A 72089-nucleotide genomic window follows, 5' to 3' on the forward strand; every position below is an offset into this window, starting at 1 on the left:
TTCGCCTACCCCACCTTGATGGTTGCTAACATGACCACAGACATAGGGGACTGGTGGTTTGATGGGTTGAGCCCTCTACCATAGGTTTTACCCTTGGGAAGACGGTTGCTGCAAAGGAGAGGCTAGGCCTCCCTATGGTTGTGCCTAAGAGCCTCCTCCCGAATGCCTCTTTGTTGCTCAGATGTGGCCCTCTCTCTCTGGCTAAGCCAACTTGAAAGGTGAAATCACTGCCCTCCCCCCTACGTGGGATCAGACACCCAGGGGAGTGAATCTCCCTGGCAACATGGAATATGACTCCCGGGGAGGAATGTAGAGCTGGCATCGTGGGACGGAGAACATCTTCTTGACCAAAAGGGGGAGGTGAAAGGAAATGAAATAAGCTTCAGCGGCAGAGAGATTCCAAAAGGAGCCTAGAGGTCACTCTGGTGGGCACTCTTACGCACACTTTAGACAACGCTTTTTAGGTTCTAAAGAATTGGAGTAGCTGGTGTTGGATACCTGAAACTATCAAACTACAACCCAGAACCCATGAATCTCGAAGACAGTTGTATAAAAATGTAGCTTATGAGGGGTGACAATGGGATTGGGAAAGCCCTAAGGACCACACTCCACTTTGTCTAGTTTATGGATGGATGAGTAGAAAAATAGGGGAAGGAAACAGACAAAGGTACCCAGTGTTCTTTCTTACTTCAATTGCTCTTTTTCACTCTAATTATTATTCTTGTTATTTTTGTGTGTGTGCTAATGAAGGTGTCAGGGATTGATTTAGGTGATGAATGTACAACTATGTAATGGTACTGTGAACAATCGAAAGTACGATTTGTTTTGTATGACTGCGTGGTATGTGAATATATCTCAATAAAATGAAGATTTAAAAAAAAATATATGGTTTCTCAGTTTAATTACTTTTTCACAAAATATGAAAGAGGCCACTTTTTTATTTGCTCTTTTCAGTAGTCTATCCCTGAGTAATTTTAATGGGGATGACCCTTTGGAATGAGGTCTATCTTGGATACAATAATTACCTGGCTGGGACTTGGGCACCCTGAAAACTGTATCAATTATATCAGCTCCGTGCTCCTCCAACCAGGAGGCCCACCTGCTGCCACTGGTACCCAGGGTCAGTGCGAGTGGCAGGAAGAAGCTCTGAGCCTCTCCCTTACACACTCAGCTGGCCAGGCACTCTTCAAGCCCAGATCTGCACCTCTGCCCGATCTTTCTAGGCTCTCGATGGCCTGACCGTTCTTTCAGGTCCCGGGTTCTTCCTTGTCCTTCACCCCCATCCATTCAGCTGCCAGGTCCCCCTTCAAGAAGGGTCAGACTCATCTCCTAGATTCTTTAGAGGCCCTACTAAATTGTGCATGACTTGGCCTTACACATATGCTCCCCACAAGTGCTTGGCACATGCTGGATACTCAACAATGTTCACTGAATGAATTTCCACTGCCCCAGCCCAGGTTCAGACCTTCATGACCGTATGCCTAGAATATGGCAATATTTAGCCTAAACCATCATATATACCACCAGTTAAACATCTTAACACATCTTTTTGCCACATAAGCCACTTTCCCACCCACCCCCATTCCCAGTTAAAATTTTCCATGTTCCATCGCCATCCCCAATGTCAGCAGATACTGTCTCAACTTCTCAGCTTGGAATTTAATTTGCTTCAATTTCTGCCCCATATCAACTTTCCCAGATGTCGCTCTCACTGCATCCCGCATGGATCTGCCATTCCTCTAGCACCTACAGGCTTTCCCACTCACCCTTCGTTCCTTTGCACATATTTTTCCACCTGCCCACCCTCAATCAATTCCCTGCCTTTGTTTGCTGTTTTGTTTTGGATTTTTGTTTTTGCTTGTTTTGGTCTTGTTTTAGGGCTTCTGTCCATGTAAAATCAATAGCACCAACTCCCAACCTGGTCATTTTGCCCTTGCATCATTACTTACCTTCTTGCATAAGCCCTTGCTCACCATCTGGAAGATTCTCAAAAGCACTGACCACCTGTCACACCAGATTCCTTGCCCAGAATTTAGCAAAGTCCTCAGAGGGGAATCAAATAAGAGAGGTTTGTTGAGAGGAGGAAAATTAGGTACAGGGTTTGTGGCCATCGAATGCAATTGGTGTAAGCCCTTAAAATCTTCGCTCTGGAAGGTAGCTGGAGACATCTGGCATGATTCTAATCTGAATGGTGTGTTCAACAAGCTGATCTTTTTTTATTCTGCCAAGGGACTGGAGACAAATGACACCAGAAAAATGACTAGTTCAGAAAACTATCTATGGCTTCAGAAAATGAGAGGAAGTGGTGTGAGTTTTAGGATCACTTGATTGGGCTAGAAGCACTACAAGAAGAGTCATGGATGACTCCCACATTATAAACTGGGACATCTGGACAATAGCGAAGCCACCTCTGGCACTAAAGAAGTAAAAAGGGGGGAAAGATTAGAGGAAAATACAGTCAACTGTTTTAGATATATCTATTTTTAATAGTCTTGGTATTATCCAATTACATTCAATAGTTATAATATGTTAAACAGAACTTGGCTACAAGGTTGGCTTCAACACTTACTGGCCATATGACTCTGGGCAGTTACTCTCTGAGACTTCATTTCCCCATATATTCAAACACAGGCTCATACCGAAACACCCATAAACTCCCAGTGAAGCCCTTGGCACTAGTATATGTCCAATGGAATGCCAGTCCTCTTCCTTCTCTTTTCCCACCATCATGCCCAACTCCTCTCTACCAGTCCTGAGCCCCTTTTCTTTCTTGCACCCACACAGAAAGTAGATTAGTGATTACCTGGGGCTTGGGAGGATGGGGGATTAGAGGTTGATATCTACAAAGTATTATATTTCTTTTGGGGTGATAAAGATGTTCTAAAATTGACTGTGATGACAGTTACACAACTCTGTGAATATAGTAAAAACCACTGAACTGTAAACTTCACATGGATAAAGTGCATGATATATGAATTATATCTCAATAAAGCTGTTACCAAAAAAAAAAAAACATATACAACTTCATCCAGAATAAAGCATCTTCAATCTGAATAAATATAGCATCTAACTTAAAAAGGACTTGAAGAAAAATTAGGTACCCCAAATTATCAAACAAAAATAAAGAATATCGAGTCTGAAGGAAACAAAAAAAAACATATTAGAGGAAATTAAGTTACCGCAAAATATCTTCTCCCATCGACCTTCGTTAAAAAATGAATATTTACATAGTATCACAAATGTGTCACACAGTGACCACAAATGAGATAGTAGTTAATAATGCTGAGAACTAGACTATCAAATTTTAATTATTTTTTTGTGGTTTCTCAGAAGTTGACATATAATTTCAGCCTTTACTTTGGCTGAATATTAAGCATAACATTTGCCATTTGAGATTCAGCCAAAGTGAGTATTTGATGCCCCTGTATTTATTTGATGGTCTGTGTATATCTCATGTTTCTCAGTGAGAAAAACATAGTTCCTTGTCCTTACATCCTTCATATCTTCCTCTCTGCCTTCCATTTCTCTCCTTCTCATATCCTTGCCTTCCCTGAGGGCAGTTCAGTAGGGAAAACTAGAAAACTTCAACTCACCTGCTCAAACCAGCCCAGGATGCCATCCAGGAAGAGAAAGCCTGTGAGAAGAGGAGCCACCCCCTCACCTAAATTGAGTCTTGCTGCAACTCTTAGAATCTGAGATGCGTCCCCAGAGGAGCTGTCTGCCTATGGGTTACAGTCTTGCCTGAGTCCCCCAGCAGTGGGTATCTGCTCTATTCATAAGTCATCTCCCTGCCGGGAAGAGAAAAGGAGAGAAAGAAATAACGGGGAAAATATTGGCGTCATTAAAAAGAAATATTATCCTGTCCTACCCGTTTTGTCCTACCCCATTTGCCTGGGGCCCTGATTACCTAATGAATCTTTGTGGGGATTCTCTCCCCAAGGATGAATCTGTTTAATCTCCTTTTTAACCTCATTCCACCTCCTCTCTCTGGTGTCCTGTTTTGGCTGGGAGCACTTTTCAAACAAGACTAATCCCTGTCCCAGAACCACAATTCTTCATCCTGTGACTTGCCAACACTCAGGAACTTTTACTGCCAAATCCCAGCTCCAGACTGCACTTCTTGGATACTTGTGTTGGCTGCACTGAGCCCCAGAACCCTCCAAGCCTGCCCGCCTGCCCCCAGCCCTCCACAGTGGTGCCATCACTGACTGGGGTTGAGACTTGGAAGGACACGCTGCTACCTGGGCTCCCTGAGACATCCGCCTCGATGGGTGTGAATGCACACGGGTCTCCTTGTGGCGGCACAGTGCCCAGCAGCCTGGAGGACACAGAAGTTATTTCTCCAGGGAACCCAAGACTCTTTTCCTAAAAATGTACAAAACGGGTAGGACAGGATAATATTTCTTTTTAACAACTCCAATATTTTCCCCGTTATTTCTTTTCTCATTTTTCTCTTCCCATTCAAGCAACTAAGTTGTTCTGTCCTCATTGCTTCAGGGAAAGATATGTTATAACCAAAATAGCAAGCAAGTTCCTTAAAGAAAAAAAGAAAAAAGAGCCTCTTCCTGGCATTTGTGTTTTCAAATCTGTACCCTTAATGGAACAGAGAGGACTCAAAACATGGACTTAGGTTTGGAAGGATACTGTAAAGGAAGCAAGGTCATCTCCAGAGTCCAAGGCTAAACCTGGAAGTCCCAAGGGGCCAACAGCACAGTTAGGGGTCACAGACGACCCAGCATCCATCCAAGCAAGCGCCTGCATAGCCTGTCCCCGGCGAGATCTTCCCTTCAACAGCAGACCCAATGCTTCTGCCCAGTGCTTGTTCCACAAGAAGTGATGCCTCCCTGTACCCCAGAACTTTGTTTGGTCCCCACACAATGTACTCTCTGTGGACAGCCCCTTATAATATCCCAATAATTCATGAACTCCAAAGAGGAAGATTGGACCCTGGATACTCAGTTGGGCGGAGAAGCAAGGAAGGAGAAGTCCCCACGTTTGCTCTTAGGTGGGGATGTGCAAAGTAAGTTTGAGAAAATTCTCCCAGCGGGAGAGTGATGAAACACTCCTTGCCTGCTCCACTCTCCATCATATCAACATGGAGGAAGTGCTCTGGGAAGCATCACTTCCAGCAAACGTGGTAAAGCTTTGAGCTCACTCTCAAGAGAAAGCACCATATCTACCTCCATGCTGGATGCTCCTAAGCCCTACACAGTGCAGCCTCTTTCACTTCTCCCAGACCAGTTGCTTTCATCTCAGGCAGTCTTGTTCTCTCATAGAAACATGCCTTCTTTTTAGCTCACATCCCATTTGCCTCTATTGGTTGCTTTAGGAAACTCTCTCTCTCCTGTTCTCTCAATGGAATTGGACAAATAATTAGTAGCATTGGGGAATCCAACACAAGTATTTAAGATTACCCTTGAATCCCATTTATAAAGATGTCCTTAGAGGAAAAAAAAAGTGGAGCTCACATTTGGAGGAAAAAACATACAAACTGGGGACATCTGATTTGAAACTTGAAACAAGAGGAAAATTTTATTGTTCTTAGGTTGGTTGATCCTACAAATCTTGATCAATGTTTAATGCAACCTAAAAGCAAAATAAAAAGTAAAGATGCTTTAACACAATTAGGCGAAAATATGGAAGCCAAAGAAAATAGAAACAGAGTTTATGTCAATTTTATGTGACTATGTACAATTCTCAAGGTAGTTATTAACCCACCTTTCCTTCTGCTTCTGTTGCTATTCTTTCTTTTCCTTCCTGTGGAAGTCCTCTTCCTCTGCCCATCCCCCCTTAAATGCTGGAATTTCTAATGGCTCCGCCTTGGGTCCCTTCTACCTCACACTCCCATACTCTCCTGAGGCTCCTTACTCACTCCCCTAGCTTCAATCAGCATATATGCTCACGACTATGAATTTATATCTTCTGCCTGGACCTCATTCCTATCCTCCAGACCCATATCACACCTCACCTGGTCGTTGGACATTTTCCCCTGGACATCTCAGAGCTCCCTGAAACTCAACACGTCCACAAGTAAGGCCCTCATTTTCAAAAAACCTACTTCCTCTTCCTAAGTTCCTCAACTCACCCAAAGGTAAAACTCTACGTCCAGTTGCCCAAGGCAGAAATCTTGGCATCATTCTTGACCGCTCCCCCCCATCACCACCACCCCAGCCACTCTCAATCCTTCACTGCTGTCTGCATCTTGGTCCTAGCCTTGGTCTCTTTACATCTGAATGACTCAAAAAACTTCCTAAGTGGTCTCACTTTTCCACTCCTGCCCCATTCCAATTGTTTATCCATTTTCTAAAACAGAGATCTAACTCTTAAATGAATCCTTTCAATGACTCCCATTGCACTTATCTCCAAAATCCCTAATGAGACATAGAGACCCCAGTGTGATCTGGCCTCTATTCACCCACCTGGCCTCAAACCACACCATTCTCCTAGTTCCTTGCAGTCCATCCAGAATACTGGACTCTTTCAGTTCCTTGACAGCATCTTGTTCTCTCTCTCCTGTGGGTCTGAGCTCAGGCTAATTCCTTAAACTTCACTTCCTAAGGAAGTCTTCCCTGACCCGTCCAGACCAGATCCAGTCTCCCTGCTCTGTCCTCTCAGATCCTTTCCCACTGGCCCTACAACCCCAAAGGGCAGGGACCCCATCCATTTTGTTCATTGATCTTTTCTAGCTAGCTATGGCTATAGTGCCAAAACACAGTAGACATTTAATAAAAAATGTATCCACTGACTGCCTAGTGCCCAGTCTTTCCAGCTCCACTTTCTGAACAGCTCTTATTTCATGCCATGGATGTCATCTCTCTTTAGATTACTACAATAGCCTCCTAGCTGGCCTCCTCACATCTATTACTTCAATCTCTTCCTTGTACCAAGGTGGTCTTTCTAAAATGCAGTTCTGATCACAACAACCTCCCCTGCCTTAAAGATAACATCTAAAGTTCTGAGTCAAATTACTAGTCCTCTCATGGTCTGCCTCCTGCAGCCCCCACCCCCTGCCCCATCTGCTCTCCCCTCCCTCCTGCCTCCCACTTTCTAAGCTCTCTCTTCTCAGGGTCTTCACACTTTCTGTGCTCTCTGCCAGGAAACCTGTCTCCAGCCCTCTTAACCTCCCAATGAATAACAAATAATTGACTTCCTTTAGGAAGCCTTCCCTGACCAAGTCCTCATCTGGGTCTGCTGTCCCACAAAGTGGGTACACACTGATTAAGTGACCAATGTTCCCCTCTGCCAGGGCAGCCTGGCTTTACACCTGCTGATCTGGCTTAACCGTGAAAAACTCCTCCTTCCACTCTCAGAAGCATCCTGACTTACACAACAAATTACCCAGCCACTCTAACAATGATTATTAATTGCTCATCCAATGTTTTTTTCCCTCCCTCAATGTTTATTCCACAAGGTCAAGACCTGGCACACAGAAAGCACCACTTCTGTTAAATAAACAAATGTACTTATTCACTGTAAAAGCATGCACAGTCATTAGCATATTTATCTGTTTACAGAGTTTGCTGCTGAGAACCAAAATTCCAGCCCCCAAAATTCAAGGATTATGTGTTTCACCAAATGATTTTTAAATACAGATTGTGACCAGAATTTGAGAATTTCAAAGCTGAACTCTCACATTTAGAGGTGACACTCTCTGCCCAAGAGGGCACAGCCATGACCCCAACGTATCAGCCTCCAGCTACTTTCCCATCAGTGACGACACGTTTGTGGGGAGCCAGACACATGTGCACCCTGAGCCTTGTGGCCAGCCACACGTTCACAAAAGGGTGGAATGGCAGTTAGGGACATGGCTGGCCCCCAGAGTACGGGTTGACTTGCCATGAAGCAAAAGGCCCATTTGCCAACCATTGGGCTTTATCAAGGTGAAAAAAAAAAAAAAGTAATAATCTGGTTTTTACGGAACATTTTCCTACAGACACTTACATCAGACAGCAATGGTTCATCGAGTTCTTCCACTCTGCTCAAGTTAGGGGCTCCATACCGATCACTAATCTCTGCTAGCGTTTTGCTGGAGTCAGCCGCTGCTTCCTACAATCACAAAGTTTAATTTTTACTTGTGAACAGTCTCAAAATTAATACATTACTTTTCTTTGGATTTCGACAGAAAATTTCCAAATCTTAACATCAAAACTCAACATCCTTAATTGATCCAATGAGCCAATGCCTATTAATGATGAGGATTCTAGGAATAAATGTTAAAATTCATAAAGTACATTCAGAAATTGAATATATATAACTGTAAGACATTCTGGCTTTAAAGAACAGAAATACAAACTGAATATCTAACTTTTATCTACCATGCAATTTTGCCTCCAAGCACATCATTTTTGTAATTTGTTATTCCTGGAATATATAGGTGGATTATCAGTTTTGAGAATATCCTTACTCAAAATTTAACTACTAATGCATCAAAATTAAGCTTTACTTTCCAGGACGCCTCACCTGACTAAAATAACTTTTCCTTCTCACCTCTAAATGTGAAGCATCTTCACCCTTACTCATATTTTCCATATTCTTTCTCTCCTAAAATATATAAAAATGAAGAAAATACTTTGAATATACATTTCATTTTGATTGCATTTTAATTGTCAAGCATGTCTACTTTTACATAACATGGTAATCAACTTAGCAAAAATCCCATCACACTTAAGGAGTGATCCAAATACTCCTAAAACTGCAATTACGTTTCATTTAATACTCTAATAGAAGACAGCTGTGAGATGGGGACTTGGAGTCTGGCCTCACCACAACAGGATTAGTGACAAGACTCCTCTTATTTCATTGGAATGATTGCTGTCAAATAGCCATTGACATTTTTTATTGAGAATTACGGTATTCATTTTATACATTAATTCACTATATTGCTATATCCATCACTATATTGCCTATTCATCTACAAAAAATAAAAACGTTAATTTATTTTGCCTTCTTTCTCTGTTTCTTACGTACTTTTGAAACAATCTGCCCAGCACATGGTGCTTGGCAAGATCCACGCTGTTTAAACAGTTTAGGTGGAGTGAACCACTCTCATCAGTTAGGGGATGGCAAGCACATTCTTGAAATTCAAGTTCCCAGATAGCAGCCACGGCCAACCTCACACTCAGGCCTTTTGAAGGACAGCAGTCTCAGGTGTACTATGGTTAACTCTTTCCTACAGTGTATGACTGATTTAGTATGGAACTTATGGAAGGAACTAAGATAAGCATAAAACTGAATGCAAGGCTCAAACAAGGCTGATTTCTGGGTCACACAAGAATCCATTTTTCTTTACCCATTTGATATCAGAACCAGAACCAAATATATACAGCCTTTATGAAGTAATGTTTCCACTCTGGAAAAAAAAATACTTTGGTTATAAATATTTGTGTCTATAAATGTGTATGCGGTTATCATGAGAGCTGGCCATAATTCCTTATTCCGTTTACTTTCTGAAATTATACTGCTTTATAATGATTTAAGACATTTAAAAAATGAAATAGGCTGAAACATTAAAACTGAAGACAAACTTCCTAGAAAATATGAAAAATGACAAAAATACAAATTTAAATAAATCTTAGAACAAGACATTTTAGAGAGAACTTGCAATTAAGTAGAGTTTTGCACATTGTTAAGAAGAAGTGAATATTTTTGAAGGAATTAATCTGGCCCAAGTCACTACTGGATGCAGGAATCTTTTCTCTAACAGCTGGACAATTCCCTCTATCATACTCTGAATACTGAAAAAAGAATGAACTGCCCAACATGGGGTCCTCTTTGTGAATGTGGAAACATTCTTCTAAACAAGCCAAACCTTGCCATGGCCTCCATCTTTTCATTCTAAGGCAGTGGGGACATAACTGAGCCCAAGCTAGGAAGGTTAGTTATCTGGTGATCATATATACAGTCCCCCTAATTATAGGGGCCATATGTGGCACTGCTTTCCAGGACCTCTCCACTCTCCGGGGAACTTCCTGTCCTGCACCCACTTGGCTGAAGTGGGAACTTCCTTGTTATCAGGGGATCCTGCCCCTAGCCACAGGAATGGACACGTGACACAAATTAAACCAGTCCAATCTTTCCCCAAGATTTTCTCTTGTCTGAAACCACAAAAGGAATCCACAACATTCTGAGGTTTGGGAGCCATTGAGGACCATGTTCCTTGTGCACATGGTGGACCGTGTACAGCACACCAGGCAACAGTGGGGCAGCTTGAAACTGACAACCCAAAAACAGCAGAGGTGAGACCCCTGGCAGCAACTGAGCCCTTTTCTCTCAAAGGTCTGGAAGGCCCAATTGTGCCCAAGTCATTCACAGATTAGTTGCTACACTCTTTCTTCAACCCAGGATCCTTCCAATAAATGTCATGTCACCAATGATAGTTCAAGTTGGGTGTATGCAGCCTCAAGAAGTCCAGGGAAGAAGGACACGGACAGACTCATCCCTGAGCAAAGAGGGAGGCAGGGATGGGGTGGGGTGGGGGAATAAGCCAGTAGAAATCTTAGTTATTAAAGTTATTGTGACTCTAGTCACACAGGCTGATGGTGCCTGGAGATAGTGAAATAACATACTGACCCTCTGGAGCCACAAAACATAGAGGACAGCCCCTCTTATAAATCATAGGTGTCCAAGCATTCAAATAGAGCTATTAGGTCATCGCAATAAAAAGCAGTTTCAATTCACTTATCATGAGGCCCCCATGTTGGGCAGTTCATTCCTACTTCCCTGGTCACTGTCCTCTTGAGATATTCCAGTTTTTTGTCCTTCATTTCAGATCACTGACTTTTAACTGAAAAGAAGGGGAGTGTGTACTTATCTCTAGGTGTGCCTTAGTGTATGATCATGGGCTTATCCCACTCAGGCAGAAATAACATTAGCATCTGTATTTTTTTGACTGTGTAAAGGGCTTTGAATTTATTCTTTAGAATCCCATCTTGTTTGATTCAATTCACCCAACTTTTAAAAATTGCTTTAAATAAAGATGTGCTCATCTAGGCCATTAATGAATTTACTGAACATACTCTATAAAACCTGCTTCTGTTTTCAATTTTAATTATAGAATAAATAAGGGGAATAACACAGGGTGTGACAATCAGAATGCAAAGAATGGACAATGGCTATAAATGTACAGTATGAAATTACTAGTTGAAAAGTATGACTCAGTCATATTCATAAGTTTGGTCCACATGACACATAACTTCTTAGTCACTGGGAAACACTGGTCAAACCAGAGGTTTGATGTTATACAGACACCGTCAATGGAGGTGGGCTTTTTAATAAGTTACTGCAGAGTTTATCCTAATGAAAAACATGAAGAATCCATATAGAAACATATTTTTAAATGTAAATTATCATTGTTAATACATCTAATGAAGAAAAGAGATGCACTACTGACTTGGAGATCTAAATATCCCTCCATTAGAAAGAACTTAACCTTCAACATCAGCTGCTACAATTAGGGACAGCTAGCTCTTCCCTAAAATGTCGATACTGTCACTATTATTTTACCACTTACAACGCAGTTTCACATATGTGATCTTATTTGATCCTCATAAAAGCCCAGTGAGATAACACTAAAAATATTGTAGTGCTATCCCTATTTTACAAACAGGTAAACTGAGACTGGAAAAGGTTAGAAGACTTGTTTATATCACACAGCTAATGTGTGGCAGGTCTTTAAACTGGGTACCAGGGTCTTTCTGCTATTATACCTGGGAGAAACAGTTCAAAGACTATAAAAGATTGTTAAAAAAAACCACAGACATTTGTAAAAGTTAAAATTACCTGCTCTAATTGTTCCTGAGCTCTCCGTAGCTCTTCTATTCTCTGTCTCTCTTTTTCTTGCATTTCCAACTCCAGTTGTAATTCCAGCTGTTGCTAAATATTCAGAAATAGGTAAGTTGTATTAGAGTCAGAAGAATTGCAATGAACAACTCTATTGCTCTTAAACATCCCAGAATAAATTAAATTTATAACCACCTAAATTTCAAAAAAAAAATACAAAAATAAATGGTCCACCTTCTACAAATACTTCCTGAAATATAAAATAAAAAAGGAAGTTTCCTTAATTGCTAGTTGTCAATCAAGTCACTTTCTCTGTTCTTCTTGAAACTACAAATGAAAAGCAGTAATTGCTTCAGATAAAATCTCTTTAAGCATGAATGGGTCTTCATATACACAGACATTGGTTACAGAACAGTGGGTGAGAAAATCTGAAGTATGTTATCAAAAACCAACAGATAACGACAGTATATTTGGTCCCAACTCAGCATATTTGTCACACCAGAATAAGAGTCAGCAGACTTAGGCTTTCAGTCCAAATCTGGCCTACCACCTGTTTTTGTATGGCCCGTGAACTAAGAATGATGTTTGCATTTTTAAACAGTTGGAAAAAATCAAAATAATAATTACATTTCATGACATTTGAAAAGTATACGAAACTTAAATTTCACTGTCTGTAAATAAAGTTTTATCGAAACAGCCATGCTGATTCATTTACTTATTATCTATGAATGTTTTATGCTACAACAGCAAAGCTGAGTAGTTGCAACAGAGACCATATGTGATGCTCTCTTGGCTCTCTGTTGCTCAGCACACTCCAAATCACAGTGACACAGTTATGACTCAACAATACTTGGAGTGCTGCAATATCTCCATACTGCACCATTCCTTTTTTTTATTAGCCATGTCAAAAGAAGAAAAGAAGTGGACTTTGAATGTCACACTTTTAAGACACAGTAGAATGTAGATTATTTTGTTATCAAATTAAATGGTAAAGTATGGTGTGTTTTTTTTTAATGCAATGGCACCATGCTAAAAGAATGCAATAAACATCACATTGCCAGACTAAGCACTTATCACAACTTGCAGGAAAGCACTGGTTGGAAAAATTAGAAAATTTAAAACAGAATATCTCATCACATCAGAAATTCTTCATGAAAATAAAAAATGAAATTGAAGCTGCAACAAAAGTAAGTTTCCAAGTAGCTCATTTTTCAGACAAGCAAGGAAAGCCATTTACCAACAGATGAGTTAGTTGATACATGTTTGACTGCAGCTGCTGAAAAAAATCTGTCCAGAGAAAACAAACTCGTTAAGATTATTTGCCTTTCAGCAAAAACAATTGCTCAAAAAGTTGCTGCAACATCAATAGTCAATTAAGAAACAAGTCAAATGATTTTGAGTGGTTTTCCTTGGCTCTTGATGAGTCAACAGGTGTCACCAACACTGCTCAGTTGTTCTTGTTCAAGAAGTCAATGCCGAATTTGAAGTGACAAGTGACTAAAGAATTAGGCTCTACAAATAGACTTCACGGAACAACAACAGGCAAGAAGATTTTCCAAGAAGTTGAGAAACACCAATTCAGTACAATCTAAAGTGAAATCTGTTAAGATATATTACCACTGATGTTGGTAAAATACGTGTGGAACAGAAAAAAAGCTTAGTTGGACAAATGTACAAAACACGAGAAAGAGTGTATTTAAAGTCTCTGAGTAATCACTGTATTATACATCAACAACCAGTGTACTGAAAATATTTGAATCTATCATGTTAAGCAGTAGAACAACCTTCATTCTCTCTTCCAGTCTTAACCATCGTCAGTTTTGTGAATTTTTGTCAGATATAAATGCTGGATATATCCTGACTTGCCCTACCACACAACTGTTCCATAGTTTAACAGTAGTAATGTTTTACCATGAATTTTTGAGTTGAGGGCCAACAGTGAAATCTTTCTGAATTAAAGGACCATTCTCAATCACTATTATTAAATATTAAATGGCTTTGGAAATTTGCTTTTGCTACAGACTTGATCATGTTTCTTAGTCAATTCAACCTAAAATGACAAGGGAACAACACTTACACATGAAACTGACAGTATAGTAAAGTCATGTCAACAACAACCAACATTTTTTGAACACAAGTCATGTCAAGCTGCTTTCTACACTTCCTGTGCTATAAAAAATTGTAAGAAACTAGATCTCCATTCCCACACAAATTTGCAGCCCCAGGGTGTTTCTCAGACCTCAATGAAAGTTCAAAGGAAATTTCCATATTTCAAAATCTATTTAGCTTTTTAATTAAGATGCTTCCACCTTCAACTGGAGGTGATCCAGCTACAAAGTAATGACACACTAAAAGGCAAATATCAAGAGAAGAATCTAATAGAATTCTACAAATGCCTTCCAAAAGATGAGTATGCTCAATTAAAATCATATGCATAGGCAATGATATCAATATTGGCAGTACATATTTCATGAAGAAACATTTTCAAAGATGAAATACCCAAAATCTCATTACAGATCAGCAATAACTGATAAACATTTTCAAACAATTTTCATGATAGGGAACACTAACTTTGAACTCCAATTAAGTGAGATGTTATCAAAAATAAAAATTTAATTATTCTCAAAAATAAACCTGTTTTACAAAAAGTTGTATTCAATTATTATTATTATTTGAATTTGATCAATAAAACAGTTGTGGAAATTTGTTTTATCTCTTGCTGTATAAGTGCCTACATAATATCCTTAAATTTGCCTCTTGGCCTGCAGTGCCTGAAATATTTAACATCTGGTCCTTTATGGTGAGACTTTACCAACCACTAAGGTAGAAAATAATTTCTCACCACTGGTCCAGTAGTATCCCATAAATAAGCTAAGCTCATTCCAGTAAGAGCATGTTAAAATTACATTTTAAAAATGCAATTTTTAAAACCATTCATTTCTAAAATAAAGAGATAAACAAAGGCTTTTAAAGATAATGTCTTGGTATTCCTAAGTATTTATTATCCCCACTAAGATAAAAGTGATGGAAATAGGCAGATGAAATTCTGGAACAATATCATTTCAATCAACTTTCAGATACTGGTAAAGGAAGTAAAATAACTCCAACTTCTCAGCAGTAATGCAAAGTATAGCTATTAAATATCATCTAGATTGGTCAATATAACCAGCTTCTTAACATTTTCAGGAAATATTCAAAACCCAGTTCCTTCGCACATGAGCAATACCATGAGAAAGCCACTCAAATAAAAATTTAAAGGCTTTACTTCAAAAATAAGCTCTTCAACAGAAAATAGCAATAAAAATCACTGCACTGTTTACAAGGAATTGGACTTGCTGGAGAGCTCCTAAAAATTTCAAGGAATTTCAAGGCGGCAAATCTACCCTATGATGACAACTACAAAGAGGTGACCAGTGTCTTGAACCTCCACATGACTTGGGGTGCACTGAAATGCCTCTCAGCTCCTCTCCATCTCAGCATCACTCTCTCTTAAGCCCTTCCCTGTCCATCGTTCTTACCATGTGCCCGTCACCTCCTCTCATCTATTTCCACCCACCAATCCACTTCTTTATTCTTTAACTGGCCATAAAATCGTCTGCAGAATATTATTACATCTCCCACCCCCAATAAAATGTTTAGGGTTCAATGCCTGGTGGGTTGCTTCATCCTAGCCATGACATAGCCACAATATGACTAGAGAAATGTTTGATTTCTAATCAAATTTTACCCTAAGTAAGATGAAGTAGATGAGTCAAACAAAGTTAAGTATCTCCCCATCTATGATGTAACTGCCCTGGAATTACATCACAAAACTGAAGGAAAACTGATTCGGGAACTGTTGAGAGGTCTTATTCTGCTGGACAGCGGGGCAGATACCAGCTGTAAAAGTGTGGGGCTGCTGCAGCAGACACCTTTGCCAGTTTGGATAATAGTTTGACATCCAACTCAACACTTTGCAACTCCCTCTAAAGAATAAGCTAATGTTTGTATCAATGTTGAATTTCTCGAACTTCTTAGCTGCGCTTCATGGGGTTGCATAAAAGAATGTTCTTGTTCATGGGAATTGTATATGTGAACTACAGTGTTTGTTCAAGGATGTGTGCAGCTTGCTCTCATATGTCCAGAAGACAGAGCAATAGATGATGGATAATAGATAGCAAGGGAGTGGGGGGGAGAAATGGTATTGTGACAGCATGTTAAAGTTGGTGGATCGGGGTATCAGGGGAGGGGGCCAGGGTATGCTGGAGTTCTGTGTATGGGGTTTCTATTGTCAACTGTTCCTATAACTTTGAATTTATTTCAAAATAAAATTAAAAAAAAAAAAAGAATAAGCTAATGACTTAAAATTAAGGCTCAGAAGCAATAAAGTTTTCAACAGCTACATCCATCTAAAGATAGCAGACTCAGATGCCTAGAATTTTCTACCTAAGGGATGGGAGATTATGCAAAGAAGCTATTTGTTAGGTCTATATTTTCCTTTCTATCAACACACCCAAATAATAGGCTTCTTTCCCTTTCTTAAATGTGTAGACTCAAGTCTGGCCATTAGAGTTCTTAATTTAGTAGAACTTAACAATGGCTTAAATTTTTTTTTTTTTTATGATGTGAAATTTTATTGAGTGGGGGGTCCCCCCCTCCCTTTTTTTTTTTTTTTTCATTTTTATTGAGATTGTTCAGATACCATACAATTATCCAAAGATCCAAAGTGTATAATCACTTGCTCCTGGGTACCCTCATACAGCTGTGCATCCATCACACTTAATTTTTGTTCAATTTTTAGAAACTTTTCATTACTTCAGACAAGAAATAAAGTGAAAGATGAAAAAAGAAAAAAAGAAAAGGAAACTCTAAACCTCCCCTATCCCTAACCAACCCCCCTCAATTGTTGACTCCTAGTATTGATATAGTACGTTTGTTACTGTTTATGAAAAAATGTTGAAATACTACTAACTGTAGTATATAGTTTGTAATATGTATATAGTTCTTCCCTATATGCCCCTCTATTATTAACTTCTAATTGTATTGTCATACATTTGTTCTGGTTCATGAAGTGATTTCTATTATTTGTACAGTTGATCATGGACATTGCCCACCATAGGATTCAGTTTTATACATTTCCATCTTTTGACCTCCAACTTTCCTTCTGGTGACATGTATGACTCTGAGCTTCCCCTTTCCACCTCATTCACATACCATTCGGAGCTGTTAGTTATTCTCACATCTTGCTACCAACACCCCTGTTCATTTCCAAACATTTAAGTTCATCCTAACTGAACATTCTGCTCATACTAAGCAAGAGCATCTACATTTCTTCCACAAGGCAGGAGGGAGAGTCAAAGAAGGCAGAGAGGCAAAAGAAAGAGGAAACAAAAAAAATGACAGCTAGGAAGCAGCAAAAGGAAAAATAACCTTAAATCAAAGTAGAATAAAGAATCAGACAATACCACCAATGTCAAGTGTCTAACATGCCTCCTCTATCCTCCCCTCTTATCTGCATTCACCTTGGTATATCACCTTTGTTACATTAAAGGAAGCATAATACAATGATTCTATTAGTTACAGTCTCTAGTTTATGCTGATTGCATCCCTCCCCCAATGCCTCCCCATTTTTAACACCTTGCAAGGCTGACATTTGCTTGTTCTCCCTCGTAAAAGAACATATTTGTACATTTTATCACAATTGTTGAATACTCTAGATTTCACCAAGTTACACAGTCCCAGTCATTATCTTTCCTCCTTTCTTGTGGTGTCTCACATGCACCCCATCTTTCTCTCTCAACCGTATTCATAGTTACCTTTGTTCAGTGTACTTACGTTGTTGTGCTACCATCACCCAAAATTGTGTTCCAAACCACACATTCCTGTCTTCTATCACTCTGTAGTGCTCCCTTTAGTATTTCCTGTAGGGCAGGTGTCTTGTTCACAAAGTCTCTCGTTGTCTGTTTGTCAGAAAATATTCTGAGCTCTCCCTCATATTTGAAGGACAGCTTTGCTGGATACAGGATTCTTGGTTGGTGGTTTTTCTCTTTCAGTATTTTAAATATATCACACCACTTCCTTCTTGCCTCCATGGTTTCTGCTGAGAGATCTGCACATAGTCTTATTAAGCTTCCTTTGTATGTGATGGATTGCTTTTCTCTTGCTGCTTTCAGGATTCTCTCTTTGTCTTTGACATTTGATAATCTGATTATTAAGTGTCTTGGCTTAGGCCTATTCATATCTCTTCTGTTTGGAGTACGCTGCGCTTCTTGGATCTGTAATTTTATGTCTTTCGTAAGAGATGGGAAATTTTCATTAATTATTTCCTCTATTATTGCTTCTGCCCCCTTTCCCTTCTCTTCTCCTTCTGGGACACCAATGATACGTACATTATTGTACTTTGTTTCATCCTTGAGTTCCCGGAGACGTTGCTCATATTTTTTCATTCTTTTCTCCATCTGCTCCTTTGCGTGTAGGCTTTCAGGTATTTTGTTCTCCAGTTCCTGAGTGTTTTCTTCTGCCTCTTGAGATCTGCTGTTGTATGTTTCCATTGTGTCTTTCATCTCTTGTGTTGTGCCTTTCATTTCTATAGATTCTACTAGCAGGTTTTTTGAACTTTTGATTTCTGCCATATACATGTCCAGTGCTTCCTTTACAGCCTCTATCTCTTTTGCAATATCTTCTCTAAACTTTTTGAATTGATTTAGCATTAGTTGTTTAAATTCCTGTATCTCAGTTGAAGTGTACGTTTGTTCCTTTGACTGGGCCATAACTTTGTTTTTCTTAGTGTAGGTTGTAATTTTCTGTTGTCTAGGCATGGTTTCCTTGGTTATCCAAATCAGGTTTTCCCAGACCAGAACAGGCTCAGGTCCCAGAGGGAAGAAATATTCAGTATCTGGTTTCCCTGCGGGTGTCTTAGAAAATTGCTCCACCCTTTGATGCCTCGGGTCACTGTGCTTTTCTGCCCAGCAGGTGATGCCTGTTAGCCTATAATTCTTGACTGGTGTGAGGAGGTATGGCCATGTTCCCCCAGGCTCTGGGGTCTGGTTCTGAATGGAAAGGGCCCCACCCCTTTCCTCCTAGAGAAGACAGACCCCTCAGGTGGAGGTCATTAGCATTTCAATGGTCTCGTTCTCTGCTTGTGCTGTCTCCGCCCTTCCCAGAGTCACAGCCCTGGAAACTGAAAATGGCTGGGGCTTTCTCCACTGAGCCAAAAAAGAAACAGATAGTCCCCTTCAGACCCAGTCCAAGGCAACCCTCTGGCTCTCCCAGGTCAGTCGTCACCGAAAGCCTCTGTCTGTTTTTTGGGGCTGCGTACCTGTAGTGAGCAGTTCACACTCGCTACTTAAAACCCCAGTTGGAGCTCAGCTGAGCTATATTCGCTTTCTGGGAGAGAGCTTCTCTCTGACACCACGGGGCTCTGCAGCTCGGGCTATGGGGGAGGGGGTCTCCCGACCTGGTTCCGCAGGTTTTACTTACAGATTTTATGCTGTGTTCTCGGGCATTCCTCCCAATTCAGGTTGGTGTATGATGAATGGATGGTCTTGTTTGGCCCCCCGCAGTTATTCTGGATTATTTACTAGTTGTTTCTGGTTTTTGTAGTTGTTCCAGGGGGACTACTTAGCTTCCACTCCTCTCTATGCCGCCATCTTGCCCGAGACTCAATGGCTTAAATTTTAAAAGTTCTTCTGTAAATTAAATTAGTCCAGAAGCCACTCTGGAACTGTCTCCTGTTCATTTAATTACTCCATGACCCATGTCCTCAACCATTCTCTAATCAACATCTTCAGCTCCCCAATCCTACTCGCCCAAACCTACTTTAGTCAAAGTGTTTGTCTCCTCCATGTTTTCACTCAGGTATCTAAGTGGAGAAAATCACACTCATACAAACCAAATGACACCACCATGAATTCATGGTCTCTAGCAATATCAGGGCTCTCAAAGCTTCCAGGTTTCCCTAGCCAACTCTCCCTTCCATTTTCCAAAGCCACAATTTCAAACCTTCACCACTCCCCCCACACCTCCTACCTTACCACCTCATTCCTGACAGATAACTATGGCCCCTACTTCATAAAGAAGATGGAAACAACCACACAGAAACTGCCTCCAGCTTTCATGCCACGAAACTGTACACCAACATGTACTGTGCCATCCTTCTCTCTTTTCTCCTGTTATACTCAAAGAAGTGCCCTTCTACCTGCCTAAACTAGATCCCACACCCCATTTCCTTTTGTCTCCATGGAAAGCTAACTCTATGAACTATCCTCTCTATTTTTTAACACCAAACACACTCCCTCTGTTGTATTCCTAAAGCAAGCAAACAACAAAACCACTCCTTCCCAGAAAATCTTCTTGAAAGCATTATCTACTCCCCATCTTCCCTGCTCTACCCCGGCCCCCCACCACCCATCCACCCACACTGCTCTTTGAAAGATCACTGCTCAGTCCTGCACCCCCTCAGCCAGTAATCAACATGGTTGGTGACTCAGGTCTCACTGCAACACTCTCCCTCCCCTGGCTTCCCTGACAGCACACATCCACCTGGGTCTTCCTCCTACCTCACTGCTGCATCTTCTACAGCAAAGAAGACACACACATACATAAAGACAAAGTTATTAAAAGTCCATATCAAAGTAAGCAGGGCTGGGAGTTTTTTGAAGTTTGGGTTGTGGCACACCAAGGTTGAAACCCTTAATTCCACAATCACCTCAGAACTCTTCTTACTTGTCTTACCTGCTGAAACAAGAGCTCCTCTGCTTTGAGCCTCTCCATCATTTCCTGTTCCAACAGAGCCAATGCTCTCTCACGTTCCAACGCAGCCATTTCCTTTTGTTTCTAGCATTGTTTAAAAACAAAATTACATGATTAATTAGAAAGGGGAAAAACAATTTGTAAAAACAGCTTTGAAAATGTTTAAATCACAACCAGTAGGGAAAGAGAAGCAAATTACAGTCTCTCCATTTGGAAACTATACAGTAACTTGGGGAGATGTGTATCTTATTTGAACAAAGAGCACAAAATGTAAATTATACGTTGAGTATGATCCCAAGTTTTTGAATAATGAGTATATTATTTTTATAACAGAAAGAAATAATAATACTGAACTTTAAAAAAAAAAGTACATAGACTCCTAGGGAAGATGGTGGAAGATGGTGGAGCTCCAGGACTCAGTCCTCCCACCAAAACAACTATTAAACAGGCAAAGGACTCCCTGAAACGACTATTTTGAAACTCTGGAGGCCAGAAGAACACTGTTCAGCACGCAGGGAAGAGTGGGAGGAAGAGGCAGATAAAATAAGGTAAAGAACTGAAAACTGCCCTCTCTCCATGGCAGCTACTGGCACCCTCCCCTACTCTTGCAGCAGGCCACCTCGGGGCCTAGTCCCTGGCTAGCTGCTGGGGACACAAAGGGACATAAAAATCCTAACCCCCAAGAACAGGGGTGGGCATGGCTGATCGCAAATCACGGCTTTTGATTAGCGAATTCAGATTGCTGGGTCCCAGCTCTGAGGGCAGCTATTGTGTCAAACTGCCCCAGTCAAAGGCAGTAGCAGCCATTGTTTCAAACCTCCCTGGACAGGGGCAGAGGTGGTAGAGATTTAAAGACATAGCACCTCCTCAGGGCCGTGGGGGACAGTTCTGGCGAGCTGTCAGAGAAGATTTTATAGCTCTTGCTGATCCCCTCCCCAGGGCACTCTGGAGATGGTCAGTACCCCCTTTCAAAGGTCCTTGGCTTTGTTTTGGCTGGGAAAGTCTGACTTAGGAAAGTCCTCTCCAGCATGACCCTCCTCCCTAAATTTGACCTCCAGGGAAAAGCAGTGTGAGAAAACTGAAAGGAGTGTGAAAAACCATAGAGGTGAACAGTCTGGAACAGAAGTCAGCCAGTGTCAAATAACCGAGAGAGGGAGGTCTGTCTCCTGGGAAACGGAGGATACAAGCAATCTCCCATAAACAGGGAAACTTCAAAACAACTAACAAGCAAAATTCAGGACAAGACAGAAGCCCAGAAAGTTAGGAAAACCCTACACATTGCATTTACCTTGGGAAGACCTTTCTGATAGGAGTGCCAGATCTCAAGAAAATCTCTCTTATCACCAGCTGGTTACAAAGGCAAGAAACAGACATCCCAGGGAGAAAATCCCAGAGTTAACATTTTAAAATATTAAAATATACTGTATGCAACAGAGTATAACTCAAATAAGAAATGATAGCCCATCCAAAGGAAGAAAATTAAAAAGCAGAAAACACCAAGGAAGACAACAAGAATGCAGACATACTGAACAGAGCCTTTTAAAAAAATTATCCTAAAAATGCTCAAAGAGATGACATACAGAGAAAGAACTAAAGGATACCAGGAAAACAATGAATGGACAATATGAGAGTCTAAGTAAAGAAATATAAATTTTAAAACGGAACCAAACATAAGTGGCTGAGAGATTTCAAACAGAGTCAAGAGATCATTCTGAAGGTTATTCTTACACATTATATAGATATTCCTTTTCAGTTTCTAATGTATTAGAACAGCTAAAAGGAAATACCTGAATCTGTTGAACAGTAATCCAGTAACTTGATTCTTTATGATAACTGTATAACTATATAGCTTTTATCATATGACCATGTGATTGTGAAAACCTTATGACTAACACTCCCTTTACCCAGTGTATGCGCAAATGAGTAATAAAATGACAAAAAATGTATAAATAATAGGAGGGTAGTGGTATGGGATGGTTTGGTGCTCTTTGTTATTTTTATTCTTTTCATTATTTTGAAGTAATGAAAATGTTCTAAAATTGATTGTGGCGATGAATGCCCAACTATATGATGATACTGTGAGCCATCAACTACATTTTGGATGGAGTATATGGTGTGTGAATATATCTCAATAAAATTGCATTTAAAAAAGGAACAATCTTAAGGGAAACCATTTGTTAAAGTGTATAACCATTTTATAAACATTTTTATAAAATACAATAAATACTTTACTTTCCTCCTTCCTCCCTCCCTCCCTCCCTTCCTCCCTTTTTTCTTGCCTGCCTGCTTGCTTAAATAGAAAGTAAATTTTACGATATGTTAGACTGGGAAGTTATCCTTCTCCTTAGGATTATGCAAGCTAGTAATTTCAATGAGAAAACAGTGAAGAGTGTTATGAAGAGTTTTTCATTTTTTGATAACTATGTTTGTGGTTCATATTTTATGGTCAATCTTGTAAGTGAAAACCCTGAAGTTACTTGCTTCTGGAATTAGTAGTAATGGCATCTTGAGCTCATAATTGCATGTTTCCCATAAGGCAAAATAAGTAACAAAAAAAAAAAAAGGGAACTAAACAGAACCACTGGAGTTGAAGATCACAACAACTGAAATGAAAAATTCCCAGGAGGGTTTCAAAGCAAAAATCAGTAGCGCTCTGTTAAAAACCTGAAAAAAGAGTCCAGACTTCAATTGGAGAGATGAATGAAGCAGATGTGATTAGGACTAGGGCAAATCGGGCCAAAGGGTAAAGGACAATATTGACTGTGTTTTAAAACTTCAAATTCCATGTGAGACCAAGGGAAGAGTTGTTTAGTTGGTGCAGGATCTGTATTTCCTAAACAATTTAACTCATACAGTTTGTTCAAATATCATAATTACATGGAACTTTTAATAGGAAGTAAAACCTGGTAGTTTGCATAGGTTAGTTTGAAATAGTGACACATCCCAAAGTAATCTGGACAGAGAGTAAAAATATATATGCAGGGCCCCCTCAGGAGCTGGAGAAAAATGCAGAGGTGTTGGGCTTCCTCACCTGGATTGTTGCTGATGTTCTCACAAATATTGAGGACTGGCGATTTGGTGTGCTGAGTCCTCTATCATGGGACTTGCCCTTATGAAGCTTGTTGTTGAAAAGGAGAGGCTAAACCTGCTTATAATTGTGTCTAAGAGTCTCCCCCTGAGTATCTCTTTGTTGCTCAGATGTGGCCCTCTCCCTCTAGCTAAGCCAACTCGGCAGGTGAACTCACTGCCCTTCCCCCTACGTGGGATCTGACTCCCAGGGGTGTAAATCTCCCTGGCAACACGGAATATGACTCCTGGGGATGAATCTGGACCCAATGTCATAGGATTGAGAACATCTTCTTGACTAAAAAGGGGATGTGAAATGAAACGAAATAAAGTTTCAGTGGCTGAGAGATTCCAAATGGAGTCAAGAGGTCACTCTGGTGGACATTCTTACACACTATATAGATTAACACTTTTTAGGTTTTAATGCATTGGAATAGCTAGAAGTAAATATCTGAAACTATCGAACTGCAACTCAGCAGCCTTGACTCTTGAAGACGATTGTATAGCAACGTAATTTATAAGAGGTGACAGTGTGATTGTGAAAGCCTTGTGGATCACACTACCTTTATCCAGTGTATGGATGGATGAGCAGAAAAATGGAGACAAAAAACTAAATGAAAAATAGGGTGGGGGGATGATTTGGGTGTTCTTTTTTATTTTTATTTTTTATTATTATTTTTACTTTTTCTGGTACAAGGAAAATGTTCAAAAAATAGATTGGGGTGATGAATGCACAACTGTATGATGGTACTGTGAACAGTTTACTGTACACCACGGATGATTATACGGTATGTGAATATATCTCAACAAAACTGAATAAAAAAATCAGTAGTGCTTCTATTTCAAATGGAGTCAAGAGGTCACTCTGGAAGGCAATCTTATGCACAATATAGATATCCCTTTTTAGGTTTTAGTGTATTGGAATAGCTAGAAGTAAATACGTGAAACTGTTGAACTGCAACCCATTAGCCTTGATTCTTGAAGATGATTGTATAACTATGTAGCTTACATGATGTGACAGTATGATTGTGAAAACCTTGGGGCTCACACTCCCTTTATCCAGTGTATGGATGAATGAGCAGAAAAATGGAGACAATAACTGCCGGTTTGAATGTATTGTGTCCCCCAAATGCCATTATCTTTGTGGTCTTGTGGGGCAGAGATTTGCTTGGAGTGTGCCCCACCCAGCTGTGGGAGATGATTCTGATGAGATGTTCCCATGGAGGCGTGGCCCTGCCCATTCAGGGTGGGCCTTGATCAGTGGAGCTATATAAATGAGCTGACTCAGAGAGAGGGAACTCACTGAGTGCAGCTGGGAGTGATGCTTTGAAGAGGAGCAAGCTTGCTAGAGAGGAGTGTCCTGGGAGAAAGCCGTTTTGAGGCCAGAGCTTTGGAGCAGACGCCAGCTGCCTTCCTAGCTAGCAGAGGTTTTCCGGACGCCATTGGCCATCCTCCGGTGAAGGTACCCAATTGCTGATGTGTTACCTTGGACGTTTTGTGGCCTTAAGACTGTAACTGTGTAGCGAAATAAACCCCTGTTTTATAAAAGCCTATCCATCTCTGGTGTTTTGCATTCTGCAGCATTAGCCAACTAGAACAATAACTAAACGAAAAATAGGGTGGGATGGAATGATTTGAGTGTTCAAAATTTTTTACTTTTATTTTTTATTCTTATTTTTATTCTTTTTGGTGTAAGGGAAATGTTCAAAAATTGGGGTGATGAATGCACAACTATATGATGGTACTGTGAACAGTTGATTGTACATCATGGATGACTGTATGGTATGTAAATAGATCTCAATAAAATGGAATTTAAACAAAAATCAGTAGTGCTTCTAAACACAAGCAAGGAAAGTCAGAAGAAGAAATCAAGAAAAAAAATCCCATTCACAATAGCACTAAAAGAATCAAATATCTATAAATAAATCTAACCAAGTATGTAAAGGACTTATTCACAGAAAACTACAAAACATTGCTAAAAGAAATGAAAGAAGAACTAAATAAATGGAAGGACATTCCATGTTCATAGACTGAAAGACTAAATATCATTAAGATGTCAATACTCCGATTGTTTAAAAATGTAGCTTATGAGGGGTGACAATATGATTGGGAAAGCCATATGGACCACACTCCCCTTTATCCAGTGTATGGATGGATGAGTAGAAAAATGGGGGCAAAAAAAAAAAAAGGCACCCAGTGTTCTTTTTTACTTTAATTGTTCTTTTTCACTTTAATTTTTATTCTTGTTATTTTTGAGGGTGTGGTAATGAAAATGTTCAAAAATTAATTTTGGTTATGAATGCACAACTATATAATGTTACTGTGAAAAACTGAATGTACGCTTTTTATGACTGCATGGTATGTAAATATATCTCAATAAAATTGAATTAAAAAAAAAAGATGTCAATACTCCCCAAAACAGAAAAAATATTTGGAAACCATGTATCTGACAAAAGACTGATATCTTGCACATATAAAGAAATCCTACAACTCAATGACAATAGTACAAACAGCCCAATTATAAAATGGGCAAAAGATATGAAAAGACATTTCACTGAAGAGGAAATACAAATGGCTAAAAAACACATGAAAAAAATGTTCATCTTCACTAGCTGTTAGGGAGATGCAAATTAAGACCACAATGAGATACCACCAATTAGAATGGCTGCCATTAAACAAATAGGAAACAACAAATGCTGGAGAGGATGTGGAGAAATTGGAACTCTTATTCATTGCTGGTGGGACTGTATAATGGTACAGCCACTCTGGAGGACAGCCTGGTGGTTCCTTAGAAAACTAGATATCAAGTTACCCTTAGATCCAGTAATTTCACTTCTATGTATATATCCAGAAGATCTGAAAGCAGTGACGCAGATATTTGCACATTGATGTATGTAGCGGCATTATTCACAATTGCCAAGAAATGGAAATGATCCAAATGCCCCTCAACAGATAAGTGAATGAACAAAATGTGCCATATACAGACAAGGGAATATTATGCGGCAATAAGAAGGAACGAGGTCGTGAAACATATGACAACACGGATGAACCTTGAGGACATAATGCTGAGAGAAATAAGCCAGGCCCAAAAAGAGAGATATTGTATGTTACCATTAATATGAACTCTGTGAAAAATTTAAAATAAATGTTTTATATTGTAGAATGCAAGGGACCTAGAGACAGACAGCAACTAGTGAAGGGGGAACAATAATCTAATAAGAACAGATAAGTTATTGAGGGTAATCTCAATGTTATGAGAATGCTCAGGAATGACTATGGTTTGCAAATTTTCTTGGGTATGGTAGGAAAATGTTGGAAGCAATATAGTTATTTTAGGTTATTTGTTTTTCTTATTCCTTTGTTTTATTTTGTTTGAAATTTTTTTTAATTCTTTTGATAAAGTAAAAAAAAGCTCTTGCATTTTTTTAAAAATTAGCTTCAAGGTAGTTATTTTAGGTTATCAGCTTTTTCTTATGCCTTTGTTTGATTATGGTTTATTAATTTTCTTAGGATATGGCAAGAACATGTTGGGAGCAATGTAGTTATTTTAGATTGTTTTTCTTATTTGTTTGTTTTGATAGGGCTTGTTTATTTTCTTGGGGTATGGTAGGGACATATTGGAAGTAATGCAGTTATTTTAGGTTATTTGTTTTTCTTATTCCTTTGCTTTCTTTTGTTTGAATTGTTTTTTTTAATTTTTTTATAAAGTAAAAAAAAGCTATTGCATTAAATAATTAATTAGTTTCAATGTAGTTATTTTAGGTCATTTGGTTTTTCTTATGCCTTCCTTTGATTATGGTTTGTTAACTTTCTTGGGGTATGGCAGGAATGTTGGAAGCAATGTAGTTATTTCAGATCATTTGTTTTTCTTATTCCATTGTTTGGTTATGATTTGTTAATTTTCTTGGGGTCTGGGAGGAACATATTAGAAGCAAAGTAGTTATCTTAGGTTATTTGTTTTCCTTAATCCTTTGCTTTGGTTTGTTTGAAATGTTGTGGGGTTTTTTGTTGTTATTGTTTGTTTGTTTTAATTTTTTGATAAATAAACTTTTAAAAAGTACTCCCCAAAACAATTTATAAATTCAATGCAATTCCAATCAAAATTCCAACAAACTTCTTTGCAAAAATGGAAAGCCAATCATCAAATTCATATGGAAGGGTAAGGGGCACTGAATAGCTAAAGCCACCTTGAAAAAGAAGAATGAAGTTGGAGGACTCACACTTCCTGATCTTAAAACTTATCACAAAGCCACAGTAATCAAAACAGCATGGTACTGGCACAAGAACAGATATATATAGAACCAGTGGAATCGAATTGAGAGCTCAGAATTCAACCCTCATATTTAGGGCCAATGGATTTTTGACAAGGTGGCACAAAGCCCTCAATTAGGAAAGAATAGTTTCTTCAACAAACGCTGCCAGGAAAACTGGATCTCCATTTGGAAAAAAAAAAAAAAAAGGAGGGCCCCCTACCTCACACCATATTCAAAAATCAACTACAATGTACCAAAGACCTAAATATGAGAGCTAGAACTATCAAACTCCGAGAAGAAAACATAGGGAAGTATTTTCAGGACCTTGTGTTAGGTAATGATTTCTTAGACTTTATACCCAGAGTATGAGCAACAAAAGAAAAAAAAGTAGATAAATGAGACTTTATCAGAATTAAAAACTTCTGTTCCTCAAAGGACTTTATCATGAAAGCAAAATGACAACATACACAATGGGAGAAAATATTTGGAAACCATGTATCTGATAAAGGATTACTACCCAGAATATACAAAGAAATTCTTCAACTTAACAACAAAAAGACAAACAACCCAATTTAAAAATGGGCAAGATTTCAACAGAAATCTCTCCAAAGAAGATACACAAATGGCCAGAAAGCACATGAAAACATGCCCAGTATCATTAGCCACAGGGAAATGCAAATCAAGACCACAATGAGATACAATTTCATAGCCATTAGAATGGCTGCTATTTAAAAACCTGGAAAATAACAAATGTTGGAGAGGACATAGAAAAATAGGAAAACTCATTCATTGCTGGTAGCAATGTAAAATGGTGCAGCTACTGTGGCAGACAGTTTGGTGATTCCTCAGAAAGCAATCTCACTACTAGTTATATAACCAAAAGAATTGAAAGCAGAGACTCAAACAGTTACTTGGACACCAATGTTCATAGAAGCACTATTCACAATTGCAGGAAGATGGAAGCAACGCGAGTGTCCCTCGACCACTGAATGAATAAACAAAATGTTGTAGATACACACAATGGAATATTATTCAGCCATAAAAAGGAATGAAGTTCTGACACATGCGACAACACAGATGAACCTTAAAGACATCATGTTATGTGAAATAAGCCAAACAAAAAAGGAAAAATATTGTATGATCTCATTGTTTTGAAACAATTAGAATAAGCAAACTCATAGAATCAGAGTCTAGAATACCAAGGGATAGGGTGAGGAAAGGGAATAGGAGGTTAAGGCTTAAACATACAAGGTTCCTATTTGGAATGATGGAAATGTTTTGGTAATAGATGGTGGTGATGATAGCACAACATTGTGAATGCAATTAACCACACTGAAATATATATTTGAATATGATTAAAAGGGGGAAATGTTAGATTGTACATATGGTAACAGATTAAAAAAAAATTTTTTTAAATCCATGGAACTACACTACACAGTGAACCCTAGACTTCAATTAATAGTACAATTATAAAAATGGGCTATCATCAATTGCAATAAATGTTCCACACCAATGCAGGGTGGTGGTGGTGGGGTGGTGTATGGGGAGCCAGTATTTTATGCATGATTATTCTGTAAACCCACGACATCCCTAATTAAAAAAAAAGCAGACAAGTTGGACCAATTATTTTCTCCTCTACTTTTCAAAAAGGAGATCCATACTTACCTGTTGTTCCATAGCCACATTTTCCTTATACTTGTAAATCCACAATGCTAAATATTCTATTGGATCCACTGGACGAATTCTTGCCATTTCAGCAAGACCCTGAGTTAGACATTTTCCAAGGTATTTCTGAAGATATAATGACTCCATTTCAAACTGCTAAATAAAAACTTCAAAAAAAAATGTTTTGCATTAGTGCAGGAAATTTTCAAGTTAAGGCACAATAAGAGTAAAGTCCAGGGAGGCAAAGCAAACATTTTCCCCATCACCAGTCATAGGCACCTACCATCAAGGATAGCACAAGCAAGCTGGCCCCACAGAATTCACTATAACTAAAACAGTTTCAAAATCCTGAAAGGCCCTCAAGTCCAAGACAGAGAAAAGGCGTGCTGTCATTATTGATGGTGGAACATCAAGCAATGTCCTGTCCCACTTCATCTTTGTAACATATCCAAAAAATGAGTATCATTATCCCCATGTGCAGATGAGGAAACCCAAGCACAGAGAGTTTAAGGGAACAAGTCAGGATCAAACAGCTGGCACATGGTGGATGTGAGATTTTTACACCATTCTTGATTACAGAGCCCTCACCCTCATGACTCTACTAAGATGCTCATCCCAAGCCATGAGAGCCATTTCTATAAAACTTCACAATAGGAAATTCAAAATGGCAGATTGGGAGAGACAGAGGAAAATTCTCCTCCATGAAAAACACTAGATAAAAGACAGAAAGTGCTCCCACCAGATGGGCAAGGACTTAAATTTCTGTAGTGATTGAGCAATTGGAGAAGCAAAGAGGCTCTGTTTGGAATCAATAAGTCTTTGATCCGGAGAGCTGCTGGGAAAGGCAGTTGGACTTGCGCTGTGGTTGGAGGTGGATCAGAGTGGTAACTGGGGAACAGCTAGGGAGACAGCAGCAAAAGCTGCAGTGAGCTTGGCAGGAAATGCCTTCAGTGCCCCAGGCACATGCCTCAGTAACTGGTGTGGGTGATAGCCCTTTACACACCTGCAGATGAAACCCCCAAGTTAGGGACAAGCCACTGCAGCAAGTGGACAATTGTGGAAGTGGGTTATTTTCCACACCCTGCACAACCATCTTTGAAGCAGGCTGGGAGCCACCCCTTCACAGTGCTGCAGCCAAGAGCCTCCTCAAGGGAACTCGGGATTCAGCTGGCTTGTGACATTGCAACTCCTCCCCCACAGAAGCATGTGGGGTACAAAGCTGAGAGGCAGGAGAGCCACACTGGAAGTGACAGGAGCCCTACACCAAGCCCAGGGACTTGTAGGTCCACAGCAGACAGGGACTGAGGAGAGTCTGAGCTAAAGGGGACGATGCCTGCCGCAGCCCCAGGGTATCACAGCCGCAACCCCCAGAATGGCTGGGAAAACTGGGTCTTAAAGCCCTCTTCCCTTCCAAACTGCACAGGGCACAACCCCCACCCTCAGGGCTGGCAGTCCCCATTGCACACAGAAAATTGGTCCACTGATTGGACATCCACATGGTTTGGAGCCCCACTCACTGTATAAATGAAGTTGGGGAGATCTGGACTGAGGATAAGAAGCGGCTCGGGAGTGCCACCTGCTGGTGGGTCAGGAAAAGTGCACTGCATCAAGCTGTAGCTCTTTCAAATTATGGATAATTGTTTAAACAACCCTGCGTATCCTAAAAGAACCCTATCAAGATAAACAAATGCCAAGAAGCCAAAAACAACAGAAAATTATAAAGCATATGAAGAAACCAGCAGATATGGATAACCCAATGCCCAAATTAAAAAGTCAGAAGATATACAGACCTTGGAGAAATTAATCAAAGAAGTAATCACAAACACCAATACCATGGCTCAGGAAATAAAGGACATCAAGAAGACCTTATAAGAGCATAAAGAAGAATCTGCAAGAGCAAATAAAAAAATAGACAGTCTCATGGAAATAAAAGAAACTGTTGATCAAATTAAAAAGATTCTGGATACACACGGTACTAGATTAGAGGAAGCCGAGGAAAGAATAAGTGAACTGGAAGAGTGCAGGTTGGAAAGTGAAAATACAAAAGAAAGAATGGAGAAAAAAATCAAAAAATTCAAAAAGGATCTCAGGGATATGATGGACAACATGAAGTGCACAAATATAAGAACCACTGGTGTTCCAGAAGGGGGAGAGAAGGGTAAAGGACTAGGAAGAATATTCAAAAACATCATTGAAGAGAATTTTCCAACCTTCTAAATGACATAAATATGCAAATCATACATGCCCAACAAACTCCAAATAGAATAAATCTAAATAAACCCACTCTGAGACATATTCTGATCAGATTGTCAAATGCCGAAGAGAAGGAGCAAGTTGTAAAAGCAGCAAGAGAGAAGCAATTCGCCACATACCAGGGAAACAATGTAAGACTAAGGAGTGACTACTCAGCGGCCACCATGGAGGCGAGAAGGCAGTGATATGATATATTTAAAATTCTGAAAGAGAAAAATTGCCAACCAAGAATTTTTTATCCAGCAAAGCTCTCCTTCAAATTTGAGGGAGAGTTTAAAATCTTCACAGACAAGCAAATACTGAGAGAATTTGCTAACAAGAGACTTGCCCTATAAGAAATACTAAAGGGAGCCCTACCAGCTGAGAAAAAAAGAAAGGAGAGAGAGAGGTATGGAGAAGGGCACAGAACTAAAGAGTTTTAGTTGGGCTACTTTAAAGGAAATAAAGAGGGGGGGGAACATATATCTGACAAATAAAAACCAAAGGACATGATGTCAGGTTCGAGAAGTGCCTTCACAGTAATAACATTGAATGTAAATGGATTAAACTCCCCAATTAAAAGATACAGATTGGCAGAATGGATTAAAAAATATGAACCATCAATATGTTGTTACAAGAGACTCATCTTAGACCCAGAGACACAAATAAATTGAAAGTGAAAGGAAGGAAAAAATATTCCATGCAAGCTACAACCAAAAGAAAGCAGGAGTAGCAATATTAATCTCAGATAAAATAGACTTTAAATGTAAGTATGTCATAAGAGACAAAGAAGGAAACTATATACTAATAAAAGGGACAATTCAACAAGAAGAAGTAACAATCATAAATGTTTATGTACCCAATCAAGGTGCCCCAAAGTACATGAGACAAACATTGGCAAGACTGAAGGAAGCAATAGATGTTTCCACAATAATTGTGGGAGACTTCAACACATCACTCTCTCCTATAGATAGATTAACCAGCAGAGGAACAATAAGGAAATTGGAAAACTAAACGATATGATAAATGATTTCAACTCAACAGACATATATAGAGCATTACATCCCAAATGACGAGGATATACATTCTTCTCTAGTGCCCACGGAACTTTCTGCAGAATAGATCACATGCTGGGCCACAAAACAAGCCTCAATAAATTTTAAATGATTGAAATTATTCAAAGCACATTCTCTGATCACAATGGAATACAACTAAAAGTCAATAACCATCAAAGATTTAGAACATTCACAAATATCTGCAGGTTCAACAACACACTCCTAAACAATCAGTGGGTTAAAGAAGAAACAGCAAGAGAAATTGCTAAATGGAGATGAATGAAAATGGGAGCACAACATATCAAAACTTATGGGATGCAGCGAAGGCAATATTGAGGGGGAAATTCATAGCTCTAAATGCATACATTAAAAAGGAAGAAAGAGCTAAAATCAAAGAACTAATGGAACAACTGAAGAAGCTAGAAAATGAACAGCAAACTAATTCTAAACCAAGCAGAAAAAACTTCACAATAGTCTACCTTTAAAATAAAAATCCATGAATCTCCTAGGCAGAAGAATAAAAATCCAGCCTTCAAAGAATAGCATTTCTCACAATCTGGGCCCAGTTTTCCTTTGGGAGTCACCTCCAGACACCTCTCTTGCCCCCAATGGGCCCTGGGCTCTAACTACCTTGAATGTACCACCATTCTGCTGATCATGCCTTGTACTTTCCATATCTGTGGCTCTTGTATGTGATCCCTCTGCCTAAAACATCCACTCACCCTCTCTGAGCTTGGAAAATATCTCCTTGCCTCCAAAACCTATACCATCTCTCAATTCCTGAGCTTTCCTGGGAAACTCCAAGAAGTCCCTCTTTCCCCAAGCAGCTCACACAGCCCTTGTCATAGTACGTGAGAATTACCCACGTGCACATGTGTCTGTCCTCCCACCAGAAGACAAGCTCCCCTAGCTCCTAAAGGAGTGTGCTTTAATCACAGGGCTGACACAGCTTGCTCTCCATGGGGACAAGTAGATGAGTTTCTCCACTCTCCCAGAAATATCCCACACTATTTAGTTATGATGAACAGAAATCATCTCAGACCAGATTTTTTTTTAAGGAAAAAAAAAGTAGCATCCACTATATTTTGGGTGCTTTGAAAGGACTGACCACTCTCACATTCCTCTCAATGTTTTATGGGATGCAGACCCCTCTGAGAATCTCATGAATGCATTCATTATTCATCAAATACATACTGAGTGCCTATTTTATGTCAGGCACCTTCATAGGTACCAGGAACCCCAGAGACAGTGTCTGTCCTCATGGGACTTACAGATGAGTAGGGAGGACAGATATTCACCAAAAGTTCCAACCAATAAATGTAAAATAGAAATTGTAGTAAGTGCTATAGAGACCAGGTAATAGGGGAATTCGACCAAGTTGGAAAAGTCAAAGGAAAGCTTCCCTGAGGTGTGACATTTGAGCTAAGAGCTGAAGGAATATTAAAACTCAACAAGGCAAAGAAGGAACGGAAGAGCCTTCCAGGTATGAGAAAAGGCTTTGATGGAGGATCAGCATGGCAGTTGTGGGGGAGAAGATGTCAGTGTGTCTGGACCCTGTCCCTAGACAAATGCACCTAACATTTTACATAAAAATTCAGAGATATTGACAAGGGAGGTCCATCCATAGACCCCAATACTTCTATTCTCTCATGCAATGCTGGTGGGAGTGCAAAAGGGTATGGAGGGGACTTTTAACAATAGCTAGAATAATTACATATGTGTTGACCCTTTGATCCAGCAATCTCACTTCTGGGATCCTATCTCAAAAAAACACTCACGATCCAAGATGGCAGGAGAGGAGTGGAAGCTAAGTAGTCCCCCTGAAACAACTAAAAAAAAAACAGAAACAACTAGCAAATAATCCGGAATAACTGCAGTGGGACAAACGTGACCGTCCACTCATCATACACTAACCTGAATTGGGAGGATTGCCCAAGATCACAGCATAAAACCTGTAAGTAAGAACTGCAGATCCAAATTGGGAGACCCCTCCCCCACAGCCCGAGCTACAAAGCCTCGTGGTGCCAGAGAGAAGCTTTCTCTCAGCAAGCGAATATAGCTCGGCTGAGCTCCAACTAGGGTTTTAATTAGCAAGCATGAACTGCTCACTATGAGGTACAAATCTCCAAAAAGTAGACAGAGGCTTTGGGTGACGACTGACCTTGGAGAGCCGGAGGGTCGTCTCAGACTAGCTCTTTCCTTTTTCGACTCAGTGGAGAAAGCCTCAGCCATTTTCAGTTCCCAGTTCTGTGACCCAGACAAGGGTATAGCACAGGCAGAGAAAGACCATTGAAATGCTAATGACCTTCCCCTAAGGCATCTATCTTCTCTAAGAGGAAAGGGGTGGGGCCCAGCTCTACTACCTGCCTTTCATTCAGAACTTACACCCGTCAAGAATTAGAGGCTAATCTTTGCATCAGGCAGAGAGCGCCCCTGCACAGCCCGGGGGCCCGGGGCTTCCCTTGAGGGACAACACGCACTAGTAACATAGCACAGACTTCCCTCAGCAGAGGTCCTGGAAGATCACAGCTGAGAAGGGGGGTCCGCTCGGAAAACCCAGGGACACTACGTCAATGCTGGTGGTTTGTGGGTCAGTGACAGAGAAAATCTGGGGCAAAACTGAAATGAAGGCTTAGACTCTTGCAACAGCTTTGAATCTCCGGGAACACCTGGGAGGTTTGAATATTGAAGCAGCCCTGCCACCCTGACCACCCAGATACACTCACCACGTTCAGGGTGGACAGCTCCAACAACAAACCCAAACTGAGTTCACCAACTGAACCCCACAAAAATCATTTCCCCACACACCACAGAGACAGAGTTGGGAAGAACTGACTTGAGGGGTATAGGTGACTCGCAGACGCCATCTGCTGGTTAGTTAGAGAAAGGGTACGCCAACAACCTGTATTTCTGAAAAATTTGGTTATTTTATTTTTACAACTTGAAAGAACCCTATCAAGCAAAGCAAATGCCAAGAGGCCAAAAACAACAGAAAATCTTAATGCATATGATAAAACCAGATGATATGGAGAACCCGATCCCAAACACCCGAATCAAAATATCAGAAGAGACACAGTACTTGGCCCAATTAATCAAACAGTTACAATCAAGGAACGAAAACATGGCACAGGATATAAAAGACATGAAGAAGACCATGGAGCAGGATAAAAGGGACATAAAGAAGACCCTAGAAGAGCATAAAGAAGAAATTGCAAGATTAAATTAAAAAAATAGAAGACCTTATGGAAATAAAAGAAATTGTTGACCAAAATAAAAAGACTCTGGATACTCATAATACAAGATTAGAGGAAGATGAACAACGACTCAGTGTCCTAGAGGTCCACAAAACAGAAAATGAAAGAACAGAAGAAAGAATGGAGAAAAAAATCGAAAAGGATCTCAGGGATATGATAGATAAAATAAAATGTCCAAATTTAAGACTCATTGGTGTCCCAGAAGGGGAAGAGAAGGGTAAAGGTCTAGAAAGAGTATTCAAAGAAATTTTGGGGGAAAACTTTCCCAACCTTTTACACAATATAAATACACAAAGCATAAATGCCCAGCAAACTCCAAATAGAATAAATCCAAATAAATCCACTCCAAGACATATTCTGATCAACTCTCAAATACTGAAGAGAAGGAGCAAGTTCTGAAAGCAGCAAGAGAAAAGCAATTCACCACATACAAAGGAAACAACATAAGACTAAGTTGTGACTACTAAGTGGCCACCATGGAAGCGAGAAGGCAGTGGCATGACATATTTAAAATTCTGAGAAAGAAAAATTTCCAACCAAGAATACTTTATCCAGCAAAACTCTCCTTCAAATTTGAGGGAGAGCTTAAATTTTTCACAAACAAATGCTGAGAGACTTTGCCAATAAAAGACCTGACGTACTTCAGATACTAAAGGGAGCCCTACCGACAGAGAAACAAAGAAAGGAGAAAGAGATAGAGAGAATTTTAACAGACATATATAGAACCTTACATCCCAAATCACCAGGACACTCACTTTACTCTAGTGATCATGGATCTTTCTCCAGAATGGACCATATGCTGGGACATAAAACAAGCCTCAATAAATTAAAAAAAAAAAAAATTGAACACATTCAAAGCAATCTCTGACCACAATGGAATACAAATAGAAGTCAATAATTTTTGAATTGTAACTCCACTATTTACTTCCTACATGATATAAAATACACAAACTCTAATGACAAATCAGTGGTTTTGAACTCAATGTAAAATATGTAATTTTTGACAAGAACTATACAAAGGTGGGGGAATGGAGGAGTATAGGAACATAGTTTATGTGTCCTATTGAAATTAAGTTGGTATCAAAGAAAAACAAGATTGTTATGGATTTAAGAGGTTAATTTTAAGCCCCACAGTAAACACAAAGAAATCATCAGAGAATATGACCATAGAGATGAAAAGCAGAGTATGGGTTAAGAGAAATGGGGGAAGGGGCAATGGAGAGTTAAGAAATGAGTGTAGGGTTGCTGTTTGAGGTGAAGGGAATTTTCTAGTAATGGATGGTGGGAAGGTGATAGCATTACAACATTCTAAATGTGATTAATCCCACTAGTGGAATGCTAGGGAGGGTGGGGAATGGGAAGATTTAGGCTGTATATATGTTTCCACAATTGAGGGGAAAAAAAAAAGACAGTCTAAATAGATGACAATTGAATGCCAAGGATGACCCTGGATGGGATCTGAGGATGGAGGACAGGAGGCTCAAAGGGACACAGTTGAGACATAAGGAAAAGGAAATATAGAATGTAAGCTTTGTATCATTGTTGAATCTCTCGTACTTCTTAGGTGTGCTTAATGGGATTGCATAAAAGAATGTTCTTGTTCATGGGAATTGTATATGTGAATTATAGTGTCTGTTCAAGGATGTGTGCAGCTTGCTCTCATATGTTCAGAAGACAGAGCAATAGATAATGGATGATAGATAGGGAGAGAGGGAGGGAAAGAAATAGCGGTATGACAACATGTTAAAGTTAGTGGATCAGGGTATGGGGGGGTCAGGGAATGCTGGAGTTCTATGTATGGGGTTTGTATTGTTTTTGCAACTGTTCCTACAACTTCGAATTTATTTCAAAATAAAATGTAAAAAAAAAAAAAAATACACTCACAAAAATGTGAAATGACATGCACAAGGTTATCTTGTACCATTATTTAGAGCAAAGACTGGAAACAATCCAAATGTTCAGCAGTAGAGAGAAGTGGTGAGATATAGCAACACAATGAATTATGCATATGTAAAAAAGAATGAAGAAAAGTCTCTAAAATAGTCATCTCCAGGACTATTGTGAAGTGCAAAAGTGTTTATAATGCCATCTTTTGTATTAGAAACAGAAATGAGAAAGGAATGTGTTTGTGTGCATTCATATATTTAGTCATAAAGACAAAAAAACTCTAAAAACCGAAAACAAAACTGACATAAATGAACCTAATTTTCTATCAAGTTGGCATTAGTGCCCTAACCACAGAGAAAGGAATTCCTACAACTGACGTTGGAAGGCAATATTTTGATTATACTTCTCCAATGGTATGCACTCTGAAGACAAAAAGAAAGACAAAGAAATCTGAACGTCTTTTGAAGTGGAGTTACATAAACGAGAGAACGGTCTCCTTTTGCTCCAGAAAGATAAGAATACCCAGGCAGGTTCCCTAAGGGAGAAGCCTTTGGCCTAAGCGTGGGGCCAGGTCAAGACTCGCCTCCGAGGTCCGCAGCCCACCAGCAGTGCGACCTGGGCAGGCTCACCTCGCTTGGCATTCGTTTCCCACTCACGAAATGGCCACAATACCCATCAACCGAGGTTGTCGTAAGACATGCTACTTTTCATATACACCAACAGGCCTCATCGTGGCTCAACCGAAGAAAGCCCTTTCTCAGAAAAACAAAGTCCGGCCAAGCTGCCACAAGAGGTAGACAACGCCCTCTCGCCCTCGCTTGCGGGAGAGCCAGCAGAGTGGGAAGGGAGATCCCGGTAGCGATGCTAAATTTAACAAACAACTGGCAATCCTCGCCCCGGGGCGCTTCAGTTCGCTTTCCAACGACTACGGGTCTGCAAAGGGGGCCAGGTGCGGCGCCGCTCACCACTGAGGAGTTCTACGCCATTTTCCATATCCAACCGCCAGAACCGCCTCTGTCGAACTCAAACCCTAGTAGTAATCAACACGCTCCCTTCTCCAAAACGGCGCCTGCATTCTCCGTGCTCACGCCCAGTGAGCGTAAGCTCAACTTCGAGTCGCGTCCCGTCGCTAAGTAACGAGCCCACGCATGCGCCGTAGGTGCCCGACGCGGGGCGGAGGAGAGGAGGGGGCGCGAGGATGGGTGAGCCCGGGGCGCGCGCCAGAGGGTGGCGAGCGCGCAGCTGGGTGAAGGGGGCTCGAGGGTGGGTGAGCACAGCGCGTTTATCTCAGGTGTCAGAGGAGGTGCCCCGCAAGGAGGAAGGTTCTGGAGAGTCGGTGAGTAAAACGAGGACGTGAGGAGAGGTGGGCGCGAGGGTGGCTGAGCAGAGGGCGCGCTGGAGAGGGTGGAGAAAGCGAGAAGGGGATGAGAGCAGCGGCGACCAGCCTCTTAGAGGTTGGGGGGAAGCAGAGGCCAAGAAGAGAGCCCAGCTGGCCCGCCCACCCTCACTGAGAGAGATGAAGGGCGGTAGGTTCGCAGGAGGATCCGGGAAGTGCAGGCGGCCCCGAGGTTCCCTGGGCCAGAGGCCACTGCAAACTCGATAGCCCTACGGCCTTAGGACTCGGTACATTTGCACTTCCCGGCGACCTCTGTTTGGACCCTTTCAGAAGCAGCTCAGGCAGCAACAGTTGCTGCCTTCCCAGGCCTAGTCGTCTGTGCACAATATTCCGCAGGCATTTCCCATGCTAGCATTTCTGTTGTAATTTATGTGCGGAGCAATGCTGGGCAGGAGAGGCCTTAATATATGTTGGTTGAGGGAGAAAGGCCGGAGTGGGCACTGATGGATGATCAAAGCGCACATCACCTCCTTCCTCGGCCCCAAAGCATCAGAGCCCTCATTGATTAGGTGGAGAAATATTTACTGAATACTTATGATATGCCAAGCGCTAGGGATACAGTGTAAACAAACACAGATGATCCCAGCCCTCATGGCCCTACCGTGTGCCAGGCAGTATAAGAAAGACCAGTGTGAGCAGATCCTCAGGGGAGGGCTGGGAAAGTCTGCGAAATGGCGCCTTGGGGGTGGGGGGGGTTGGGGGGTGCATTGAGTGAGGCCCTATCTTTGGGTCAAAGTCTTGGTAACTGTCAGGTGGACTTACTTCTTTGAGATCATGGTTGAAAACGTGCAGTGTAGAGCAGGTGCTTGTTTCAAATAGGGTTTGTCTCACCTAGGCAGTGTCCCAAAGACTGGGGAGTGGAGAGGCTTCCTGGAATACAGAACTTTTCTGCCCTCTGGGAAGGTCTGTGCCTATGAATCACCTGGGGATCTTATTAAAATGTGGATTCTGTAGGTCTGGGTGGGACCTGAGACTCTGTATTTCAATAAGGTGATGCGATTTTGCTGGTCCTCAGACCACAGTTTGAGTAAAAGAGATGTAGAAGAGTGTTCATCCAGGTGCATTGGTCCAGGTGGGCCACAGATTGGCAGAAGGGGACACCACCCACCCCTATTCCCATCCTCCACCGTTACCAAAAATTTAGTGGCTTAAAACATACACATATATTCCTTTACAGTGCTGGAGGTCAGAAGTCCCAAGTGAATCTTAACAGGGCTAAAACCAGGGGGTAGGCAGGGCAGTTCCTACTGGGGGTCTGTGGGAGATTCCATTTCCTTGCCTTTTCCAGTGTCTAGGAACCACCACCACCACCCACCCACCCCTGCTCATATTCCTGGGCTCAGGACCAGGTATCGCATAGATTTTTTTCACTCTGCTTCCATCATCACATCTCCTTGTTCTTTCTGTCTGACCTTACTTCATTACTCTTTTAAAGATCCTTGAAATTACATTGGGCCCACCGGGATGATCCAGGGTTATCTTCCCATCTCAAGTTCCTTAACTTAATCATAACTGCAAAGCCCTTTTTGCCATATAAAGTTGCATATTCACAGGTTCCAGGGATTAGTTTGCAGACATCATTGGAGCTGTTATCCAGCCTACTGTACTGTGTTTTTCCTAAGATAAAGGACATTCTCTTATTTACTGTTACTTCAGTGATCAAAATCAGGAAATGTAATCTTGAGACAATTTTGTTACCTAGCCAAATTTCATATTCCAGTGTATCTGTGCCAGTTTGAATGTATTATGTCCCCTAGAAAAAGCCATATTCTTTGATGTAATCAGTGTCGATTAGATTGTAATTCTTTGAGTGTTTCCATGGAGATGCACCCCATCCAACTGTGGGTGATGACTGATTGGATAATTTCCATGGAGGTGTTACCCCACCCATTCAGGGTGGGTCTAAATTAAATCACTGGAGCCATATAAATGAGCTGACAAACAGCAGGAACTCTGTGCACCTGAGAGTGACATTTTCAAGAGGAGCTACAGCCAAGAGGGACACTTTGAAGAATGCACAGAAGCTAAGAGAGTAGTTGCAAATGAGAGACAGTTTGAAAACGGCCGTTGAAAGCAGACTCTTACTCCAGAGAAACTAGGAGAGGACAAACACCCCAAGAGCAACTAAGAGTGACATTTTTGAGGAACTTTAGCCTAGAGAGGAACATCCTGGGAGAAAGCCATTTTGAAACCAGAACTTTGGAGTAGACGCCAGCCACGTGCCTTCTCAGCTAACAGAGGTTTTCTGGACTCCATTGGCCATCCTCCCGTGAAGGTACATGATTGTTGATGTGTTACCTGGGACACTTTATGGCCTTAAGACTGTAACTTTGTAACCAAATAAACCCCTTTATAAAGGCCGATCCATTTCTGGTGTTTTGCATTCAGGCAGCATTGGCAAACTAGAACAGTATCTAATTTTTTTAGAAAAAAAAATGTCCATTTTAGAATTCTTTTTTCTGGTCCAGATCCAACCTGGGATCATGTGTGATCATTACTGTTGAGTCTCCTTTAATCTGGAATGGCTCTTCATCTTTTTCTGTCTTGAGATTTTTAAGAATACAGCCCAGTTATAGAACGCCTCTCACTTTGGTTTTGTTTGATGTTTCCTCCATTAAATTCAAATTTTGCATTATGGGCAGGAATCCACAAAAATGTTTTACGTCCCTCTCACTGAATCACCTCACAAGGCACATGATGTCAGTTTGTCCCTTTCTTGGTAATGTTTACTTCGATCACTGGGTTAAGGTTGTGTCAATCTTTCACCACTTTAAACTTTCTATATTTCCTTTTGGAATTAATACATACTTTGTGGAGAGAAACTTTGAGACTATGAGAATAGCGTATTCTTTATCAAATGTTGGCCAAGTTTGGCAGGCGTTGATGATTCTGACTTGATTCAGGTATACCATGATGGTTACAAAATGGCAATGTTAGCTCCATTTTTCTTTCCACGTTTATTAATTGGCATTTTACTTTGAGGAAGACCTTTCCCTTTTTCCGCAGTCATTCACTTACTTACTTACTTACTTATTCTCATGTGGACTCATGGATTCTTATTTTATTCAATGAGTTATATTTCACAACTTTTATGATATGCCAAGCACTAAGGATACAGTGTAAACAAACACAGACAATCCTGGCCCTCATGGCTCTACTGTGTGCCAGGCGGTATAAGAAAGATCAGTGTGAGCAGATCCTCAGGGGAGGGCTGGGAAAGTCATTATTTATTGTGATGGTCAAATTGACCCAGATTTGGCTAGTAAGAGCCCCTTCACACAGGCTTCTGTGTTTCCAACCATTTTATTTTTTAGCATTTTCTTACTATTTGGCACAGCAAAACGTTTCAGACTCATTGGATCGTTCTTGCTCCAGCCCTGGAATCAGATATTTCTCTAAAGAGCCCTGATTCCTTTTAAGTAAGAAGGCTATTTAAAACACAATCAGGATACTGGGAGTGCTTATTGCTGCTGGAGTCTTTTGCTTCTAGACCCTTGCAATGAAGAGAGTTAGGAAATATATTTCTTTACCACATCTATATCTATCTATCTTTCCATCCTTAATCTGAATAATACACACCAAAACCACCACCAACAACAAACAAAACATAACAAAGCCTGAAAAATGCCTCCAGAAAATGTTAGGACTAAATCTAAGCCTGTATTAATTACTGAGCTCTTTTGGAGTTAAAATATGTAAATTTCAGGAATATGGAGCTGGTCAGGAATAGTATAGGGGCTAGGCCATTTCATGTCACAATCTTCTACTGTAAGAGCTAATATTTATTAAGCGCTTAGTACATGCCAGGCACTGTGCTAAGTGCTGTTCATGTATTTTCTCTTCTACTTATCACAATTATAAGGTATATACCTTTGTTATTTCTGTTCTACAGATGAGGAAACTGAGACTCAGAGATACTGAGTGACTTGCTGAAGATCACACAGCTGGTAAGTGGCAGAACTAGGGCTGGAATTTGGTCTGTCTGAATCTGTAGTCTGCATTCACACTGCTACCCTAACAGTACACCACCATCTTGCTATTGCTGATCCTAACAGACCATGTAACTTGGGCTACACTGCCTCCAGCTCTGGGAATCTGATTAATACTAAATCCAGGGGCATCAACCCAACCTAAGCAATAGAAAGTGGAGCATTATGTTACATGCAAGCAGAGCCCGTGTTCCCCCAGTGGCGGTGGTGCCTGTCATTTTCCTTCCCTTTCCTCCCGAAGGCTTCTCAGGGGTTGCCTATGAAATAAATAAGCTTGTTTTATCTGTGTCATAGGTGACTGTGAGCTCTAACCTCATAATACCATAACTCGCTGGGTGCTCAGAGACCCTCCCAGGGACTTCCTGCCTGATCAGTTATGTCCTCCCTGCCAAGGGGAGAAGTGTGGCCATAAGTGGAGGCCTGGGGCATCCTTAACCACCAATATATTAAGCTTCTCTCAGGCCTGATGACCCCCCCCCAGGACCTATTGTCTGGCTTAGGACAGCTGGAGAGTGTAAGAGCTATCGGCAAGAGTGTATTTGTTGGTTCTTTTTGGAAAAAGTGGGATCCAGAAATATCTCATATTTATCCTGAAATAAATCTGAGTTGGTTAGAATATGTATATTTTAAAAAATCAGATTGGATTTCTAAAATAGAGTGACTCTGCTTTTGTGTTTCCCAGGCCCCCAAGATGGAAACTGACTACCTGAAGAAGTGCTTTGGAAATTGCCTGGCCCAGGCACTGGCAGAGGTGGCAAAGGTTCGGCCTAGCGACCCAATAGAGTACCTGGCTCACTGGCTTTATCATTATAGGAAAACCACAAAGGCAAAAGAAGAGGTGTGTATGTATATTGGGTCTTCTTGGGAAGGGTTTCCAGTTTTCTCCAGAGGAATTCTGGAGCTGGCCTGGGGAATATCTTGGTTTATTTGACATGCAAAGATTGTTTGGGCCCATATATTCCTGAAGTGTGGGAAAGCTGGGGCCGAAGAAGGCTCCAACTCAGAGGAACTGTGGAGTGGGTAGGTTTGGAGCTACTAGCAACTAAAGCTGGTTGTAGGAGCAGACTCAGCCAGCATGAGGAGCCTGAGGTCTGATATCCATCTAAACTGAGGGAGGGCCCACGTCACCTGCTTCCAGGTGCTGACCTGATTTATCTCTGTGATATCACCCTAGAATATGCAAGAGAAGATACAGTTGAAAGAGAAATATGGCAATAGCCTCAAGGAAGTAGAAATGACGAAAATGTTGAAGCAAGAGAAGTGTCAGATTCAACAGGCATGTGAAAAGTGTCATAAGGTAGGAAGGAGGAACTCAGCATGGGGTACACATACACCACAACAGTGGGTACCAGGAAATCCACAAGGCAGCCCGGCCACAATGCAAGTCACATCAAGCTCCTGGTAGCCTACTTTTTCCTCCATATTCATATTTTTATGTATCAGTCAATTTTAATGACAATCCCCTTGTATGAAAAAGAAATTTAAAAAGGCAATTCCGTTTTGGATTTTAGGAAATACCTTTGGTGTTACTGGTTTAAAAAATCAGATTTTTCTAAACTCATAATTCTTCACCTGAAATGAATATATTTTCATACAAGATCCTTTAAGCCCTTATCAAAAATTATCCAGTATTTTTCAGAAACTAAATATGGCTGTTGTCACTATGTACCTCAGGTGTATTATAGTATTTTATTACATAGAATTTACTTGTGCAGCAGCCTCAGACACCTACTCTATGTTGTTGTAATAGTGAACATTAAAAACTTGAAATAATTGGAACACCTGTGGATTCATCAATCTGACAAGCATTTCTTTTATCTCCCACAATTCTTTTTTATTAAATTCAGTTTTATTGAAATACATTCGCACACCATACAATCATCCATGGTATACAATCCACTGTCCACAGTATGATAATATAGTTATGTGTTCATCACCACAATCTATCTCTGAACATTTTCCTTACATCAGAAAGAACCAGAACAAGAATAAAAAATAAAAGTGAAGAAAGAACACCCAAATCATCCCCCCGTCCCACCCCATTTGTCCTTTAGTTTTTATCCCCATTTTTCTACTCATCCATACACTACATAAAGGGGGTGTGATCCACAAGGTCTTCACAATCACACTGTCACCCCTTGTAATCTACATTATTATATAATTTTCTTCAGGAGTCCAGACTGCTGGGTTGGAGTTTGATAGTTTCAGGTATTTACTTCTAGCTATTCCAATACATTAAAACCTAGGAGGTGTTATCTATATAGTGCATAAGAATGTCCACCAGAGTGACCTCTCGACTCCATGTGAAATCTCTCAGCCACTGAAACTATTTCATCTCATTTTGCATCCCCCTTTTGGTCAAGAAGATACTCTCAGTCCCACGATGCCGGGTCCACATTCATCCCCGGGAGTCATATTCTGGATTGCCAGGGAGGTTTACACCCCTGGGAGTCGGGTCCCATGTAGGGGGGAGGGCAGCGAGTTCACCTGTCGAGATGGCTCAGTTAGAGAGAGAGAGGGCCACATCTGAGCAACAAAGAGGTACTCAGGGGGAGACTCTTAGGCACAACTACATGCAAGTTTAGACTCTCCTTTGCGGTAACGAGCTTCATAAGGGCAAGTCCCATGGTCAAGGGCTCAGCACATCAAACTGCCAGTCCCAGTGTTTGTGACAGCATCAACACCAGTCCAGGTGAGGATGTCCAACACATCCACACCTTCCCCCAGATCCTCGGGGCTGGGGAGGGAGAGGCTGTAAATATATTTTTTATTATCTGCCCAAATTACTCTGTCTCCCACAATTTTTGCTACAATCTCTAAACAATGTGCCATTTTATGCATCCTACACAAAGTACAACAATGACCAAATAGAGAACTGACTTAGTTGCAATGTTAGACTTGATATCTGACATCTTTTAAACTATTCACTGTATCCAGTGCATTAAAATCTTTGGTGCAGTCTGTACAATTCACTAGTGTTTGTGTAAGCAATGTTAATTGTATAGGGTTTCCAAAGCCAACTTCTTCAAGGCATGAAAATGTAACAAGCTGATTTACATTTATACTAAAATGCTCAGCTTTCCTCATAAACAATTAATAGGTTTATTTTGGAAGTCTGAACATTTTGTAAATAAATCAAAAGAAAGTTGCTTTCACGTGACTGTTTGACAATAGTCTAAGGGAATTCTTCAGGAATGATTCATTCTTTGAACAGTAGTTGGGAATTGGAAGAGGTAAGGTCACTACACAAAACTTGTCATCACCTTGATGTCCATTCTAACCCTTTTCTAACACCATGTTTCACTGTCAACAAAAAATATGTCAGTGAAAGACTCCCAAAATGAAACACCGTCATAGTTTTATGATGCCTTTATTAAAGAAAGCTTTGCTCACAACAGTTAGTTTTTTTCAATTTTATTGAGATTGAGTCACATACCACACAAACCATCCAAAGTATACAATCACTGGCTCACAGTATCATCACGTACTTGTGCATACAACCCCATGATCAGTTTTAGAACATTTTCATTATTCCATATCAGAAATAAGAATAGAAAATAAAACCCAAACCCTTCTATACCCCTTATCCTCCCCTGTTGTTGACCTATAGTATTGGTGTAGTAAATTTGTTACTGTTGATGAAAGAATATTAAAATATTACTAATAGCTATAGTCCATACTTTGCAATAGCTACATTTTTCCCATATACCCCTCTATTACTATTATTTTTTTAATTTGTAGTAGTTCATGCAAGAACTTATTTATATTTGTAGTGTTAATTGGTGACATACATGACTTTAAACAACCACTTTCAATCAAAGTCAACTACAATATGGCACTTTTACTTATAATTCTAATAATGAGCTACCATCACCTCTGTCCATTTCCAAACATTTAAGTTCAATCTCGTTAACAATTCTTTACATATTAGGTTACTACTCCCTCTTCTATAACTTCTGTCTATTTCTAGGTATCCTATATTCTGCATTTTAAGACTCTGAGTTTACATGTTCTAGTTAGTTCATATTAGTGAGCTCATACAATATTTGTCCTTTTGTGTCTGGCTTATTTTATTCAGTATTATGTCCTCAAGGTTAATCCATGTTGTCACATGCTTCAGGACCCCATTCCTTCTTACTGCTGCATTATATACATATATATAAATACACACACACACACATATATATACACACACACATATGTACACACACACCATATTTTGCTTATTCATTCATCTTTTGAACTTTGGATTGCTTCCATCTTTTGACAATTGTGAATAATGCCACTATGAACATCAACGTGCAAATGTCTGCAACAATATTTTGAATTGTCCCTTTGTATTGCACTGAAGAGATTTTACACTCTGCAGCAATATTCCTTAGTAAGATTTGGATGGGTTAAAAGTATGCCATTCTTTTGCCAAGTGTGAGACAAAAGCAATGTGCAGGAAGATGGGAAATGAGAGCCAGCATAATGCTTTTCTATGTGCAAGTTCTCAAGTTTTTTGGGAAAAAGTTTATATGTAAGATGTGTGCACTGGTTTGGATGTATTATGTCCCCCAAAATGCCATTATCTTTGATGCAGTCTTGTGTGGGCAGGAAATGTATTGGTGTTGATTGGGTTGGAGACATTTGATTGGATGTTTCTGTAGAGATGTGATCACTCAACTGTGGGTGAGATCTTTCATTGGATAATTTCCATGGTGGTGTGGCCCCACCCATTCAGCATGGGCCTTGATTAGTTTACTAGAGCACTATATAAGCTCAGACAGAAGGAGCAAGCTTTCTACAGCCAAGAAGGATGCTCTGAAGAATGCCCAGGACTTGAGAGAGCAGCTGCAGATGAGAGACAGTTTGAAGATGGCCATTGAAAGCACCTCTTGCTCTGGAGAAGCTAAGAGAGGACAAATGCCCCAAGAGCAACTGAGAGTGACATTTTGAAGAGGAGCTGCAGCCTAGAGAGGAACATCCTGGGAGTAAGCCATTTTGAAACCAGAACTTGGAGCAGACGCCAGCCGCATACCTTCCCAGCTAATGGAGGTTTTCTGGACACCATTGACCATCCTCCAGTGAAAGTACCCGATTGTTGATGCCTTACCTTGGGCACTTTATGTCCTTAAGACTGTGACTGCGTAACCAAATAAACCCCCTTTATAAAAGCCAATCCGTTTCTGGTATTTTGCATCCCAGCAGCATTGGCAAACTAGAACAGTGTGGTTATGGAAAATGATTCCCTTTATTGGAAGGAAATAAACAAAAGAGAACCAATAGTGATCTCAGACAAAGCACTAGAATTCATTGGCTACCCGACAAAGGAAAGCCTCATCACTCAGGTGTACATTGCTCTCCGAGAAGAAGTTAAAAGGGCAAAGAGATGGGTGGACATCAAATAAGGTGAGATTATTAATTCCGGTTTCTTGTAGGCTCACAAGGTTGATTGCAAACATTTCCTTGCTACTGGTCACCTTCAGATTTTTTTGTCCCTAAGCTGGGAAGCCTGATTTCAAACAGGCTCAACATGGGTTGCATAAAATTTCAGCAGGCCTGCAGATTTTGTTGATGGGTTTATAGGCACATCCTCAAAGCTTGGCAAGAAATTTTTCTTAATGTCTCAAAACCATCTTTGCCTGCATACACATTTGAAAGTCTCTGAGTACCCCAGCTTGTGGACCACTGGTCTAGTGGATGTGTCAAAAAAGGAGCAGAGGCAGAAAGTACTATGTATGGTAGAGATCATATCCAATTATAGAAGTAAAGAACTTCATAGAGGAGATAACATTTGAGTTAGGCCCAGAAGAAAGCTGGCAAAGGTTGTCTTTGTATCAGTTTCTCTTCATTAAGCCAACACAGCTTTGAGTAAATAAACCATAATTTGTTTCAGAGTGCAAAAGCAATTCCTTTTCTTTATAAAGATGGGAACTCCACACATATTTTAGAAATATATTTTTATGGAATCAATATAGATATTTACTGCATCAGCAGACTCATAGCACTTTGAAGTTGGAAGGGTCTTTAAAGATCATGTGGTCAGATACTTCACAGGCTTCTCTGGAGTGCACCCACAGGGCTCTACAATGGACCTCTAGGACTTCCAGGCAGAGATGGGGGTGGAGGTGACCAGCAGAGCTTAAGTTCCAGAATTCTTGCTTCATCCAGAGACTCAGTTACATAGATAATAGACTGCTTGATATTATCTCATAGACACTGTGCCTCTATTCATTTTTTCCAATATTTTTCCATCTCTGATTTGAGTCATATAATTTCTATAGATCTATCTTCAAATTTACTGTATCTCGTGCAACATCCAATATACTATTTAACCACTCAGCAAACTTTTTCATTTCTGATATTGTGCTTTTCAGTTCTACAATTCCCACCTGGTTCTTTTTTTATAATTTCCATTTTCTCTGCTGATATTCCTTATCTTTTCACTCATTGTATCCATTTTTTCCTTTAAATTTTTGAAAAGATTTATAATAGTTGTTTTAAAGTCCTTGTCTGCTAATTCCATAATCTCTGTTATTTTGGTGTCTGTTTCTATGGACTGCTTTTTCTCTGGAGTACGGTTCACATGCTCCTACTTCTTCACATGGACAGTAATTATTATTTGTATGCTGGACATTATAAATGATAATTTGTAGGGAGTCGAGAGTGTATCATTTTCTTTTAAATGATTGAGTTTTGTTCTTAAGCAGTTAAATTTCTGGTGGATCATCATGATCCTATAAGTTTTGGTTTTATGTTTTGTTAGAACCAGTCTGTTTCAGTTTTCTTCTTACTCTTGGGCATGGAGTGTATTCCAACACATGGATTTACTTCTAATGCATGGACTTTCTGGGATCTAAAATGGATGAGTGAGTTTCTCCCCACAGTTCCCACATGTTAACATAGCTCACTATCCATTTGTATATTTGCTTCACAAATATATTTTTATATAGTTGAAACCAGGAATTAAGTGTGGTTTGTATTTTTCTTTTTTATTCATGTAATGGAATATTTTGTAGTCACTTAAAATGGCAGTTATGAAGAGTATATAGCAACATGCGTAATGCAAAGGATGTAAGTGTTAATTCTTAACATTTGCATTTCTGCATTGTTTAAGATGATCATGATGATGCTTCTTCCCTTTATTCATGTGATGAATTACATTGATAATTTTCCTTATGTAGATTCATCCTAGGAAATCAATAACCTTTACCAATGTATTTGATTCGCCTTTACTTCTTTTATCTTTTGAAGCATCTCCTGGATTTATTTATCTTTCTATTTGAGTACTTTCTCCAAGAGAGTTTTCAGTGTGGGTTTTTAAAATGGCAATCCATCTAATGCCTTATATACGTTAGAATATTTTTTACACCTCATATTTGAATGATGATTTGGCTGGATACAAAGTTCTAGGTTCAAAGTTCTTTTCTATCTATGTTTTTAAGTATTATTTGACTTTGTTAAGATAAGTGAACACGTTAACTTTTTAATGTTTACCACCAAAAGAATGAAAAGAGAATATATAGTTTTCAGACAAGTAAAAGAGAAATAAAGTGCAATCAATGCAATAGTAGTTAGGAAGTGAGAAAAAAACAGAAGCATAGAAAAAGCAAGATGAATAGAAAAGCAAAGTATAATGGTGAAAATAAATCCAAGTATGTTAGGGCTCATACTAAATGAAAATGGACTAAATTCACCAGTTACAAGATGCAAAATGTTTCATACTGGATTTTTAAAATCCATTTGTAGGCTTTAAGACATATTTAAAACATTAGGTCATGAAAAATCTGAAACTAAGTTAGCCAAAATATCATTATTTTGCCATATATTAATTTCAAACAAAATGGAATTTATAGCAAAAAAGCATTATCAGGCATAAATATTTTTATGTAGTAAATTAGGCCATGGAATGGACCTCAAAAATTAATTATATTTAATTAAGCCATGCAACTTATATTATCTTAAAGAGATCACTGGAAAATTGCCCCAAGAGATGTTATATATATTTGTGTGCATGTACGTATATAATACCAAAAATTTTTAAACACCCAAATGTCTACAAAAGGAGATTGAAAAATTATATATTCTAGTGGCTCTCCAAATAATGATGTAGATCCATATTTATAGGTCTGGAAATATGTTCAATGATACACTGTTGAGTGGGAGAAAATTTTTAAAACTTTCTCATTTGATATAATCATGTATATGAACATAATATATAAAATAATAGGAATAAAGAGCAATAGGTGAATCTATTAGTGGTTCACAGCTCTAGAATAAGAACCAGCTACATTAGAATAAATTGAAATACTTGTTAAAAATACGCATTCTTGGTTTTCAGCCAAGATGTATTGAATTCATAGCTCTGGAAAATACCACTAATGTGTGTTTTTTTTTTTTCAAACTCCCTGGGTAATTCTGTAGCAGTTTGATTTGTGAATTACTGCTAGTAGTTCTAAATGAGGAAATGATAGAATGTGGTGACCTATTTGCTACAAGGAATGAAAGAGAGAGAAGAATCATCCATCCAAGAAATCGTTATTGAGTACATGAACAGAGTGCTGAGATGGACCCAAATCGAGTTACAACAAGCATACAGTTTGCCTTGCCCCTGTAGAACAGGGGAAATTGCAGTAGCTCTTGAAATCCCAGTACCAAGTTAATGTTGAGTACAAAAGAAATGGGGCAACCAGTCACTGCTGTTGTTTCAGAGGCAATGGGTTAGCACGGGCTGAGACAGTCCGGAAGAGGAGAACTTGAGTTGAGTTGATGGACACGTGTGGATGGAATGAACCAGAATTTTCTAATTTTTTTCCAAATAGCAGAGAAAACAGTAATCTTGTTTTCTTGCCATACCTGAGGGCATTTTAGTCTCTGCTGATAACATTTTGGCTTTTGTGTTTTCTATTAGGCACCAATTTCTGAAGCTATTTCCACAAAGAAGACCACATTCATGCAGGAGCATAGTAAACCCCTTGAGAAGGAGGCCTTGACGCAGGAACCCCTGCCAGGTACTTCCAAAATGATTCCGGGAATGCCCCAGCAGCTTCCTCCTTTGGAGTGAGACCGACCAGAACTTCGAAACTCCACAAGACATAAAGTACCAGGAGGCTTGTCTGAATAAAGTTGCTCGCGGCATGTCTCCTGGCTTTACATCTCCTTAGATTATCAGAGGCTGGATGATTCCAATGATGCTTCCCTTGAAGTTGCAAGACAAGAAGGTGGCTGGCTAGAAGAGCTCTGGCTTAAAAATGACAATTATGTAGCTGAAACCGTGATTTGAGGGACTGTGGCAGGAGGCATCTGCAAGGACTCTCCAGCCCAAGTCCCTTTCTGACAGCCATCAAAAGCCCTGAATCATGTGAAGATTTGAACTAGTTGTAGGATAAAATCAACTCAGAATAGGGAATTTAAATATGTCAACTCTATCCTTCCAGTTGCTCAGAGCAGAAATCTTGGTGTCATCCTTGGCTCCACTCTTTCTGGCATCCTAGAGTTGGTCTGTTGACTTTCCACTTAAAATACAGCCAAAATTCAACCACTTCTCACCTGCTCCACTGGCAGCACCCAGGCCGGAGCCACAATCATCTTCTGCCTAGATTGCAGTCACCTGTTAACTGGCTCCCTTCCTCTGCCCTTACCCTTCAATAGTCTATCCTCAATGTGCCAGACAACGTGATCTGGGTAAAACATAAGTCATAGCACGTCTAATGAGGGCTTCCTATGTCAGTCACAGAAAAATCCAAGGCCTTTCCTATGACCTACAAGACTCTAGGATCTGATTCCCCATGATCTTTCTACTCTCCACAATGTTTTCTCCACTCCAGCCACAATGACCCTTTGTGCTTCGAGCATGCCAGGCACAGTCTGATCTCAGAACATTTGCTTTCTCTTCTCTCTGCTTGGAATGCTTACACTCTTCCATCTCCCACCTCTTCCCTTGTTTCTGCAGATCCTCTCTTCCTTCAGGTCTTTACTCAAAAGTCGCCTTCCCAGTGAGGCCTTTTCTGGCCCATCCCGTCTATATTTCACTACCACCACCGACAATGTTTTCTACGCCATTTCCTGCCAGTCTCTCTCAGTAGAGTGTGGGCTCCATGAGAACAGAGACTATTTTGTTGACTTCTGTATCCCCAGCAGTGCCCAGCACATGGGATGCCCAATAAATATTTGCCAAATGGGTGAATGAGGAGTGTGCAACTCATAACAGGCATGGGAAAATGGCAAGCCAGCCTGTTTTGATTGGCACAAGGATTGGTTTGCAATTTCCAGGCCTCTGACCCCTCCCTCCAGTCCAGGATTGGCTGCATAATACACAGGGTAGTGCAAAATGAAAATGCAGGTCACATTGTACAAAGATTATTAAGTATTTCAAGACTGTGACAGCAGCGTATTAAACCAGTGTTCTAGTTAGCTAATGCTGCCAGAATGCAAAACACCAGAAATGGATTGGCTTTTATAAAAGGGGGTTTATTTGGTTACACGGTTACAGTCTTAAGGCCATAAAGTGTCCAAGGTAACGCATTAACAATCAGGTACCTTCACTGGAGGATGGCCAATGGCATCTGGAAAACCTCTGTTAGCTGGGAAGGCACATGGCTGGCATCTCCTCCAGAGTTCTGGTTTCAAAATGGCTTTCTCCCAGAATGTTCCTCTCTAAGCTTCAGCTTCTCAGTTGCTCTTGGGGTGTTTGTCCTCTTTTAGCTTCTCTGGAGCAAAAGTCTGTTTTCAAAGGCTGTCTCCAAAATGTCTCTGTAAGCTGCAGTTCCTCTCTCAGCTCCTGTGCATTCTTCAGAGAGTCTCTCTTGGCTGTAGCAAGCTCGCTCCTTCTATCTGAGCATTTATAGGGCTCCAGTGAACTAATCAAGGCCCACGTTGAATGGGCGGGGCCACACCTCCATGGAAATTATCTAATTAGAGTTATCACCTACAGTTGGGTGGGTCACATCTCCATGGAAACACTCAATCAAAGAATTACAATCTAATCAACACTAAAACGTCTGCCAGCACAAGACTGCATCAAAGATAATGACATTTTGGGGGACATAATACATTCAATCTGGCACAACCAGTCATGGAGATTTTCTAAGCAATGGGGTCCTGTACCATTGCATGGGTTGCACAATCATGAAGCTGGCCCTGCTCCAGCCAGTGCTACTGTCCATCTGGAGTGCCTGTGATGGAATTTGTCTTCCCAAACCATAAGAGCAGGCCTTGGATGGGCAGCTCGCCTTTCAAGGGTGGGCAGCTCTCCCATGAGCTTTCCCCTACACACACATATACAAATCCAAGGATGACACATGCAGGCCCCCAAGTATGCCAAGCTTAATGAAAATGCTCAGAACCTTGAACCCACTGCTCCTGAGGTGCCTCCTCTTTGTCTCATAGCAGTGGATGACTAGTCGAGATCAGAGGCTTGAGTGGGCTCTTCTCAGGGCCCCAGAGAGTGAAAGGACCATGGATGGACAGTTTGGGCTAAATAGGCTGCTGTGGGCCAGCCTCACATCCTGATACCATTTCTTTGGAAAATACTTTCTTGTTTCAGTACAAGAGATAAAGAAGCACATTGCAAAACAACAATTAATTCATTTTAAAGATGGAAATCACCTATCTAGAATGCCAGAGTCTCTGCATTTAACAACTACACTATGCTGTTTCATGTGATGTGAGAAATAATAAAGAAGTAACTCATGAGAATTTGGTCACTGACATGGCAAAAAGAGTGGGGCAGGGGGAATGAGGAGGTGGCTGGTATCCAGGGTGGCAGCCAGGTTTCTGGCTTGCGTCATATGGGTGGATGGTGGCACCTTTTCTTGCAATAAAGGACACAGGAGGAAAAGCAAGTGTGGGCAAGCTGAGTATGTAGTGCCTGGGAAGGCAAAGGGCAGGGGGATGCCCCAAGGGAAGACAGCCCTGCACCCCACGGAAGTCCAAAGGCCCCGCTCAGCCCTGGCCCTACTGCGGAATGCCAGAGCAGGAGGTGGAATTCAGTGCACGTCCTCTGAAGAGGCCTCAGAAGATGTGTATTTCAACTCTGCAAATGGCAAACAATATCGAGGTCCAAGTTTAACAACCTTAGATAACCGACATGCAGTTGAAGATACACTTGGATGCTGGGAAATTATAATGCTTGGCTTACAAGGGTGACAGTTTTTTTTTTTTCTATTCCATGAGCAAATTTAGCTTCTCAGCTCTATTAAACCAATATGAAAATGGATTACACCCCCTGGTGGTGGGGCAAAGCCAGGTTGGGGTTAGGATGTACTTACAACTATTCTTTAAAATGAAGTTGGGGTGCTGCCCCCCACAATGAGAGCAGGCTTCCTGTGGGACTGGCAGTCACGTCCATGGAGCAGTGTCCACTTCTCCACCCCACCAGGAGCCAGAGGCACTTTCAGTCCTCTGAGGACTTAGAACAGCGCAAGAACCTAGAATCCCTTCGCACTTTCTAATGATGTGTTAGGTGAACATTTTATTTTGTTCAAAAGTGTGAAATTGTGTATGACATATAAAAAGGTCATGGAAACCCACCAATGTGGTAATATCAATGAAAATGTGGACTGTTTCAAGGGGCAACTAATCATCATTGAAATGCTGTGCTCTCTTCAGCTTTTCTAAATGATCCTGTCTCAAGCTTTTTGGGCTGGTGCGTGGTGTTGATGAGCTCAACCATCTCAGGTAAATTCTCCTGTGGCAACAAATACCTGCTGACTCTGAGGATCCGAGGTGGATAGCTTAGAGCTTAGACAGGGAAACTTCATTATCAAAGGACCAGTGAGTGACAGGAAAAAAAAATAAATCAACCAAGAACATCAAGGTAAAATCATTTTAATTTAATGTTTTGATATTTAGTGAAAATAAGATCAAATGCCTGAAGCATTTGCATCAGTGATTCACAATAGAGGTGAACAGATCATCTTGTGGCTCCTTCAGACAATCCTTCCCATCCCTAGGGAAAATTCCTGCCCTGATGAGCCACTTACCAGCACTCTTTATTCCTCCTGGTATGCTGGGACAGAGAAATGATTAAGAACCTCTGTTCTACATTTTAATCAGAAGATTGAGTGTATTCATTTTCTATTGCTGTGTAACAAATTACAACAAATTTAAACACCCTTTCCCCCCACCCTCCATTTATTGCCTTATAGTAATATTGCTCAGAAATCCTGGATAATTTCACTGAGTTCTCTGCTGAGGGTCTCATGGGCTAAAGTGTCAGCTGGGGCTATAACCTCATCTGAGGATCAAGGTTCTCTTTCAAGCTCACTGGTTATTGGCAGAATTCAGTTCCTTGAAGTCATAGAGCGAAGGTTCCTATTTTCTTGCTGGCTGTCAACTGGGAGCCCAACTCAGCTCCTAAGGGCCACCTGTCATTCCTCCATGTGGTCCTTGCCACCATGTGGCAGCTTGCTCCTTCTAGGCCAGCAGGCTGATTCAAGTCTGTGACTTACTTGGGGGCCTTAACTGATTAGGTCAGTCTCAGCCTGAATAACCTTACCTTTGATTAATACCAACTCAATTGATTAGAAGCCTTAAAGGGAATGATATCCCAGCATATTCATAGGTTCTGCCCACACTCGAGGAGAGGGAATTATACCTGGTGTATACACACGGAGCTGAGAACCTTGAGGGCCATGTTAGAATTCTGCCTACCACACTGAACATACAAATATTCAAAAGCTAGAGGGTTCCATCAGAGAAATATGCAAGGAAATACACAAGGCTTTCAGAGATGAAACCATAAGGATTAGGTAGTAGAGGAAGCTCACCCTGAGCAGGGATGAGGGGAGACACAAATGGGCTAAAATACAGACATGGGAAAATGTGGGAGATTGGCCAAGACCTACTGTGGGAGAATCACCCACCCAAAGGTGCAAATTGGTTTATGGACTGGGGAAAAACTGGGAGTTCATCAAATGCCAGGCTGCTTGGCCAGGCATTGGAAATGGAAATAAAGACAGGAAGGCCCACAGGGAGGATAGAAAAGATGGATTCAGGATGAGATAGACAGGAAAATGCCTTCACTGAGAAACATGCCCATCTTGTGAGCTTTTGGAATAAATATCAACCTCTCAAACCCATGTCATTTCTTTTTAACTAAATGCCCAAATTAAGATGCCACATTTAAATTCTCAGATATTAAGATATCTGATATTATGTTTAAGCATTTCAGAGACCACCATTCAATCTCCTTGTTTTATAACTTCAAAGAATGAAAAACTCTCTCAGGAGCATGAAAATAAAATCAGAAATGAGAAGGAGACATAACTACTGACCCTGCAGAAATAAAGGCAATAATGAGAGGATACTACGAGCAACTATATGCTGATTAACTAGACAACTTAGACAAAGTGGAAAACTTCCTAGAAAAGCATAGACAACCAACATTGACTTGAGAAGAAAGAGAAGACCTCAACAAATCAATCATAACTAAAGAGATTGAATCAGTCATCAGAAAACTCCCAAAAAGAAAAGTCCAGGACCAGATGTTTTCACATGTGAATTTTACCAAGCATTCAAGAGAGAATTAGTACCAATCCTGCTCAAACTCTTCAAAAAAATTGAACAGGAGGGAAAGCTACCTAACTCATTCTATGAAGCCAACATCACCCTAATACCAAAGCCAGATAAAGATTCTACAAGGAAAGAAAATTACAGACCAATCTCTTCAATGAATACAGATGCAAAACTCTTCAACAAAATACTTGCAAATTGAATCCAGCAGCACATTAAAAGAATTATACACCATGACCAAGTGGGTTTTATTCCAGGTATTCAACAGTGATTCAATACAAGAAAATCAACTAACATTAAAAACCATATCAATAAATTAAAGAGGAAAAAACACATGATCATCTTGATTGATGCAGAAAAGGCATTTGACAAAATTCAGCATCCTTTCTTGATGAAAACATTTCAAAGGATAGGAATAGAGAAAGAAACCCTCAATGTGATAAAGGGAATATATGAAAAACCCACAGCTAACATCATGTTCAATGGGGAAAGACTGAAATCTTTTTCTCTAAGATCAGTAACAAGACAAGGATGCCCACTGTCGCCAATGTTACTCAACATTGTGCTGGAAGTTCTAGCTAAAGCAATTAGACAAGAAAAAGAACTGAAGGGCATCCAAATTGGAAAGGAAGAAGTAAAACTTTCACTGTTTGCAAATGATATGATCCTATATGTAGAAAATCTCAAAAATTCTACAGTAAACTTACTAGAGGTAATAAACAAGTACAGCAAAGTGGCAGGATACAAGACCAATGCACAAAAATCAGTGGTGTTTCTATACACTAGTAAGGAGCAATCTGAAGAGGAAATCAAGAAAAAAAATCCATTTACAATAGCAACCAAAAGAATCAAATATTTAGGAATAAATTTAACCAAGGACATAAAAGACCTATACACAGAAAACTACAAAACATTGCTAAAAGAAATCAAGGAAGACCTGAATAAATGGAAGGACATACTGTGTTCACAGATTGGAAGACTAAATATAGTTAAGATGTCAGTTCTACCCAAATTGATGTCTTAATTCAATGTAATACCAATTAAAATCCCATCAACTTACTTTGCAGAAATAGAAAAAACAATAATCACATTATTTGGAAAGGGAGGGTGCCCTGAATAGCTAAAATTATCTTTAGAAAAAAAAATGAAGTGGGAAGAATCACATTATCTGGCTTTAAAGCATATCACAAAGCTACAGTGGTCAAAACAGCATGGTACTGGCATAAAGATAGGCATACTGACCAATGGAATTGAATTGAGTGTTCAGAAATAGACCTTCTCATTCATGGACAGTTGATCTTTGATAAGGTGGTCAAGTTGACTCAACTGGGACAGAGCAGCCTTTTCGACAAATGGTGCTTGGAGAACTGGATATTCATATCCAGAAGAATGAAAGAGGACCCCTATCTCACACCTTATACAAAAATTAACTGAAACTGGATCAAAGACCTAAACATTAGAACTAAGACCATAAAAATTTAAAATAAAATGTAGGGAAATATCTTAAAGATCTTGTGATAGGAGGTGGTTTCCTAGGTCTTACACCCAAAGCACGATAAATGGAATCTCCTCAAAATTGAGTACTTTTGTGCATCAAAGGGCTTTGTCAGCAAAGTGAAAAACAGCCTACACAATGGGAGACAATATTTGGAAACCAATATCACATAAGGGTTTAATAACCAAAATATATAAAGACATCCTACAACTTAAAAACTAAAGGACAAACAACCCAATTTAAAAATGGGCAAAAGTCATGAGCAAACACTTTTCCGAAGAGGAAATACAAATTACTCAAAAACATATGAAATGAGGGGCAAGACGGCGGCATACAGAGGAGTGGAATCTAAGTAGTTCCCCTGGAACAACTAAAAAAAACCACAAACAACTAGTAAATAATCCAGAATAACTGCAGGGGGACAAACGAGACCATCCACTCATCGTACAGCAACCTGAGTTGGGAGGAATGCCCAAGATCACAGCATAAAATCTGTAAGTAAAACCTGTGGATCCAAGTCACGAGACCCCCTCTCCCATAGCCCGAGCTTCAAAGCCTTGTGGTGCCAGAGAGAAGCTCTCTCCCAGCAAGCGAATATAGCTCAGCTGAGCTCCAACTGGGGTTTTAAGTAGCGAGTGTGAACTGCTCACTACAGGTACAAATCCCCAAAAAACAGACAGAGGCTTTGGGTGACAACTGATCTTGGAGAGCCGGAGGGGCACCTTGGACTAGGTCTGAAGGGGACTATCTGTTTCTTTTTTGGCTCAGTGGAGAAAGCCCCAGTCATTTTCAGTTTCCAGGGCTGTGACTCAGAGAAGGGTGGAGACAGCACAAGCAGAGAGCGAGACCATTGAAATGCTAATGACCTCCCCCTAGGGGGTCTATCTTCTCTAAGAGGAAGGGGTGGGGCCCTTTCCATTCAGAACCAGACCCCAGAGCCTGGGGGAACATGGCCATACCTCCTCACACTAGTCAAGAATTATAGGCTAACAGGCATCACCTGCTGGGCAGAAAAGCACAGTGACCTGAGGCATCACAGGGTGGAGCAATTTTCTAAGACATACCCTCAGGGAAACCAGATACTGAATATTTCTTCCCTCTGGGACCTTAGCCTGTTCTGGTCTGGGAAAACCTGATTTGGATAACCAAGGAAACCATGCCTAGACAACAGAAAATTACAACCTACACTAAGAAAAACAAAGTTATGGCCCAGTCAAAGGAACAAATGTACACTTCAACTGAGATACAGGAATTTAAACAACTAATGCTAAATCAATTCAAAAAGTTTAGAGAAGATATTGCAAAAGAGATAGAGGCTGTAAAGGAAACACTGGGCATATATACGGCAGAAATCAGAAGTTCAAAAAAACAACTAGTAGAATCTATGGAAATGAAAGGCACAAGACAAGAGATGAAAGACACAATGGAAACATACAACGGGAGATCTCAGGAGGCAGAAGAAAACACTCAGGATCTGGAGAACAAAACACCTGAAAGCCTACATGCAAAAGAGCAGATGGAGAAAAGAATGAAAAAAATATGAGCAACGTCTCCGGGAACTCAAGGATGAAACAAAGTACAATAATGTACCTATCATTGGTGTCCCAGAAGGAGAAGAGAAGGGAAAAGGGGCAGAAGCAACAACAGAGGAAATCATTAATGAATATTTCCCATCTCTTATGAAAGACATAAAATTACAGATCCAAGAAGCGCAGCGTACTCCAAACAGAAGAGATATGAATAGGCCTACGCCAAGACACTTAATAATCAGATTATCAAATGTCAAAGGCAAAGAGAGAATCCTGAAAGCAGCAAGAGAAAAGCGATCCATTACATACAAAGGAAGCTTCATAAGACTATGTATGGATCTCTCAGCAGAAACCATGGAGGCAAGAAGGAAGTGGTGTGATATATTTAAGATACTGAAAGAGAAAAACTGCCAACAAAGAATCCTATATCCAGCAAAGCTGTCCTTCAAATATGAGGGAGAGCTCAAAATATTTTCTGACAAACAGACAATGAGAGACTTTGTGAACAAGGCACCCGCCCTACAGGAAATACTAAAGAGAGCACTACAGAGTGATAGAAGACAGGAGGGCGTGGTTTGGAACACAATTTTGGGAGATGGTAACACAGCAATTTAAGTACACTGAACAAAGATAACTATGAATATGGTTGAGAGAGGAAGGTTGGGAGCATGTGAGACACCAGAAGAAAGGAGGAAAGATAAAGATTGAAACTGTGTAACTTGGTGAAATCTAGAGTATTTAACAATTGTGATAAAATGTACAAATATGTTCTTCTACAAGGGAGAATAAGCAAATGACAACCTTGCAAGGTATTAAAAATGGGGAGGCATTGGGGGAGGGATGCAATCAACATAAAGTAGAGACTGTAACTAATAGAATCATTGTATTATGCTTCCTTTAATGTAACAAAGGTGATATACCAAGGTAAATGCAGATAAGAGGGGGGATAGGGGAGGCATGTTAGATACTTGACATTGGTGGTATTGTCTGATTCTTTACTTTGATTTAAGATTATTTTTCCTTTTGCTGCTTCCTAGCTGTCATTTTTTTTTCCTCTTTCTTTTGCCTCTCTACCTTCTTTGACTCTCCCTCCTGCCTTGTGGAAGAAATGTAGATACCCTTATATAGATAGTGGTGAAGGTGGTGAACACATAAATTTATGACCATACAGAGAACCATCAATTATTTACTTAGGATGGAATGTATGGTGAGTGAACAAAACCATATTTAAAAAAAAAAATGGTTGATGACAAAACCTCGAGGGCAATATACTGAGTGAAATAAGCCAGACACATAAGGACAATTATTGCAGGGTCTCACTGATAGGTACTAATTATAATATGTAAACTCATTGACATGAAATATAAGGTACCAAAATACAGGATGAGGCTTAAGAATGGGGAGTGGTTGCTCAGTATGAGCAGAATGTTCAACTAGGATGAACTTAAATGTTTGGAAATGAACAGAGGTGTCGGTAGCAAGATGTGAGAATAACTAACAGTGCCCAATGGTGTGTGAATGAGGTGGAAAGGGGAAGCTCAGAGTCATATATATCACCAGAAGGAAAGTTGGAGGTCAAAAGATGGGAATGTATAAAACTGAATCCTATGGTGGGCAATGTCCATGATCAACTGTACAAATACTAGAAATCGCTTCCATGAACCAGAACAAATGTATGACAATACTATTAGAAGTTAATAATAGAGGGGCATATAGGGAAGAAATATATACCTATTGCAAACTACATACTACAGTTAGTAGTATTTCAACATTTTTTCATAAGCAGTAACAAATGTATTATACCAATACTATGAGTCAACAATTGAGGGGGGTTGGTTAGGGATAGGGGAGGATTAGAGTTTCCTTTTCTTTTTTTCTTTTTTCATCTTTCACTTTATTTCTTGTCTGGAGTAATGAAAAGTTTCTAAAAATTGAACAAAAATTAAGTGTGGTGATGGATGCACAGCTGTATGAGAGTACCAAGGGGCAAGTGATTGTACACTTTGGATCTTTGGATAATTGTATGGTATCTGAACGATCTCAATAAAAAAAAGGAAAATAAAATAAAATAAAAACATATGAAAAGATGCTCAACCTCACTAGCTGTTAGGGAAATGCAAATCAAAACCACAGGATAGTATCTCACACCTTACTGGTACGGCCATCAAAAAAAAAAAAAAAACAAACAGAAAACTACAAGTGTTGGAGAGGATGTGGAGAAAGAGGTACCCTGTTCACTGTTGGTGGGAATGTACAATGGTGCAACCACTCTGGAAGGCAGTGTCGTAATTCCTAAGAAAGGTAAGTATAGAATTGCCTTATGATCCAGCAATCCTATTACTAGGTTTATAGTCAGAGGAACTGAGGCTAGGACATGAGCAGACATCTGTACACCAATGTTAATAGCTGTATTATCCATGACTGTCAAGAGATGGAAACAGCCCAAATGTCCATCAATGGAAGAGTGGATAAACAAACTGTGGTATATACATACGATGGAATAGTACGCAGCTGTAAGACAGAATAAAGTCATCATATGTGCAACAATGTGGATGAACCTTGAGGACATTATGTTGAGCAAAATTAGCCAGAAACAAAAGGACAATTACTGTATGGTCTCACTAAAATGAACTAACTATAATGAGCAAACACTGAGAGTTAAAATTAAGAACACAGGTTATCAGGAGGTAGAAAGAGGGTAGAGATTGGGAATATGATGCTGAAGGAGTATAGAATGCTCAACAGGATTGATTGTAAAGATCCAGAAATGGATAGCACAATACTATGATGATGATAGCACATTATTGTAAGTATAATAAACAAAGTTGAGTGTGAGTATGGTTGAAAGAGGAAGGCTATGGACATGCATGACACTGGAAGGAAAGATAGAGCATAAAAGCTGGGACTGTATAACTTAGCAAAAACTAGAGTGGACAATGATGGTGATTAAATGTAGAAATATAAGGAAGTTTTTACATGAGGGAGAACAAGTGAACATCAATATTGCAAGATATTGAAAATGGGTTGGTATACAGGGAAAAATACTATCAATGCAAACTAGGCTCTATAGTTAGCAGTAACATTGTAATATTCTTCCATTAATTGTAACAAAGGCAATATACCAAAGCTAAATGTCAAAAGAGAGGGATATAAGGGAAGAGTATGGGATTCTTGTTGTTGTTGTTGTTCCTTTTTTATTTTTTATATTCTTTATTCTTTTATTGTTTTCCTCTTCTTTCTTTGCAGAAGAAATGGAAATGTTCTCATATAGATTGTAGTGGTGAATGCATAACTACATGTTCACTTAGGATGAATTGTGTGGTGTGTGAATAAAACTGTTTAAAAAATAGAAAGATGCAAGTGCTGGAGAAGATGTGAAGAGAGATATATGCCTATTCACTGTTGGTAGGGAAATAGAATGGTGAAGCCCTTCTGGAAGACAGTGTGGTAGTTCCACAGGAGGCTAAGTATAGGGTAAATATTTGGTATATACTTTGAAGAACTGAAAGCAGGGACGCAAATAGGCATTTGCAAACTGGTGTTTATGGCAGCAGCATTCATGATTTGCAGTGAATGGAGGTGGACTAAGGGGTACATCAAGGGGTAAATGGAAGGGTGATCTGTGGTGTACACCTACAACAGAATATTGAACAGTTGCAAGAAGAAATGAAGTTGTGAGGCATGCAACTAGGTGAATGAACCTTGACATTATGTTGAGAGAAATAGGCCAGAAACAAAAGGACAAATACTGTAAGGCCTAGCTAATATAAACTAACTCTAATGAGCAAATGCTGAGAATTGAATTTGAGAGCATAGGTTATCAGAGGATAGAACGTGGGCAGAGATTGGGGAATCAATGACACAGGAGTACAGAATGTTCAATAAGGCTTATTTAGAAGTTCCTAGATTGGAAGCTCTTACAGCAGTCACATCTATTACTGAGTTTTAACTGTTATTTAAGAGATGTTTATTTGGTGCAAAATTTATATTCTCTTTAGCACACTATCTAATTTAACCCATATGGTCAGTTTATTTAAACAACACAATTACATGGAACCTAGAATAGGGAATGAGATCTTGTTATTCTGTACAGGTTACTGCAATACCCCGATACATCTCAGAGTATTTGGGGCAAAAAATTAAAAGGTATTTGCAAAATCCCCTTGAGGGACTGGGGGAAAATGTGGAAACATTAAACTTCCCAACCTGAAGAATTTCTGATATTCTCACAAGCATTAGGGACTCCCAATTTAATACGTTAAGCCCTCGATCTTGGGGCTTTCCCTTGTGAAACTTATCCCAGCAAAAGACTAGCTAAGCCTTCTTATAATTATGCCCAAGAGTCACCCCCAGAAAACCTCTTTTGTTGCTCAGATGTGGCCACTCCCCCCCACCACCTGGGCCAACTCTGAAAATAAACAAATACCCTCCCCCTCTTCACAGGATATGACTCCCAGGGATGAACCTGACCCTGCCATCATGAGATTAAGAATGCCATTTTGACCAAAAAGGGGTAAAGAAATGAAACAAAATAAAGTTTCAGTGGCTAAGAGATTTCAAATAGAGTGGAGAGGCCATTCTGGAGGTTATTTTTATGCATTATATAGATAGTCCTTTTTAGTTTCTAGCGTATTAGAATAAATAGAAGGAAATACCTGAATCTGTTGAACTGTAATCCAGTAGACTTGATTCTTGATGATGATTGTATAACTATATAGCTTTTATTGTGTGACCATGTGATTGTGAAAATCTTGTGACAGACACTCCCTTTACCCAGTGTATGCACAGTATAGAACATTTTGGGTATTCTTTTTTATTTTTATTTTTTTTTCTTTATTTTTGAGTAATGGAAATGTCCTGAGATTGATTGTGGCAATGAATATACAACTATATGATGATACCATGAGCCACTGAGTGTAGACTTTGGATGGATTATATGGTGAATATATCACAATAAAATTGCATTTAAAAACAACACTTAAAAAAGAAGAAGGTATGAAAAGGTTTATTATTGATGTAATGCAGCTTTCAGGGTAAAGCAGGGCAGGCTTCCCAAGCTTCTCAGACATGACTTGAGAGAGCAAGGAAAGAAGATTGGTTTGGAGTTTTTTTGATGGTTAGAGGATGGGGCCGGGGCAAGGGTTCCTGTGCATGTAAAGGGGCATACATGGCTTCAACCTCCTGTCAGTGCCAAGGATGGAAACACTTGGGCTTCTTACCAGCTTGCCCAAATGTGAGGCACAAGGGGAAGAAGGAGAGGTGGGGCTTAAAAGCTGTCAGAAAAATAAAAATAAAAATAAAGCTGTCAGAAAACATCAAAAAATTGGGTCAGACTCTTTACTGCAGAGGGTAAACCTGGAAAACTGGCCTTGATGCACTCAATCTTTCATTCAGGCACTCAAGGCGTGTGCTGAAGTCATCAGTTCTAATTTGCACCTGGTAGGTAGTGGATCGAACTGTGTCCCCGACAAAAGACATGTTCAAGTCCTAACCCCCATCCTGTGAATGTGAACTTATTTGTAAATGGGATCTTTGAAAATGTTATTACTTAAGGTAAAGACAAACTGGATTAGAGTGAACCTAATCCAATATGACTGGTATCCTTAAAAGGAGAGGAAATTTGGACACAACCAAAAAGACAGAGACACAGAGGGAGAGAGATGCCATGTGATGGCTGCAGAGATTGGCCACAAGCCAAGGAATGCCATAGCTTGCCAGCCACCCACTAATAACCAGGAGAGAAGCATGGAACAGATTGTCCTCTTTAATAGGAAGCATGGCACTGCCTAGACATTGATTTTAGACTTCCAGCATCCAGAACCATGAGGCAATCAATTTCTGTTGTTTAAGCCAACTAGTCTGCAGTACTTGGTTACATGAGTCCTGGAAAACTAAGGTTGGAAGGCATGCAACCAGATTTTCCAAAGGAGCTGGAAAAGGCTGAAGGATCCAAAAACACACACACACACCAGCAAAGGGAGTCTTTTAGAAGACCCAGTGGAACCTGCCACTGGATGAGGTGGTATCTGTAACATCCTGGGAAGGTGACGGCCAGGAAGCTTGTCCTCTACCTGGGAGGCCTATTGTGGGATTTAACTTGCTTAAGTGCCCCTTAATTCATGAGCATATGTTGAACAGGACACAGTTACATATGTTTTGCATGGTCTTATCTTCTCTTTAATATCTACTCTCTATGATAGCAGCAGTTCAACCTAAATAATCCTATGTTGAGAACATGGATCAAGAGATTCAATTCTGCAGCACCCTCTCCGTCTTCCAACTGAAGGCCAGAGGCAAGTGTTTCTATTCCCTGGTTTTCTACTACTACCTCCCTAAGTTTTATTGGGCATCATTTACCATTTTTATTAATGATGATTCTTTGAACAGTTATGTGTGCTGGGAAGCACCGGTTACAGACTTTGCAGGGCCCAGTGCAAAATGAAAATGCAGGCCCTTTGTTCAAAAATTATTAGGATTTTCAAGAAGGTGACAACAGAACATTAAACCAAACAAGGGGCCCATCTGAGTGCAGGTCCTTTTGTAGCTCAGATTGCACACCCATGAAATCAGCCCTAGTGCTGTGTTCTACATCAGATGTACACAGTTCACTCTTCAATCCTCAAAACCCTAAAAGATAAGCATCATTGTTATCCCTGTTTTACAAGAAAAAGCACAGAGGCCGTGGCAAGTGAAGCAGTGTGCCTGAGGCCCTAGTAGTCAAACAACTTCCAGACCAAGTCATTTTGGGTCCAGATTTCATTGTCTTTCTTTCCTCCATGTCTTGCTGTCTCCATGCCTGGGTGCCTTAGAGGTCCAGGTGCAGAGTAAAGAGCAGGAGGGTGAAAGGTTGAGGAGCAAAGTGCCTAGTCATGGCTTCTGACCGTGAATGATGCGTTAGAGATAATAACACAAGTGCATGAGTTCCTGAGTGCAAGACTCTCAGTGCTATGATATATGCAATCAAATGACACAGTTTCAAGGAAACGTCATCCCATATCCAGTGAGCAAGCTGCAGACCAGCTTCACTGAAGAGAGGCAGCACTGTGTACTGATATGGGGTCCTACCAGGGACCCAGAAATCAGGGGCCCTGCCCCAGCCCTACCACTACTGGACCAACGTATGTCCCTGGTCTAAGGCTCAATTCCCACCCCAGACAGGAGATTGTATCACTTAGTCAAGACACATCTGGAAATGCTAGTCATGTTGTTGAAGGGAAGACAAGCTTGAGTGGACCCTCCCTCGCCTCCTATACCTGGAGCCTCACCTGGAGGTGTCTAGAGATCTGAGTCCTTCGAAACGGACCACCTCACCCTCACTAAAAAGCCCAGGACTGAGGTGGTTTCCAGAATGCCACTTTATAAAGTGACTCTGAGAAACATGATGTCTCTGAAAGCCTCATGACTAGCACATTCTGATCCTGTAGGTTCTCAAAGGAGGATCCCCAGAGCAGCAGCAGCAGCATCACTTGGGAGCTTGTTAGAAATGCAAATTCTCAGGCCCCAGCCCAGACCTCTGGAGGTGAGGCCCATAGTGCCCTATTTTACCTAGCCCTCCACGTGATTCTGATCAAGCTAAAGCTTGAGAGTTACTGCTGTGGGGAAGCCTACAAGGGAATCAGCAGATTGCTTGGTAAGCAAGGACTAGCAATAATAAAAAGTGTTCAAAACACTTTGTGCAGGTTTGAAACTTATGTACCCCAGGAAAATCATGCTATTTTAATCCAATCTCATGGGTGCAGATGTGTTGGGGGTGGGATCTTTTGATTAGGTTGTTTCCATGGAGTTGTGACCACCCAATTATGAGTGGGACCTTTTGATTACATTGTTTCCATGGAGCTGTGGCCTCACCAATTCAAGGTGCGTCTTAATTAGTCTAGTAGCATCCTCTAGGAAAGGCTAAAAGGCAGAGACATTTTGAAGAGAGCTCAGAGATGCTTAGAGAAAAAATGCCGAGACATTTTGGAGATAACCATTGAAACCAGAACCATGAGAGAAGCAAAGAGATGAAATCCAGAGTTTGCCCTGGAGAAGCTAAGAGAGGACCCCAAATGCTTAGACAGAGACACCCTGGGAGAAACAAGCAGAAGGACCCAGATAAACTAAAAGAGACAAAATCCCAGAGGCATTTTGGAGAAAGCCACTTTGAAACCAGAACCCAGGAGAAGAAGGACTTGCAGACTTCACCACATGTGCCTTCCCATATGACAGAGAAACCCCAGATGCCATTGGCTTTTCCTCAGAGAAGGTATCTACCTCTTGATGCCTTAATTTGGACATTTTCATGGCCTTAGAACTGTAAGTTTGTGAACTAATAACCCCTCATTGAAAAATCCAACACATTTCTGATAATTTGCATTCTGGCAGCCTTAGCAAACTGGAACATACTCATTGAGTATTTACTGTATCTCACTCAAAACAATTCTAGGAGTTAGGAGCTATTACTATCCCCATTTTACTGATGAGGAAACTGAGGCACAAAGATGTTAGGTAAACCTGCCTGAGCCTATGCAGCTGGAAAAGGTAGAGCCAGTGTTCAAATTCACAACAGTTTGGCTCCAAAGTAGGGCTATAACTCACTTATTAGTACTTCCCTCAGAAGGGGAGCCTCAAGAATCAAATGGCTAAGATACCTGGTTCTGGCAGCTTGATTCATCCCTCACAAGGGAGATGGCCCCAAACTAGAGACCAGGACAAACCAAGTCATGATTGGTTACCTCACTGGCCTAACCATGGATTTGCCTCATCCAGGGATTAAAACTGGCAAAAGGACCAAGTCCCCCATCCCTAGAGCAGTGCTTGGAAGTCACTGCCAATGCTTGTTACGCTGCCCTCTCGGGTGGACACATCCTTTCTATAGGGCTGTCAGTGTCTTCACTTAGACTATAGTCTTGCCCTCCCCTCTGTGAAGTGACATGATGTTTCTCAGCTCTGATCAAGCTTGCCTTGCTCTTGCAGGTATACTGGAGACACTATCTTATTTTCCTCACCTCATAGTTCTTGGAGTTGAGAGCTCCCTTCACCTGTCCTATCTACCTTTCATGGCTGCTGAGGTGACCAGGAGAGGCAAGGGATTCAGTGCTGTCCAGGTGGGAAATATTCAATAACCACAGCAAGAGTCCCTGTGCAGAAAGAGATGATGGCATAAATGAAGGTAGGTGAAGACACCACAAAGAGCATTTCAGATGGGGGGCAGCACAAGCAAACGGAGGAAGCCAGAAGCCAATACTCACCTGAGTGGAAGCAGAGTATATGTGCAGGGGGAGGACCAGATCCCAGAGATGCTGGGGAGGCAGAACCCACAGAGAATGGGAGAGGGGAGAATAGAGGGGCTTCAGCTTTAATTTGTTTAGGAGCAAATTGAAGGGATGAGTGAATTCACAACAAAGTAATGGACCATTCCCCAAAACTCTCTCTCTGGGAAATAGGAAGGAACCCGACTTCCCCCCACTTACCACTCAAGTTCCTTCTTCTACACAAGTTCAAAGAAAGAAATGGAAATGGTTAAAAAGCATTATCTTACTTCTCAACAATAGCTGACATATGTTGGATGCTTCTGTGCACCAGCACTGTGCTAAGTGCTCAATTGCATTTTCTCTCTTAATCTCACAATATTCCATGAGTTGGGTGCTTTTATCCGTGTTATGAATGAGGAAACCACTAAGGTTCAGAGAGGTTAATGACTGCCAAAGGTCAGGTGGACAGGAGGTGGCACTCGGGCACACACTTGACTGCCAGGCTGTGCTGCCTAACAAATTCTAATAAAGGGAGTCCAATTCCCCTGTCCACGGGTATTTTGCTCTGAGTCATTTACAATCTTTTTCTTATCTCTTAGATGAAACGAAATCTTCATGGAATGTTCACGTGATCACTGTTATCCAAAAACATTTAAGCTCACACTTGCATATTTTGTTGTCTTGATTCCCAGCCCAGATTCACCAACTCATTAAGCATTTACAATCCCAAGCAGGACACTTCAAAAAACTCATGTTAGATACTTTAGAGAAACTAGTATAACCATATAAATTATACACTCCATAAATTAAAGTTCTTCTCCATGAAAGCATTCTTTTGAATAATTATCACCTACTGATATAATTCTAAATATTTTTGTGTAGGTTGTCAATATTTTGTCAAAAGGTGGAATAATATCCTATGGGGAACTAAATCCCCCTTTTCTGTCTGTGCCAGTTTTGAAGGTATTATGTCTCCCAGAAAAAGCCATGTACTTTGATGGAATCTTGTGGGGTAGACATTTTAGTGCTGATTATATTGGAATCCTTTGAGTATTTCCATGGAATGTGCCCCACCCAACTGTAGGTGATAACTCTGATTAGATATTTCCGCAGAGGCATGGCCCCACCCATTCAGGGTGGGCCTTGATCAGTGGAGCCATATAAATGAGCTGACAGGCAGAGGGAACTCAGTGCAGCTGTGAGTGACATTTTGAAGAGGAGCTACAGCCAAGAGGGACACTTTGAAGAAAGCACAGGAGCTGCAGATGAGAGACAGTTTGAAGATGACCATTGAAAGCAGACCTTTGCTCTGGAGAAACTGAGAGAGGACAAATATCCGAAGTGCAACTAAGAGTGACATTTTTGAGGAACTGCAGCCTAGAGAGGAATGCCCTGGGAGAAAGCCATTTTGAAACCAGAACTTTGGAACGGACTCCAGCCACATGCCTTCCCAGCTAACAGAGGTTTTCCGGACACCACTGGCCATCCTCCAGTGAAGGTACCCAACTGCTGATGTGTTACCTTGGACACTTTATGGCCTTAAGACTGTAACTGTGTGACCAAATAAACCCTCTTCATAAAAGCCAATCCATCTCTGGTGTTTTGCATTCTGGCAGCATTAGCAAACTAGAACACCATCATTATAAAGTTTGGTGGTTTGCCAGCCCCAGAATGGCAGTCTTGGGAAGAAACCATTACCCTGATGATGCCTTGATTTGCACTTCATCCAGCCTCAAAACCATGAGACAATAAATTCCCATTGTTTACGCCAACCCATTCTGTGGCATTTGCGTTAGCAACATGGAAACTAAAACAGAAAGGGAATAAGAATGACTGGTGATGTAAAATTGCAAACACTGTGACATCATAAACAGATATTTTCAAAACATGAGAAAGAAATGGCTTAAAGCAACTAAAAATGCAATTATAAGAAGATACTTCTCAGCAAAGAAAAGCTGTGAGTTTTCTTCCTGGCAGAATTAAATTTTGTGATTCATATGAAGATGGTTCAATGCTTGAGTCAATAGT

The 72089-nt window shown here is 40.4% G+C and overlaps 2 protein-coding genes across 8 annotated transcripts; one reads left to right on the forward strand and one right to left on the reverse strand.

The window, feature by feature from the left end:
• Positions 1–3767: 3767 nt before the first annotated feature.
• On the reverse strand, positions 3768–39034 carry DYDC1 (DPY30 domain containing 1). 7 transcript variants are annotated; one of them, XM_037804959.1, is made up of 8 exons: positions 38886–39034; positions 29493–29659; positions 20491–20592; positions 11779–11871; positions 8488–8541; positions 7942–8046; positions 4242–4365; positions 3768–3788 (listed from the first exon to the last, which is right to left on the reverse strand). In XM_037804959.1, the coding sequence occupies exons 2-8, from the start codon at positions 29637–29639 to the stop codon at positions 3781–3783; spliced, it is 633 nt and encodes a 210-aa protein (XP_037660887.1). In that variant the 5' UTR covers positions 29640–29659; positions 38886–39034; the 3' UTR covers positions 3768–3780. The 7 variants fall into 7 exon arrangements, with proteins under 7 accessions (XP_037660887.1, XP_037660885.1, XP_037660886.1 ...); XM_037804957.1 differs by having other exon boundaries at positions 8461–8541; XM_037804958.1 differs by lacking the exon at positions 38886–39034 and adding an exon at positions 38743–38877 and having other exon boundaries at positions 8461–8541.
• Positions 39035–39110: 76 nt separating this feature from the next.
• Positions 39111–53820, forward strand: DYDC2 (DPY30 domain containing 2). The gene is given in 6 exon segments (XM_037804649.1): positions 39111–39256; positions 43209–43263; positions 43988–44143; positions 44480–44602; positions 52202–52350; positions 52352–53820. Coding segments are annotated over 4 exon segments (522 nt in total). The 5' UTR covers positions 39111–39256; positions 43209–43263; positions 43988–43996; the 3' UTR covers positions 52455–53820.
• The last annotated feature ends 18269 nt before the right edge of the window (positions 53821–72089 follow it).

Source organism: Choloepus didactylus, chromosome 15, assembly GCF_015220235.1.
Source record: "Choloepus didactylus isolate mChoDid1 chromosome 15, mChoDid1.pri, whole genome shotgun sequence".
NCBI classification, from domain to species: Eukaryota; Metazoa; Chordata; class Mammalia; order Pilosa; family Megalonychidae; genus Choloepus; species Choloepus didactylus.

Bases quoted from the DNA above. Each gene is read 5' to 3' on its own strand.
- DYDC1 (XM_037804957.1), bottom strand. From the start codon at position 29,639: ATGGAGTCATTATATCTTCAGAAATACCTTGGAAAATGTCTAACTCAG. The intron at 20,593-29,492 runs GTAAGTATGGAT...AAACAATGCTAG, and splicing joins ATGTGGCTATGGAACAACAG to AAACAAAAGGAAATGGCTGC. The intron at 11,872-20,490 runs GTAAGACAAGTA...CTGAATATTTAG, and splicing joins AGGAGCTCTTGTTTCAGCAG to CAACAGCTGGAATTACAACT.